The 72,089-nt window shown below is 46.4% G+C and overlaps 1 protein-coding gene across 1 annotated transcript; it reads right to left on the bottom strand.

Annotated features, from left to right (window-relative positions):
- Positions 1-21,703: 21,703 nt before the first annotated feature.
- Positions 21,704-67,692, bottom strand: LOC144934892 (sorting nexin-5-like; the record flags this gene model as incomplete). Its single annotated transcript, XM_078861161.1, has 13 exons — positions 21,704-22,489; positions 24,845-24,910; positions 30,134-30,223; positions 38,883-38,969; positions 45,611-45,650; positions 53,552-53,639; positions 54,351-54,381; positions 55,097-55,171; positions 58,018-58,101; positions 59,763-59,890; positions 64,433-64,502; positions 65,497-65,604; positions 67,561-67,692. Coding segments are annotated over 13 exons (1,134 nt in total), but the record flags the coding sequence as incomplete, so codon positions are not given.
- Between the last annotated feature and the right edge of the window lie 4,397 nt (positions 67,693-72,089).

Genomic DNA, 72,089 nt, shown 5'->3' with positions numbered 1-72,089 from the left:
AGGCTTGAGTGCTGTATTAAATCAAAAGGCTATGCTCTCCCACGCGTGGCCAGGTTTGGGTCGCGGCAGATAATCTGTCGCCGGGTAATGCCTTCTCAGGACAAGGCTGTGCGTGTCTTCAGCTAGAACGGAACTATATTTTTTTCGATCGGGACGATACAATTGCGGTGGAGTAAGCAGTGCTGGTGGACAAGTGGACGCCGTTGTATGCAGGCGGTCGTGGGTTCGATCTCGACCCTGGTGCCTGTACGTTTGGAGTTTGCAAGGTCTCTCTTCCCGTGGTCACAGGGAATTTTCACCAGATCCTCCGGGGTTTCCCTCCACATTTTGCCTCCACATTTAAAAACACACATTTAGAGTATTTGCCTTCGATACATTTCCACGCGATAAGCTTCTTCGTTAAGCAATCGTTTGTGACCAAGTCGCTTCTGGAAAAGCGCTATATAGGTCAGTGGGTCTTACCTAGTAAAATAAACGAATGGTTTGGTTTCGTGTGTTTCCCTGCTCAACAGGCATTGGTCGAAACTCGCCTTTGTTTAGTGGTTATGCTCCAGTGGTCCAAATTCCATGCTCCTCTGCTGGGATCCAACCTTCATCGAGAAATAAAATAGATACGCAGATAATGCTTACATTCTCCAAACCGATATTAATTATTGTTTTGTGTTATGTACTATATATAGAAAAACGCACAATAGACTTTCAACAAATGTATTATATACCTAACGTACAAAGGCAAGCAGTCATGCTGCTTATTGCTAGAGCCGAGTTATACGTCCTTAATTTTGAATCAAGGCTACATGTGCATTGATTCGCAATTGCATCAGCTGTAAAGGGAGCCCATATAATGTAGTCCTAACAAAACATAAATCTATCAAAAGACATTGCCTTCGCCTGCCTGCACTTAGCAAGCTCAAACAGGACTCCATACATCAAGGCTCCAAATGATTAGAGGAGGTTTTTGCATCGGCTTTATTAAAGCAAGGGCTCTCCATGACCACACGGGCATACCTTGCATAACCCTACCGCCCAACGCAAGCCTGTTAATATCGTGTCAATGCAGCAAGCGCTACGAAATAAAAGGAAGACAGCGAGGGGCGCTTGCCGAGTACCAGCCAGACCTCCGCTGACGACTTGCAAGCAAGGCCGCAATTATAATAAATATTCAAATATGCTCCAAATGCCCCTCCCCCAATATATTGCTATAAAATACATTTCTGTTAATACGATTGGTTGTACTTTATTAATCCCTAATCTCTGCCATTACATACAATGAAACAAGAAAAGGTAAAAAAAACAGAGCAATGTAATACAATACACTATTAGACATTATTGTAAAAAATAAATAAAAAGTCAATTTTATGTGTTAGTGAATTTTTTAATATGTTAGGCAGGAAATGGCAGGAAATGGCAGGAAATTCGTTTTAAAATTTAGATGTTTTTCTGGGGGGGGGGGGACCTCAAGACCCCCTGGAAGATTTTGTCCTCCCCAATGTTGGCTCCATGGCTACGGCCTTGCTTGCAAGCACCGATTTGGTTTACCTGACAAGCTGCACAAATAGTTAACCAGAACTAAAGCTTGGCCTCCCGTTGAACCCAAGAAGTCTTCACCTCGCATCGACACTTCCGTCGCGATCAACATTAAATCCGGCCGTGCGCTGGTTACAGCTGTGCCGAGCTGCCAACCCCCGCTGCACAGAACTTAATTCGGAGCAACGTGAAAGAACATAAACATGAATTAATGGCAACAAAATGTATTTGCGTCCGCAATTTTAATCCAACGACGGGCGAGCTGTTGGGCACGCTGTGATTGATGGCGCCGAAATAAATGGGATTTTTTTGTTTGTTTGTTGGCATTCACTGGGGGTGGTTCGTCTTTTAGATCTCTATGGGACCCACCGCTTCTCGCGCGAGACTGCGATTGTGCGCACAGTGCACGCGGGTAGACTCGCTCGTTGCAGGGCGATTTGTAATTATATAAAAGAAAAGCGAGGCGATGGGGGACGAAGGAATGGGGCCCGGGCAGCGCTAAGCTAAGCATCCACGCTGGAGCCGAAATCAGTTGCGCTCGTGCCAAAATTACTGCGCACTCTTTGTTAGCCAGGCGAGATGGGTTCAACACCAGCCGATTTGATTCGCGAGGAGCTTAGCTGACGCTGGATACGCCGCGTCGTGGTGGTTCGCACTTCGCACCACAGCCTCGGTGACCTGGGTTCAATTCCTGGCCGTGCACAGCATCGGCGGCGAGTGGTTTGCGAAGTCTGATTGGGCCTCCCCGATGCTGAGTTGGCCTCAAATGAGTATCGAGGAGAGCGCGCGAGCATTGGTTGGTTGGACATTCACGGCGCTTGCGACACAATATTCTCTCGTGTGCCGCACTGGCCTTAACTAGTGCCCGCTAACAACACTCGCTCTGACAGGCTGTGAGACTAGACAATTGGATCTTTGGGTTGGTTGACGAGTGGTGATGTTCAACTGCATTGCGCCTGGGGCCTCGTGTCGGCAATAAACACGATGCTGATGGAGGCGGGATACCCCAGCTGACAAAAGGAGCAGAACCCTCGTATTGGGATGGTTGAGCTAAAATTTCACTTTGCTCAGTCCATCACAATTGGCATGCTGGGGTGAGTTCAATACGTAATCCTCTGCTTAGTAGCACTGTGTTAGAAGTCACCGGTGGTTGCATTCAGGATATACTTGAGACCTGTCATCAGAATGTGGAATTTCTGCACACTAGCTTAAAACCAGCTACAGAGATGTGCACTTGCCAATGCCCAAACATTGATAATCCACACATGAATGCATCATTGGTAATGCTGATGCTGCTTCGTTGGCAGTGGTACACAAGCGACCACATGACTGTGGCCTTAAAATGAAAACTATAATAGGTGACGTTTCAGGCATGACCCCTTCATAGCAGCTCCATGAAATCCGAATAGATGAGTATGCACAGATAAGCAAGACATTGTGTGTACTGTATACACGCACTCAGGCGCAGCATGTATGTTCACACATTTCCCGTGGACAAATGTACGCGTCGTGAGAACTAATTCAACATACAGCCCCGCGTCGATCCAATGCCTTCACATGCCGTGTGAGTTTCGGAGGGCTGCAACTGCCTTAGATATCACTTCGTCACCGACGCTAGGCCGTGTGCCAACCGCTGCACAATCGCTCTCCTTTCGAGTAATACTCAAGTCACGGTTACGTTGTCTAAACGTTGGGACCACGGCGAAATGAACACGCGTATGCGCATACGCAAGCGGAGTACGCGATGAGAAACGCACTCGTTACGCTAATTGTGTGGTACCGTCCCGACCTGTTTCAGATGGAAGATTTCCCCCCACCCACCCCTCCAGCCCCCAGTCGTGCATTCTTCGTCAAGATTGTGGAATTGCTGTGGCCAGCAATTTATTACGGCAGAGAGGGGGGGGGGGGTGAAATTAAATTCGGAGCTGCTTGTAAATTGAAACGTGCTTGCACCTCTGGACGTGGCGGGGTCGCGGTTAGGTTGGCTCAGACGGGGGGCGTGCAGAGGAGCAAGCCGTCCTTCAGCGGGCACGCCTGGACCCCCTTCCATCGCCGTCAGAAAGTACAAAAGGCGCTGAGATATGGCCCCGCTCAGTATGCGATGAAAAAAAAGAGTCGCTTCATTGAGCATGCAAAGTGTGCGTTCACTGTCTTAACTCGGGCACACTTTCAAACAGTTTTGCAAACAAGGATGGGACGCATTATCGATTTGTAACGCGTTACAAAATCGGGTTTGCAGAGTGTCGAGGTGGACATCCATCAATGAATGTTGTTCAATTTGCAAGCAAAGCTGATGTGAACAAGCACAAAAAATCTACACTATGGGAACCTCATTTTCCAGTAAAAATATGATAATTGGTTGTTTACCCTTCTCTCTGGCAACAAAACTGACACCTTTTTACAAGGAGTCATGTTTGCATATGTAATGTAGTAACTCGGCGGGAGACGACTTCACGGGTAGCACACTCTTTTATTCACCAACTTCGTTACACAGGTGACTAACACCCACTGTAGTTACTCGGGTGACTAACACCCACTTGGTTACTCGGGTGACTAACACCCACTTGGTTACTCGGGTGACTCACACCCACTTGGTTACTCGGGTGACTAACACCCACTTGGTTACTCGGGTGACTAACACCCACTTAGCTACTCGGGCGACTAACACCCACTTAGCTACTCGGGTGACTAACACCCCTTAGCTACACGGGTGGCTAACACCAGCCTACACCACACGGTTCTCCTGGCTACACCAACACGGGCTCTTACGCCCCGTAGCCTCTCGGAACACACCCAGCCGGGGTGTCCCTCTCGACTCTGGGTCCCACAGTCCCGACCCACATGGGCGTCGGACCACGGGTCCCACAGTCTCGCCTCCGAGCCACACAGGGCCCCGGTCCCAACAAGGACAGTGGGACTAGGGGTATCAGGGCACTACCTCTTCACTCCGTCTTCGATCTTCAACTGGTTAACAACAACCCCGAGTGCTCTCGCGCGTCCCCCTTTATACACCTCCTGCGGACGTCGTTGAGAGCACCCATCCCATTTGACCAATCACTGGGCGCTGGCTACGATCCTCTTTTCCCACAGTGTCAGCGCGCCTCACCACTCACGCCGCGCCGCCCCGTGATCTCTCACTCCCGGCGCGCGCGTCCACACCACGCCCACATGCGTGCCCAACCCCGCACCCCGTGCCGCCCCGTGATCCATCACTGTCGGCGCACGTCAACACCACCACTACATCACCCCCTACCACATAGCTCGCAGCCGACCCGGCTGCTATAAAAAATATACAACATCCCCTACCCCCCCCATGTGTGCCCCGTAACACAACAACAACATAACAACATAACACAACACGAACACCGCCATTCGCAAAAATCAGCAAATGCCACCACAACAACAGAACAATATGTACAATCCGGCGAGTGACAACAATAAATGTGTATGCCAAAAAAAAATTTTTTTTTTCTTTCTTCTGATTCTTCCCGAGCGTCCCTTGAACGGGACATTACCCCGGCAGAGGGGGAACACGGCGGTGAGCCCGGGTTTAAAAATGTTATTATTATTTTTTTTCTCATGAAAAGTGTTGTGTCCTAGCCCGAGTCCGCCTTGCCAGTCCGTCGTACGGCACCAGACGCGGTTGACCGTCCGGTGGTGCCGGCAGTTCAGGAAGGTACGGGCCAGGCATCGGGGATCCGCGCGTGCCGCGGGGTTCCGGTTCCCGACGGTCGACCGCCGTCAGGCCCGAGACACCTGGGGGTGAGTCAGGTGGAGACACGTGAGGATCAGCCTGCGACACATCCCTCCCCGAGTCGACGGTCACATCACACGCTCGGTCGTTACGGCACAAAACGGGGTCACGCGGTGCCGCGTAGGGTTTCAGTCGGGAGGGGTGCACGTACCAACGGCGTTTTTCCCATTTAATCTGTATACTCTGGGGTCGTGCAACCCGCACAATTTCCACCGGTCCCCTCCATGGTCTCAACAACTTGGGGGACGTAGCCAACGGTGCATGTGGACAATGCAGCCAGGCCTTATCGCCTGGTTTCCAATCGTGCGTATGCACCCTCCGTCCATGCAATCTCTCGTTCGCGATCTGCCGAGACTGCGAATTCAATCTCGCAGCCTCTCGCGCTTCAGCCAATTTGGCGATATTAAACTTGATGTGGTCTGCCAATTTAGATTTTGCACGTGGCTGGGAAATCCCCAGTTGGACGTCCATGGCCGGATCGGCCTCCCGCCCATACATAAGAAAAAATGGGGAAAACCCCGTCGCCGCATGAGGGGCCATTCGATAGGCCGCGAGCACCCCCGGTACCTGTAAGTCCCAATCAACCTGATCGTCGCAGACCTGTTGGCACAGCATAGACGTAATCGTCCTGTTCAGACGTTCAACCATTCCGTCCGTCTGCGGGTGGTACGGGGAGGTACGCACTTTCTTTGTACCCAACAGGTCGCACACCTCGCGCAACAAAACGCTCGAAAAATTCTTCCCTTGGTCCGTCAGCAAGCGTTCAGGGGCGCCCTTGTCCAAAACATAACCTTGGACAAAGGCGTCCGCCACTGCCGCAGCCGACTGGTTGGCGAGTGGCCACGCCATAGGCCAGCGGGTGAAGTACTCTACGCCAACCAGCAGGAACTTATTCCCCCTAGGTGTAGCGGGAAAGGGCCCCAAGATGTCTAACGCAACCAATTCGTTTGTGCGCGAAACCTGAATGGATTGCAGCGGTGGATTAGCCGCTACTGGTGGCGGCTTCCTTTGGGCGCACCTTACACATCCCTTAAGAATGTTCGCCACGTCGTTGCCCATCCCCGGCCAATAATAGTCTCGCTGGATTAGGGCGAGCGTTTTGTGAAAACCCAGATGCATGAGTCGTTCATGAGCAGCCAGAACGACCCTACCCCGCATAGCAAATGGCACAACGAGCGCGTGACGCCGGGACATGTTGTCCCACTTCATCAAGAGGCCCTGTCTGCACACCCAGGAACCGACCCGCGTTTCCCCTCCCTCGGGAGCGTCAACCTTCCGACGTAGCGTGAGTAGGGAGTTGTCGGCCATTTGGAGACGGCCCCACTCGATGAGAGGCAACGCTAACAGCGAGTCCCTCCCCGTGGGAGCGTCGACCCCCGTAGTATCAGTGGCGGTGAGCACAACTTCCGCGGGGACGGCGACAGGGGGTTTACACCGCGCCGATCCCAGCAGACATGCGCATTCCGTGCGCGGCGGCAACCGCGACAAGGCATCCGCGTTCGAGTGGCGCAATCCCTTGCGGTAAATCGTCGTGAATTGGTAGTCCTGAAGGACCTCCAACCATCGGGACAATTGGCCGGATGGCTGCGCCACCCGCATAGCGTACTGGAGAGCCGCATGGTCCGTACGAACCATAAAATGACGGCCGTAAAGATACGGCCTGAATTGCTGTATAAAAAACACAATCGCCAGCAATTCACGACGTGTCACACAGTAGCGTTGTTCCGCAGGGGACAGAACCCTGCTACCGTAGGCGACCACCCGTTCGACCCCCCCGACCACCTGTGAGAGCACTCCCCCGATACCCGTGTTACTGGCATCCGTGTCGAGCAAAAACGGTTGCGTGAAATCGGGGTAACACAAGGGGGGAGCCTGCACCAAGGCGTCACGAAGGGAGCAGAACGCAGCCTCCTCTTCCGGCCCCCAGTGAAACCGCACACCTTTAGCCGTCAAAGCGTGCAGGGGCCTGGCTATGGTGGCAAACTGCTTGACAAAACGACGGTAATAGGAGGCGAATCCTATGAAGCTGCGGACTTCAGTGACCGAGGTTGGCGTTGGCCATGAGCTGACGCAGTGCGTCTTAGCAGGGTCTGTCGAGATCCCTGAACGACTAACGATATGGCCCAAGTACCTGACCGATTCCCGGAGCAGAAAACATTTAGCCGGTTTAAATTTAAGCTTAGCGGAACGCATCCTGAGGAACACCGCTCTCAGACGCTGGAGGTGCTCCTCAAAAGTCCGGCTGAAAACGATGATATCATCGAGGTAAATCAAACAGGTGTCCCATTGGAGGCCCGACAAAACCAATTCCATGAGCCTCTGGAACGTGGCGGGAGCGGAATGTAAGCCCATGGGCAATTGGTTGAATTCAAATAGGCCTCCCGGCGTCCGGAAAGCGGTTTAAGGTTTTGATTCGTTATCGAGGGGCAATTGCCAAAATCCCGACAGCAGATCGAGCGTCGAAAAAAACTGTGCTCCCGCCAAGGCATCCAGCGACTCATCCATCCTGGGGAGCGGATACGCATCGGCCATAGAGATTTTGTTTAGGCGGCGGAAATCGACACAGAACCGCAAGGACCCGTCCTGTTTTTTAACTAGGACGATAGGAGCACCCCACGGACTGGAAGAGGGCGAAATGATGTCGGCCGCCAACATGTCATTAACCGCCGACTGCACATGCTCCTTCTCGGCTGGGCTGAGTCGGAAGGGATTCTGTCGAATAGGAGCCGCGTCCCCCGTAGCATTGTGGTGGCGCAACAGGTCTGTGCAGCCAATATCGTACTTGTGACTGCTAAACACGTCAGCAAACTCGAGTAGCAAGCCCCTCAATGCTCCCAACTGCACACTGGACAGGTTACTAGACCCGGCACACAACGAGTCCACCCACTCTGTCCCCTCCTTACTTTGAGGATGCGTATCGGCACTCAATCCCGCGTGAGCAACGAGCTGTTCCTTGACGGGTAGCGGCGCGGCGTGAGCCAGCACCGTTCCCTGTGTAATTACGGCCGGCCGTGACCCCGTATTCAGGACCATAACGAACGGCTCACTGTCCCCCCTCACCATGGTCTGAGCTACCGCTAAGTCGAGGCCCCCTTTGGCTCTGTTAGACGGCCCCAACAGAACTCCCTGTGCCCCCGCATCCACCCCGAGGGGTTTTCTCAACCGAAGGGGTACCAACATTTGCGATCCCGGGGGCACCCGTACAGTCCGAGTTGCCAGCGCCTGCACCGTCACACAAACCGTGCGTATTTTAGTAGGGCTCGTCAAAAACGCAACCCGCCGTCCCGATGGAAGCTCAATGCAGGCTTGATCTATGAGAATTTTGATGGGCATTTTGGACAGAAAGTCCGTACCTAGTAAACAAGGAACGGCCAGCGATGATGATACAAAAATAGGACCCGCCAATTTGATATCGCCAATACAAATAGTCGCCCGAATCTGGCCGATGATTCCCAGGGATCCCCCGTTCGCCGCGTAAAATGGTACGTCCACCGGCAGAAGGGGTCGACATTGGACGGGAAGAATGTTATAGATAAGGTCCGAAATGATAGTGGCCGACGCACCCGTGTCCACAAGCACCCGGACCTCAACCCCGTCAATAAACCCCGTTACCACGGACGACCCGGCCGACGCAGCCACCATCCTGTGGGCCAATTCGGACCATTCGACTGCTTCCGGGCCGTGTACGAACCCTCCTCGCCGAACCGAACCCCCGGTACCCTTATGCGGTCCCCGCACCGCCAAGCGGTGACCCGAACGTGCCGTGTATGGGGACCGAGCGTGTGAGGTGCCGCGACTTGCCGGGTTTAGTTGCGATGACTTGTGGCCCCGGTCGTCGTCCGGACGTGGTCCCGTGGCGCGCTGACGCGGAGCCCGGCACCCGGCTGCGACGTGACCCCGAAGGCCGCAGTTGTAGCAGACGACGAGGGACGTCGTAGGTTTCGGTTGCTCCAGCTTGCGGGATGAACGTGTGGGCGAACGACCTCCCGTTCTCCACTCCCCCGGTCTCGATACAGTGAAGGCCTCCTCCCGAGCCGCAGCAGGCTGAGGCTCGGCGACCGTAGCAGCCACTGCCGCGTTCCCCGCCGATGCGCAGATGACCGTCGGCTTGCGCTTGAGGACCTCGTATGCGTGAATACTCGTGGCAATCCCCAGGGAGCAGATGTCCATTTCGTCCGCCGTATTGATGGGGACTCCCAAGCCGTGAGCTAACGCCAACAGCTGCTCCGTCACCATGGCGTCCTTCCCCTCCTTGTCCATGCGGGGAAAAGCTGCGTCCGCCAGGGCGAGCAGCGCCGTGCGATAGGCGGGCGTTGTTTCTCCAACCACCTTTCGCCGATCGTAGAACTGGTGGCGACAGGTCGAGGGCGGCCCGAACACTTTAGCCATTAGGTGTAGCGCGGCCTGGAGCGTTGAGCGGGACGACCTAGGGGCCGATGTGAAGGCTGCAAGCGCGTCGTCGTCGAGCATCGCTGGCAGCGCGCGCAGGGCAGTGGTGTCGGACCACCCCGACATTTCTTGATGTGCGAGGAACCTTCGTTGGAAGGCTCCCCAGTCGCCCCCGTCTGCCTTGAACGCCGACAGCGCGGGCAAGCGTTGCTGGAGGACCCGGTCGTCGTCGTCGTCGAAACAATTTTCCCGCGCGCCGCTGTGGTTGTATAAAATGTCGGCTCCGTCTGCAGGCGCATAATGGAGAGCTCCGGCGCGTGCCGATGACGCGGGCCGCTCTGAGTGGAGCTCACCGCCCACGTGGTGTCCGCGCTTCCCGCCAATTAATGGCGGACCCTCAAAAACGGCGCCAACTTCAAAACTTTTGGCGCGAAGCGCCTTCTGGCGGGATCCCTCCAGCCGCGCCGCCTCCTCCAACCCCGCAGCTGTCCCTCCGCCCGCTGGAACGGAGATCTCCGCCAAAACTGCAGCGGCGGCGAGCAGCAACTCCGCCAGGCGGGAGTGTGCGTCCTGTAGGCTGGTGTCGGAGGCGAGCGGAGCGTCGGCCATCGCCGCGAAGTGCTGCATCGGCGGCAACTCCTCGTCCTCTCCTCCCGAGGTTGGTGTCTCCGGTACGCCGTCGTCTTCCCGATCTCGCTCGTGGGTACGGGTAGTCGTCCTAGTATCCATTCTTCTAGAAGACAGGTTTACTTCTGACGCCAGTTGTAATGTAGTAACTCGGCGGGAGACGACTTCACGGGTAGCACACTCTTTTATTCACCAACTTCGTTACACAGGTGACTAACACCCACTGTAGTTACTCGGGTGACTAACACCCACTTGGTTACTCGGGTGACTAACACCCACTTGGTTACTCGGGTGACTAACACCCACTTGGTTACTCGGGTGACTAACACCCACTTGGTTACTCGGGTGACTAACACCCACTTGGTTACTCGGGTGACTAACACCCACTTAGTTACTCGGGTGACTAACACCCACTTAGCTACTCGGGTGACTAACACCCACTTAGCTACTCGGGTGACTAACACCCCTTAGCTACACGGGTGGCTAACACCAGCCTACCCCACACGGTTCTCCTGGCTACACCAACACGGGCTCTTACGCCCCGTAGCCTCTCGGAACACACCCAGCCGGGGTGTCCCTCTCGACTCTGGGTCCCACAGTCCCGACCCACATGGGCGTCGGACCACGGGTCCCACAGTCTCGCCTCCGAGCCACACAGGGCCCCGGTCCCAACAAGGACAGCGGGACTAGGGGTCTCAGGGCACTACCTCTTCACTCCGTCTTCGATCTTCAACTGGTTAACAACAACCCTGAGTGCTCTCGCGCGTCCCCCTTAATACACCTCCTGCGGACGTCGTTGAGAGCATCCATCCCATTTGACCAATCACTGGGCGCTGGCTACGATCCTCTTTTCCCACAGTGTCAGCGCGCCTCACCACTCACGCCGCGCCGCCCCGTGATCTCTCACTCCCGCGCGCGCGTCCACACCACGCCCACATGCGTGCCCAACCCCGCACCCCGTGCCGCCCCGTGATCCATCACTGTCGGCGCACGTCAACACCACCACTACACATAGACCGCAATACCTGCAGTCATAATACAAGGAAAGCTGTCTCGGGTGTGGACCAATCAACTTCAAGGACAGTGCACATTATCAGAGTTATGTCTTTTGTTTGTATTATGACTGCAGGTATTGCGGTCTATGCAAACATGACTCCTTGTAAAAAGGTGTCAGTTTTGTTGCCAGATAGAAGGGTAAACAACCAATTATCAAGCACAAAAAAATTACGTGGATGTTTGTAGTAGATGACGATTCGCTGAACTGGTTCTGGGCCTCCCCTAGGTCGGCTCAGCCTCATGAGTACCTGGTGTTGTGTATCAACATCGCCACTCGTGTACTGTGCTGGCCTTCAGAGGTGCTCGCAAACAGGACTTGCCCCAAAAGGTTGGTAAGGCTATACAGGGATATTTGTCTTAGTCTTCTTTGTAATAGATGATCAATCATTAAGTACCTTCACGATGGTGGCCAGGCCCAGGTTAACATACTTGGCCGAGAGTACGAGCCATTCCATATTCACCTTGGGGTGCTACGGTGATGTCCTCTGGCTCCTACATTATTTTACATATTTTTCGACTACGTAGTTCGAGACGCTTTCCATGGCTATACCAGAGGACTTTCCATCTGGTACAGATACAATGGGAGTCTGATCGAGGCTCAGGGTGTGGTTGCAGGATGACTCCCTGTTGGTCAGCCATGCTGATGATCTGGCAATTGCTGCTCACTCCGAGAAGTTGGGGCCTCTGCTGCTGAACCTGGAGCGTGCCACTAAGTGGTGGGGCCTTCCTATCAGCCACACAAAAACTAGCACCTGTCTGGGCATTTTGTGTAATGTACTTAAGTATATTGAACTTCTTTCGCACTGTACGTAGCCAATCCTGATAACACCCCCCACCTCAACTCCCTATGAGTAATGGGGCAATTGTGGAGAGAATGGAAAAGCTTCCGTACCTGGGCAGTGTGCTTTAACCAGCTGTAGTTTGACAGTGGTGTTACTCCGAATCAGTAGGGAGGCAGGAAGCACTGCCTTGTCATCAGCTGCATAACGCTGTGTGGAAGCCACCTGATCTGTCGCTCCACACAAAGCATTGGCTCTTCTTGGCCACAGTTATGACCTCCCTTCTCTATGCTTGCAAAACGTGGACCCCTCAAATGGAACATCTGCGGTGGTTAGGAATATTCAGGCTGACCTGCCTATGATCCATCCTGTGCTTAACCAGGCAGGATTGTGTGAGCTTACAAATCCTCGAAATATCTGGACACAGTCCCATCGGCAAGCTGCTTTGGCAGATAAGACTGTTGGCTGGGTCATATAGCCCGCATGCCCAGCCTCCGCATGCTGGATAGAGGGGCTAAATGGGCGCGGCATGGCCTAGAGAAGAGATGGGCTGATGTGGTACAGGAGGATATGGAGCTGTGTGCACTTACCGAAGACTGGTACCAGCAATATCAAAATCGGACTCTAATGGAGGAGGCACATGAACATTACTACAACAGCGAAGGGTGGATGAGCGGTGCTCACAACAACGAGTGGAGCACCGGGCAGCAAACATGTTGCTCTCACCATCGCTCACGTTCACACGCCGCTTTCACCGTTTCCTCATTTTCTGTCGAGTCAACCTAGAGGTAGCCCCGGCCACCCTAAAAGACACCAGAGAGCTTCAACAAGACGATCGATAAGTGATATATACACGGTAAATTGTCACCATGTGCTTTTTGAGTGAAGGGACAGTGACCATTTCTCTTAGCCATATCTGAGCTGGTCGTGGACACTCAATATTCCTTTGGTAAGGGATGTCAGCTGTTGACTTCTTGCAGGCAATCAGTACAGGAGAGAACGCGCCTTTTAAATAGAGTAAAAAAGTGCAACGTAACGGTGTGTGTGGGTTGAGAGAGTAGAGCCTTTAACATCGTGAAGTCAAATTTCGATTTAAAGCTTTCGTGACTGCAGGGATTCATCTTCTTGGTTCTTTCGGTAAAGTGACGTAGAAGGTAAATAATAAAATAAAAAATATATATATAATAAAATAATTCTCACGACGCAAGCAGACGCTGTCTTCCCGACAGACCTGTTCTTCACCTAAGGACGGCTGCTTGCGTTGTGGCCGAAACGTCGTGAGAATTATTTTATGATATTTGTTTTTATTATTTCCCTTCTACGTGACTTTACTGAAAGAACCAAGAAGATCGTGAAGTCACTACGGATTCCTGGTCGCAGTGAACAGGTCGGCCCCCCCCTTCACTATCCTGCACTTAGCACAGCAGTGAAGTATGGTCAAACGACTCCCATAACTGGCATGGCATGGGGTGACCTTCATCCAGCAGTGGATTGGCAGCAGGCTGCAAGTTGTTGATTTTGCATGGTTGCAAAGATGCTTGTAAATTGTTGAGTTATTTGTATGGACATACATTGAACAGGTTTTATGTTTTATCTCTCTCGCTATATATATACTTTTTTCCCCAGGACAAGTAATATTTGTAACATAATACCGATAGGCCATAACTGTGCGGGTAATGATGGGTGAGCTGTTTTATTCAAATGGAGGCCATTACGTATTAATGCCGCCGCTATTTTGAAACAGAAACCATAATGCAGACATAAGACGCCTCTTTCATGCTTAATGTCTTGCCTTTGTGTGGGTGGATTTTCACGGCAGCGTTTTTATTTCCACTCTGTTTCAAAATTGAATTTTAAACACGAAAAAATAAATAACTGAAACCAGAATCGCCGCAAAGAAAGCGAGTGCATTTTTTGTAACTTTCTTACGTCATTTTGGTGCCAAATTTAAAGTTTCACATTCATTTTGTTTAACAAAGCGAGAACTCACGAGACCAGGATGAGTCTCATTCGCAAGAATGACCTGGGTCACCCACATTGACAAACACAATCACGTAAAATAAAAAAAACAAATAGAAATCAGGGCAAAAACAATCACATTGAAAATAATGCTTCACATGCAATCAATATTTTTTTTTGCAAAACCTAAAGGTTGCAGCCCTGTAATTGTTTGCTCACGCCCCTGCTGGCGGAAAGGCCTCCACTCGAGATCCCCCACGTGGTAATTTTGCCCTATTTTTCACAACGGCCAGCGAGAGAGCAGCTTAATGGATTGTCGTATTGTAGGACCGTGAGAGATGATGACAGCTTGGGGGGGGGATGCTTTTATCTAACAGTGGATTGATTATGACCAATGACAATGCTGACATGTAAAGTATTTGTGTGATAAATACCCTGCAACCCAACAACAATGTGTGTGTGTGCCGTGTCTGTGCAAGGCGCAGGTGTACGCAGCGCCTTGCTGGCGGGGGGACGCACATCCGACTTTGTTGTCCAGGGGTATTCATCCACCTTGCGTGACAGAGTACATCATGACAACGGTGTAAATGAAATAAGCAAAATAAGTTGATGTAAACAATCTAAACAAGCCTATGCCTCTATATCTTTGGCCTCTCGAGGTGCTGTGGGCAAAGGCCATTGATCAAAACGTGGCCTGTTAAATTTCATTTTCATTTTAAGGCCGGCAGTGTTGTGGACAAATGTGTTTTTGTTTGCGTGTTGTTCCTTTATACGTATAAAAAGTACGCGTCTGCCTTAATCTTGAATCCTGGCGGTTTGAGGAATTGAAAGTGAATAACGTGTGCCTGCTTGTGCACACTGGGAGATTTTGCACAATAAATAAGGTGCGCCTTTTTCACAGAAGCCAATTATAAAGAAGATTATAAGTTATTCTGGACAGGTGATGGTGTGATATACCCATAAGAGGGTGTATCTTTTTTTCGTCAACCTTATTTCAGCATTTAATTGCCAGTGTCACAGCCACCCTACATAGCATTAATTTCACTTACATTGATTTCCTTAGCATGGGTACTGAAATAAAAGCACACACGCAGGCACGCAGAGGCATACGTCCATACAAACACATCTATTATTGAAATAGATTCCTGCAGTGCAGGGTTATTTATGAAAGTGTGCACACAAAAGCAATCAAACATCCATTTTGTGCAATGCTGCGCTAATTTTTAAAGGGTACAAATTACCAAAATATATTCGTATAGCATTTCATTTCCTGCATAGGGAGACATTACAGCTTCGTTCATGTTCAATGGGTTCTTTAACTACAAGGCCTACTGCTGTAAATGTGCCATTAGACGACAACTAAAAATTACGAGTTATACCTCCCAGAAAATGAAGTCACTGGCCCTTAATGGCTTCGACGATTTCACCATTGAAGAGGCTACACACATAATGGGTACGCAGAAAAGATGAAATAACATGGTTGAAAGAACGTGTGATCTTGTGCAGAAATTACACTGTACTAAAGCACCTGGTAAATGAGTAATCATTATTTAAATATTTTAAAAAAGACATAACTATTTTTTTGCCGATTTCATTGCTACTTCTCCATAGTGGGAAACCTGTCAGGTGTTTCTCCCTCCTTTGGCTGCCATTCCGCTGCTAGCCTCGGCCACCGGCTACAATACCCTCTAGTTATTTGTCCAGCTCAAGCCCAGTTGCTGATATTTTTTTTTAAATGAAGTAAAAGTTTACAACCCATTGCCAATACATCGGTGGATGAAGCCCTTCCCACACGGTGTCGGCGATGAGGGTTGTTTGACCATACTTCACCACGCTGGTTAGTGCGGGTGAATGAAAGGGGCTACCCAGGACCATTTCGGATATCTTTCACCACTGATGTTAGCCGGGACCAGTGATCGAGCTCAGGTTATCAGGTTCATCGGGGCAGTGTGCTTATGAATGCACCACTGTGCACCACTATTCTTCCTACTTTACATCGACATACATGTGCATATAAATGTGGCTTTTATGACGCTGTATTATTTAACCTTATGCACACTGGGGATAAACTCATGACATGTTTATGTGTGCACTTAATCACCTTCTGGGTGGATAAATTGAGGCTCGGTGCAATGTCCGATAATAATAATAATTTACTCGGGAAAGCCTCATCGAGTCTCATTATGCAGTGGCACAGTTGGTAGAGCACGCTCCACCGTGAATCCGGTGACCCAAATTCTATTCCCGGCCACGGTTAACATCGGTGGTGAGTGACACCAGAGCAGGCCCTGCTCTCCCCTTGCTCACTTCGCCAACCTACGTTGACCAATGTGGCGGGGGGTGGTGATAAGGGTCCACCATGACCGTAATGGGCGCTCATCCGTCAGTCAATTGAAAATAGATAGAATTTAAGTTAATCGTTTGTTTTCATTTTATTCAGCTAGACTTGCTTGGCACGTTTGCACGCGGAATGAAATCCGAGTAAACGAGATAACAAATCAAAAAAATCCCAACGTAGGCGAGTGGCCTACTTGCTCTACTGCCTCGTCGGGTACTTGATGTTTCGATCTCCCAGCCTCACGTGGCGAGCCCCCCCCAGGTGTTATCCGCGACCATTCACAAGCTCGTCCACGAGTGCGTCACGAGCAAAATCCGCCACTTGCCATGACAGGTGGGATGGCGCCGTCGTTGGTTTTCATTTCAGGCAGTAGAGCAAGTAGGCCACTCGCCTACGTGTGGATTTTTTGGTCTGTTATCCCGTTTACTCGGATTTCATTCCGCGTGCAAACGTCCCAAGCAAGTCTAGCTAAATAAAATAAAATAATACAAACCATTAAATTATCTTAATTTCTAGCTATATTCAATCTAAAACCAGGGGACTTGTTGAAGAAGTGATCAGTTGATCACTGCTTCCCACTCGTGGTGTTGTGGTTGGGGTCCCCGCAGGTTGTCGTCGGGATAGACGGCACGCGTCGCAGCTGAGTCGGTGATCACACTTCGCGGCCAGTGGTTGAAGCAGCAAGTGTGGGCAGGTGGTGGTGGTGTTGGCTGTACTCGGCGTATTCACTGAAAAGTGAAACGGCGAACAACGCGTGCAGACAGCATGCCCAGGCTGCACCTGCTGTGCCGCTCGTGTGCTGTATTTAACACGTCATGATGGACTCAATGTTTTGTTTGTAAAATTATTTAGTCACGCTTTGTGTTTAACATTTTTGTTTTACCAGTTCCTTATTCCCTTAACATGTAAAGCACGTACCGATACTTGCCGTTTGTATCGCGCCCTATTTAACCGTGATTGTAACTAAGATCTGTACTGGATAACATTTGTACCGTCGCAGGACGCCAATGCGACAGAGCCTAACAACTTATAGGACCCTTCCTGCTGAAATAAATAACCTCTCTCTCTCTCTCTCAAATCAAATACAGTGAGGGAAAAAAGTATTTGATCCCCTGCTGATTTTGTACGTTTGCCCACTGACAAAGAAATGATCAGTCTATAATTTTAATGGTAGGTTTATCTGAACAGTGAGAGACAGAATAACAACAACAAAATCCAGAAAAACGCATGTAAAATGTTTTATAAATTGATTGGCATTTCAATGAGGGAAATACGTATTTGACCCCTCTGCAAAACATGACTTAGTACTTGGTGGCAAAACCCTTGTTGGCAATCACAGAGATCAGACATTTTTTGTAGTTGGCCACCAGGTTTGCACACATCTCAGGAAGGATTTTGTCCCACTCCTCTTTGCAGATCTTCTCCAAGTCATTAAGGTTTCGAGGCTGACATTTGGCAACTCGAACCTTCAGCTCCCTCCACAGATTTTCTATGGTATTAAGGTCTGGAGACTGGCTAAGCCACTCCAGGACCTTAATGTGCTTCTTCTTGAGCCACTCCTTTGTTCCCTTGGCCGTGTGTTTTGGGTCATTGTCATGCTGGAATACCCATCCGCGACCCATTTTCAATGCCCTGGCTGAGGGAAGGAGGTACTCACCCAAGATTTGATGGTACATGGCCATGTCCATCGTCCCTTTGATGCGGTGAAGTTGTCCTGTTCCCTTAGCATAGAAACACCCCCAAAGCATAATGTTTCCACCTCCATGTTTGACGGTGGGGATGGTGTTCTTGGGGTCATAGGCAGCATTCCTCCTCCTCCAAACACGGCGAGTTGAGTTGATGCAAAATAGCTCCATTTTGGTCTCATCTGACCACAACACTTTCATCCAGTTGTCCTCTGAATCATTCAGATGTTCATTGGAAAACTTCAGACGGGCATGTATATGTGCTTTCTTGAGCAGGGGGACCTTGCGGGCGCTGCAGGATTTCAGTCCTTCACGGCATAGTGTGTTACCAACTGTTTTCTTGGTGACTATGGTCCCAGCTGCCTTGAGATCATTGACAAGATCCTCCCGTGTAGTTCTGGGCTAATTCCTCACCGTTTTCATGATCATTGTAACTCCACGAGGTGAGATCTTGCATGGAACCCCAGGCCGAGGTAGATTGACAGTTCCTTTGTGTTTCTTCCATTTGCGAATAATCGCACCAACTGTTGTCACCTTCTCACCAAGCTGCTTGGCGATGGTCTTGTAGCCCATTCCAGCCTTGTGTAGGTCTACAATCTTGTCCCTGACATCCTTGGAGAGCTCTTTGGTATTGGCCATGGTGGAGAGTTTGGATTCTGATTGATTGCTTCTGTGAACAGGTTTCTTCTATACAGGTAACAAGCTGAGATTAGGAGCACTCCCTTTAGGAGTGTGCTCCTAATCTCAGCTTGTTACCTGTGTAGGGCTGTTACGGGAGGGTTGTAGGTGCATAAGATCCAACGGGGAACAAACACAGTGGGCGGAGCTCCGGGAGTACACGGGGGGGTGCCCGCAGCGACGTCCGCATCAGGCAGCCTGGGGGGTTGTGATCCTGATGGGGGGGTATAAAGGGGGAGGACAGAGAGAGCTCGTGGCTCAGTCTGGGAACGAAGGAGGAAGAAGGAAGATCCTCTAGTTAGAAGCCCTGGACTCCCCTCGACGCCGCCCTTGTAAGGGCTGCGGAGGATCGAGCCAGAGGCGTGGTTCCGTGAACCAGGGTCAGTACCCTGGGACTCCGGAGACCGTAGCCCGACTCACCAGTGTCGGGCCAGTTAGCCTCCCCTAGCCCGTTAGTGGAGGACTTGGGGGTAGGTCAGGATTAGCTAGAGTGTATCCCCAGTTATCCGGGTGAGGGGGCCGCTACCCCCTCTAGTGCTGTCCTGTACCGACAACTTGTAATAAAGATACGTGTGCCTCAACCTGGGTGTCCAGCGTAATTACCGGTACTTCACCTGTATAAAAGACACCTAGGAGCCAGAAATCTTTCTGATTGAGAGGGGTCAAATACTTATTTCCCTCATTAAAATGCAAATCAATTTCTAACATTTTTGACATGCGTTTTTCTGGATTTTGTTGTTGTTATTCTGTCTCTCACTGTTCAAATAAACCTACCATTAAAATTATAGACTGATCATTTCTTTGTCAGTGGGCAAACGTACAAAATCAGCAGGGGATCAAATACTTTTTTCCCTCACTGTAGATGTGGCTGGTTTGGCTCCAAGGTCTCAGTGCGGAGCTGGTATCAGCTGAGATCCTCGGGTTGTATTTGGACAGCCGCCCATCATTAAACTGGGCTCTGAAGTATTTTGAGTTGATGGCCTTAACTTGGTTTACCCATGACTGCGCAATAAAACGTTCAACTAAATTGTGGGTTTGTACTGAATTTGGCTAAATTCCAGCCGAGAATTAAAAATACCGGTTTGCCTGCCATGTGACAAACATTTATCTGCAGAAGGGTGGGTGGGAAAGTCCTGCCCCATGGTGCAGAAAAGAGGTTGCTTGGAGAGATTTTAGAAATGAGGTCTTTGGTATCTCCTTCTTCGGTACCTCCTTCTATGAAATGTTTTGAAATATGCGATGGGTAGTCTGCTCTGCGAGTGTTCAGATGGGATTATTTTTCATTTGACATCATGTCGGTAATAACCAATGTCAAATTCTGGGAAAAGACAAAAAAAGTCGCGATTTCACACAGATGTGTGTGTGATTTATGCGAGGAATATTTCATCATTTTCAAAAGCATGCCACGGGCACTGTTTTTTCCCTCGGGAAGATTATATTCCAGTGCTGTTGCTCGGTTTAGAGACATGCTGAGAGCTTAAAAAGCATCCCCCCTGTATATGAATTTAAACTGAATGGAAAGTTGATTAAATTGAACAATCTCTGAACCTAGAAAAACAGAGAATGAAAAGAGAAAAATGTGCTTTTTGAAAAGTCCCCAAAATTTGGGCATTGCTGTGATGTTGGCACCCTGTAGTGAGAAATTTTTGAAACTCATTTTCCAGACCCACTCCCAAAGAACCATGTTGTGAATCCCACTTTTTGTGCAGTCGGAACAAATCTTCTTTTTTTGTACGGCTGCTGATGTAGATGCAGATCGACGACTGCAATTTCACATGCAGCTGATCAAGCCAGATAACCGCGTCAGAAGCAGAAGAGTAGGTATCGCCGTGATGTCTCCTTCATATTTGTGGATCGGGCATTGTGTCGTTATACGTTGTTCTGTTCTGAATGACCACAATCGCACACTATTGGAGAGGTTTTTTTTTTCCATTTGTGCATCAGGTATCCTCATCTGCCAGTTTGTGCGGATGCGGTTTAGGGTGGAGCATGAGCTCCATGGAAGATCGAACACAGAGGGATCTTCTGCGTTAGGTCTTTAACAACTAGTTGTTTTGTTTGGAAGTCATTTTGAACTCCGTTCAGCTCCCCAAGATTCATTGCGGTTAAATTGGCATTTAGGAGTCCAAGGTTAAGCATATGAAGCAAATGTGAAAGGTGAAGGTGCAGCCCTTACTGACACCACTTCTGTAGAAGGGGCTCCTCAAGAGAAAGCTCGAGAGCCGCTTGAGAGGAGATTTGGTCTACTCTTCCACACGAGTCAGACAGCTTGGAAGATGACGAAGTACCCACACTTAACCCCACCCTGATCTGCCGATCAACATACTGTGATGAACCCATTTATACTGCTGGGTGGACAGTACCGTGGTGGGTGGGTGGGTGGTTGGAATTTCAGAAACAACTGGCCCATTCTTTTGACTGCCATGCCGGGAAGTTGAACTGGTGAATTCTGGATTGCAAGTCCAGTGTATGAACTCTTACACCAGGGCAGGATCTCGAGAGTAAACACACCGCACCGATGTTGCAATGTATGATGGATTATGGGATCGCTTGATGCAATTGTGCATGGATCTCGAAGAGTGGAATGACAACTCCGATGCATTCAAGCTCAGAGATAGGATTTGAGAGTTAACACATTTTTCTTACATACATTTTTTACATTTTCATATTGAAATGAATACATAATACTACATTTTCAAACTTTAATATGGACTTGTGTTGTTCAAAGGTTGTCCATAAAAAAATGTATACTTAAGAGTAACTTGTAGATTGTGGCTTACTATAATGCACACAGTATCCATTGTGATTCAGCCAGGTGGTGCTGCGATTAAAGTGGACGGCTTATAAGTTGGAAGTGTGAATTCAAACCCCAGTTAGGGGAAGGCACAGCCATTCATCGTTCTGGGTCTCTCTAAAATAGGTACCCCTTTGTAGGAAGACAATAGTGAGTAGTTGTATTTTGGATTTCCACTACTGGCTCAGGGCTGTAAACAATATTGATTTATGGCCAATGATTATGGAACAAAAATGCATTTCCACTTTTTAAATATACAGATTTGAGGACTCTTTAATTGTAGTGCATATTTTACGTAACTTCTTGGTGGGGAAAAACTAAAACTCCATTGCTTAAAACTTGCTTCGATTCCAATAAAAAAAATGTTGTACAAGCGCATTAAACATTGACATTGTGAAGGTCATTTCAGAAAGACCAAAATACATTATTCAGAAATTATGAAGTGAGAGAAGGAATAATTGCGTGAAATTTGTGAAACACGAAGACACCCACATTATTGGCTGCATAAATGCGGCATAATTAATCCGTGTGTCGGCATAAACGCGTGAACAATAGTCCTCACTGATGAAACACCTTGACGAGCCTTAATCAATCAGGCCTGCATTTGTAATCGCTGGAAACTTAATGACTGCACCGCCAATTGAGAAGTGGATTTTTTAAAATATATATATGCGTGTTTTTATATCTTCTTTGGTGCTTCTGAATAGCGAAGTTAATGACGGATTGTCCGATGATTGCCCGGCGAGAGCTTCTTGAAGCGGGTGGTTCTCAGAGTTTCCTGAACCGTTCCAGCTCTTCCTGGAAGGTCCCCAGGACGTCTTTGGCCACCTTGGCCTGTGCTTTCGCAAAACTGGAGAGCGCATCTAGGCCGGCCGCTCCTCTGTGGCTCCGGTACGCGTCGATCTAAGCCACGACAAGCACACACACAGCGTTGCTCAATTAATTATCAATCATCCCGCGCTCCTGCACACCACAGTTTGACAGCCATTGAGTCTCAAGACTCTTTCTCAAGAGGATCCTGCTTGGGATGTTTGGCCATTTCCTTTTTGGAGCAGAGACTGAAATCACATTAATGCCATCACATTAACAAATGCCAGATTACATTTGAAAACATATTCCATGGTCCCGTAATCAATATTAAAAGTGTTAAATGAGCATTGCACAATGCTCATCTGTGATAGAGGCTCTTAATCAGTGGTGAAAATTCCACATCCATATGCCAGGGAACAGTTGGTTCCATAATGCAACCACTGTGGACATCCTACAAAGCAGTATTCATTTTGTTGACCTTAGAGGGATTATAGGATATTTCAAATCAACCCCTGATAAGGGATTGAACTTGCAACAGTTTGGTTCTGACTCAAGCATTATTACCACAGAGCCAAGCATACAATGCTCGTAAAAGGTAAAGAAACAACCCTAAAATGCCTTGTTCATGCCACCGCTGGCGGAAGAACTTCAGGAAGCTCTCGAGAGCTCCGCTATTTATATTTGGGCTTACTTTCCACGCTCTGGCCAAACATCCTGGAAGAGCTGGGGGAACCACATTTACTCCACCACAAATGTACTCCACCACTATAACTGTCTGTAGAGTGCCCATTTATATGTCTGGGTAGACAGAGGTTGGGGGGGGGGGCTGTTATGATCACGTGGTTCAACTGTAGGCCTAGGAGATTGAACCAGCGACCTTCATTGCAAATCCAGTGCGCTCACCATGCCACCACTTTGACAACATCCCCATAATGTTGCTAAAGTTTAGTAATCTGGACATCTGTGAAAAATAGCTTTATAGCTCATTGCAATACTCCAGTGTAAATCAAGATTCTGATCGTATTTTAAGTGGTACTCCACGAATTTGAGCTAACCCTTACGAGTCGAGTTGGTTAATTATGCAGAGATCACCATAAGACACCCACCAGCGGGGCTACGTGGCGGCCTTTATAAGTTCTAGATTTGAAGCTTTCGTGACTGCAAGGAATCATACTCTTAGGTTTTTCGGTAAAGTCACGTAGGTAAAAAATAATAATAATAATAATACATGAAAATAAATCATTCTTTACCTAAATTATTTTCATTTATTATAATTTTATTTTTATTATTTTGTACCTACGTGACTTTACCGAAAAAACCTAAGAGTATGGCCTTTATAAGGTTACAGTACAGCAATTAACTAATTACAAAGCTTTGCAGATTTTGAGTGTTATCCCGTCACATATGCATGGGTTTCTCTGGGAATTCTTGTGTCGTGACGCATACTGAAACATTCAATAAGAAATTGGCGAAGCCTCCGAGTACGTCCTTCAAATTAAACTTGTGGACTCCCGTGAGGTATTCCTGAGTAATAAATGACTATTACAGTGTCAGTATTTTGAGTTATTCTGCCTATCTGCAGTGGTGACTTTACCGAAAAACCAAAAAGTATGGTTTCCTGCAGTCACGAAAGCTTCAAATCAAGCTTCACACAAATTCTAGATTTGAAGCTTTCGTGACTGCAAGAATTCATACTCTTAGTTCTTTCGGTAAAGTCACGTAGGTAAAAAATGAAAATAAAATTTATTAAAATTAATTTTAATTTCAAAATTTGTAAAAATTAATTTTAATTTCAAGAGAGTATACTTCACACAAATACTACTTTTGCATACTGATGAGTGTTATTATTTTGCTTGTTGGACTCAGATAAGCCTCACTAAGACTCACGGTATTTTTTGTTGCAGGAGGGTCCGACCACGTTTTCAGCATTGGGATGTTTGAACAAATAACGGTTACATTTTATTCTTTTATTTTGTATCTATGGGAGGAATCCGGAGAACCCTGAGGAAACCCATGCGGAACAGAGGGAGGAACATACAAACTCCACGCAAAAAGGTGCCTGATTCGTGAATCGAACTGAGGCTCTTCTTGCTGCGAGGCGCAATTATTACCACTGTGCTGCCACTCTGATGTTTTCACAAATATACACAAAAACAAGTTTGACGATTTCTACCGCAACAAACGACCTTTGAGAAATTACTACACTTTATCTTGGTATCCTTTAGAATTTTAATGAAAGAATGCCTGCTCTTTATGAGCTCCTATGGCTTTCCAAAGTTACTGTGGCGGAGGAGGGGGGGGTTGAGAAAAACGAAAACGCATTATTTGTTATTGTTGAAAATGTTGTGTTGTGTCGTTGAGTAAAGCCATTACAGATTTAATCTATTCACATTGCCCTGGTACCAGTGCATAAATGAGAATATTAAAAGCTCAAACGCGTGCCAATACCTCGCTCCTGGCTGTCGCCGTTATCTCCTCGAGTGCCTTTTCAGCCTCTTTTTTCACCTCCTCTGCCTGCGAAGCATAAGGCAATGGGATCGCATAAAAATGTTTTTGGCTCTGTGACGGCATAATGGGAAAAGGTGTGTACATATATATAATGATTCATGCCTAATGCAGTCACGGCGCTCTGGAAAACTACTGCTGCTTCTGCAACAGCCACAGGATCCAATGAAAGTGAGATGTTACCTTGCGAAACGCGCGCTCTTTGCAAGATGTATTGAGCAAGCATTGGACAGGCGCGCGCACCCAAGCACACACACGTGCACGCACGCAGATGATGCAGGACACACACAAAGATTTCCCATTTAGCCCGAGAGCGAACGTAAGCACAAGTGCTGCTATCAAGCATGTACTACCGCCAAGCACTGCACATAGGGTGTTGGTACGGTTGGTACCAAGAGCAAGTTCTAGGGATACGTGTAGACAGACACAAGCGTGCACAGACAATCTTTGGTAGCATACGCACACACACCGTTGGTAGCACACACACATCGTTGGTAGCACACACACACACATCGTTGGTAACACACACACACACATCCTTGGTAGCACACACACACACACATCGTCGGTAGCACACACACACAGATCGTTGGTAGCACACACACACACATCCTTGGTAGCACACACACACATCATTGGTAGCACACACACACCGTTGTTAGCACACACACAATCGTTGGTAGCACACACACACATCATTGGTAGCACACACACACTCGCAATGATGAAGATCCCCATTTGCAGACAAGTGCTGTTTGCAAGTAACTACTACCTACACAGACATGCATATATATACAAAGACAAGACCACACTCCCATAGCCATACAAACTGTTGGGGCAAGTGCTGTTAGTGAGCATCTATGAAGGCTGGCACGGCACAGCACCACGCCCGGCCGCCTTTGTCTCCCCAGCGGCGATGTCTACACACCGCACCAAGTACTCATTCGAGGCCGAGACGAATTTCGGGAGACCTAAGACCGGTTCAGAAAATCGTCACTTGTGTTGGCCGTGAGCAGGAATCTCACTCAGGTCGCTGGGTTCATAGCGCAGGGTGCTTACCACTGTGTCACTGCCCCCCACAGAGGCACACGTACACACACGAACACACACATACATCTACACTGTGTCGACTGATGGGGCAAGTGTAGTTCATGGGCATCTATTTAGGTCAGCAGCGCATGTTCTGTGATAGTTGGGTCTTAACCATTTGTCTGCCTTTGTCTCCCCATTGCGAATGTTTTAACACCGCACCAAGTGCTAATTTTAGCTAGATATATTTTGCCACTGGTGTGTATGGGCAGGAATCACAACCAACTGTACATATACAAGGATTCGCCATTTTACCATAGATAATGCTCACTATGATATGTTTCAGATGATTATGATTAAGTTTAAAGTCACATTCCTTAAATGGGCAATCTATGTATGTATGTTGACATTCTTTCGCACCGTACGTAGCCAACCGTGCTATAATGGTGTGGGATAAACATCCCCGTGCGGGTTGCATTGGGAGCCTCGTTTGAAACGTTAGGAGGAATGCTAAAATGTGCACTAGCGCTGTCCAAATGTTTCACTCTGGAAATATGCAAAGGGTAGCGTAAAGCTTGCAGGCCACTTCAGGGTGCAGCATCACAGAGTATTCATTAAATGTTGTCTCGGACTCATATGAAACCAGGCGCCATTTGCTTAACTTTCGTCGCATTATAATGTTATCTTGCTCGGCTGGTATGCAGAAGGTCGTGGGTTCGATCCCATCCCCGACACTTGTATATTTGGAGTTTGCGTGTTCTCCGCGTGGTTGCGTGGATTTTTTCTCTGTGTCCTCCGGTTTTTTACCCTCCCCATTTAGAAATATGCCATTATATAATTTTACCGCTATAAATTTACACGTGATATGCCATTTCGTTGAGCTATCATTTGTGGCCAGATCGCTTCTGAAAATGAAGCTAATAGGTCAGTGGGCTTTACCTGGTAAAAATTGTTAGCATATTTTTTTATTTATTTGCCTACCTTTCCTATAATTTGCATTTCTATCGTGTTTTTTTGTATTGTTTGTTGTAACTGTCTGACCATCCTCGACTGTCCATCTGTGAAAAAGAGCTTCATAGCTCATCAGATTCCTCCAGTATAAATATTATGATTCAAATTTTGCTTTCCCTGACTGCGACACACCACACCAATGAACTTGGTTGATTTCAGTTCAATTGTGCTGTTCCATAGAACTGCGCTCAATACATAACCATGCCGGCAGGGTGGCAGACTTTCACTCACGGTTTGTGTTTACAGGGACACGTGGGACTGTGACGCCCGTGGGAGTTAGGGGCTCGCGGGTGCCTGATCGTCAGTCCCAGGTTTGATGATTGAATGGGCACCCGTTGTGGAAAGTGGAGCATGCCACGCCAGAGTATGCTTCGGCAGAATTGTCCAATTTGTGACTTGTTATGGGGAGGGTTGAGGGTTTGGCAATGCTTCATATAAGCATGCACCCTCTGGACCCACAGCTGATGACCTGTAGCAGCTGTTGTTGTCACGTTAAATTCAGCACTGGGTCTTCAATAGAAAGTGGAATGCAATTTAATTCCAATCGATCATGACTTAGGAATGAAATGCATTCTAATTGTATGCACATATATATTCACGTGAGATACATATGTGTACTGTACCTTTGGGGGGGGGGGGGTGACAGGGTAGTGAATGACTCAACGTGGATTATAGCATCATCGCCTCCTACTGGCAGACGAATGCCCCAGGTCAGTCTTTCCAAAATGAGACCATGGCGGTATTTTGGCTCTCATCTGGTTAACCAAAATAAACGTGACACTTGAAACATTGCATCATGTTAGCAGCCACACAGGTTTAATTATATAATTTTATTCGTGCAGAGCACGAGTGGCCAATGAGTATCTCACCATGGCACTGTTGGCAATGGTAATTAGACAGAGTTGGGCTGGAGATGCGTGGTGTCACCTCCTGATTCACTTGTTTGTGGTGCAGACCGTGAGGTGAACTCTCTCACAGAGCACTTGCCCCATGTTTGTGTGTCTGTGTGCGTTTGTTGCGCCACACGTCGTGGTGACGTCACCGCCACTTAGTGGCGAATGGCGGTTGTTGTTGTTGTGTGTTGCGCGTGTAGTGGTTAGTGCACTGCGCTACGAACCCGGCGGCCCGAGTTCGATTCCCGCTCACGGCCAACATCGGTGACGAATATGCGAACTGGTCATGAGCCTCCCCTAGATCGACTCAGCCTCAAATGAGTACCTGGTGTAGTGTGTAAACATCGCCACTGGGGAGTAAAAGGCGACATGGCGTGGTGCTGGCCACCCCAACCGTCTGCAAAGGCTATATGGGGGTCTTTGTCTTTGTTGCGCATGTGCACTCAAAGCAAAAAAAATGATGCTCATTATATCCCAACCCGATTGCTCAATGTTTAATATGCATGCCTCTGGCTGATTGGCCTCAATCCAGGCAATTTTTGCATTCTACAGCATGACCAATTATAAACAAACAAATTGAAAACGTACACATAATAATGACAAGGGCTTTCTGTGGAAAATGAAAATGGCAAGGTAATCTATGGCACAAACACCACTCGTGCATCTCACGAAAACCTGGGGCAGCACAGCGAAATGAGACACCCTGCAAGTGGTGTGAAGATAAAACTGCACGCCGGTGTACACACTTTTCTTCTCTTCATATTCTTCCCAAGAGACAGGAAACCTGCCCCACCAATTTGTACCGTCGCTAGGGATCTAGGACCCCCCCCCCCCCCCCCATTGAATTTATGCTGCTTGCATCTCGCATATTCCCCATAGTTGGGCGCTTGGATGGCCAGACAAAGGCTCTTTGGCAAAGCAAGGCTGCCCTGAGTTTGTGTTCACGCGGCAGGGAAACACATTTTCAGCAAGCAGTGGACAAAAGGTTATATGTTGGAAATTCGGCTATCGTCATCCATTTCTACAGCCCATCTGGTCTGAAATCAAGGGTTTAATGTCTATAATCTGTTCCACTTAAAATAAAAGCGTGGGGTCTTATCTTGGGGATGTGCTGCAGCGTGTCTCCCGAGATTATTCTTGATCGTATGGGATTTATAAACAATTCTAATATTGCCGACACACAGAGATTGAAAAACATAACAAGATTGTGTTCAGTTTTTTTAGAAATATCCTTTGGCGTGTGCTTGTGAGTGCACGTATAAATAGTTTACTTGTCATGCCAAGATAAACGTTCATTTTCCTATATTTACAGAGTTCTTAACTCAAATCCTAGTTACAGTCGATCAGCAAACCTATTGTAGACATAGGTTTAAAGTTATCTAATAAAGAGGGCATTCCTAGATAAGTATGATCAGTAAAAGATCATCTTTCAAAGTCCTCACTGTAAAAAAAGAATAATCATCAACATCGTCATCATTTTCATTCTGGGTCGGTAAAATTCACACTTTTTATGAAACTATACCATCAACATTGGACAAATACTGCTGGATGAAGGCCTCCCCAAACTGTCACCATCTCTCACTGGCCTACAATGTAGAGGCAAGAGCTGATTTGATCACTCAACCGTTGCGGTTTGTGTTTTTTCTTTGATCGATGTGTTCCTCATTCTGTTCCTCAGTGTAATACCCAAGCATGCATCTGTTCAACTTGAGCTTTTGTTTCATCTTCTTCGTCTGTGTCCATATTTCTGATCCACATGTCACAGCAGTTCGTACTTATTGAGACTCCACTACATGGGGAAGCTTTCCACGGTAGTTGTTCAGAGGAAAATTATCTCGGCCTTAAGAATGTGGAATTTTAACACTGTCTTAGGCCTGCTAATGGCGTTAAGCACCGCAGTTGCTCAATAGAGCATTGTAATAGTGAGACTATACATGCCCAATCAATCAGCCTTTAGTTTACGTGCCAATATCGCCCTCAATAAAATAGGCATCAGTGCACATTACAGCAGAACGGGAACGGTACCGGCGCATAGAGCAACAGGAATGAAAAAAGAAATCATTCAAGACCTCGGCATGTAATTCTGTCTTCGGCGTAGATAAACATGAGTTTCCCAACCACAGCTAACATCTGTGGAAAATGATATCTGAACTAATCCTGGACCCCTTGACTGACATAGCGTGGGGAGGCCTTCATCCAGCAGAGAATTGTGAAAGGGTTGTTAATTAGTACTATTATTATTCACGTATATCACTTGGCCTTGGCGATGCAATGTGTGTGTATGGGGATGGGCACTCACGGCTGGCTTCTTGGCTGGCTTGGCCTTGTCGAGCGCACGTGAAGCGTTCTCAACGTCAATGAGCCGGCATGTCCTCCTGAACAGCATCTCCTGTGAGATGAGCACAGGACACGAGCGCATTGACATGCGCGCGCATTGACACACGTGCGCTCACACACGTGTGAATGTTCACGCGCACACGAATGCACAAGCTCACACGCGAACAGACACACGCACTCACGTACACATAGATGGACACAAACGGTAACGTCCTCGCACACTAAGACATATATTCCCCGTCTCGCTTTCAGAGACCGTTGGGGCAACTGCTATTAGTGAGCACCTATTAGAGTTGGCACGATACACGAGGGGGTGAGAGGCCAACAGCAGACCCGCCCACCTTTGTTTCCCCGATGTTGATGTTTACACACCGCACCAGGTACTCATTTTAAGACCTAGGGAAGGCCCAAAACAAGTTGAACTCGGGTCGCCGGATTCGAAGTGCGGTTCGCTAACCGCTCCACCTCCGCTTTGCCACCACCGCATGCACAGACAGCATTCACGTGCGCGTGCAACTACTTGCCCAGATAATAGTGTGAAAACATTGTCTTCCTTGCCCTGACGGTTGTGTCATGTTCTTGTTTATCTTGCGTCTCAACGTGGACTCTGACCTGGTTATTAATAAACCTCAATCATATTCATGTCGGGTGGGGAACAGTTGCACAGCGGCTCGTCGCACCGTCTCATGAACCCAATGACCCTTCGATGGAATTTACAACCTTGAATAAGATCTGTGGTGAGTGATGTTTGAACCTGTCCTGAGTCCCCCCCCCACACCACCAGCGTGGTGAAGTACAGTCAAACAACCGCCATGACAGAAATGGTGTAGGGAGGACTTCCTTTATGTGCGTATGAGCGTGTGAATCCATGTTCACGGATACATTCAAGTGCACATCCACACAAATTTTGAAACGACGTTGCCAAGGTGTTTGGGCAGTGTTTTATTTACTATGCCACTGTCACTGCTAAATGTACACGTGAAGACAAGATTCCGCATGTGACCACATACATTTTTGTGGTAATGCTGTTTGTGACCACCTCTTATGGCCAGAACATTGCACAAGGGGGCTGTAAGCTCAGGGCTGATATTTACATACAGCACCAGGTACTCATTTAATGCTGTGAACCAGAGGTGGGACAAAATCATTGTTATGCAAGTCCAAGTCGAGTCGCAAGTCATCAAATTCATGACTCGAGTCTGACTCGAGTCCAAGTCACATGACTCGAGTCCACATCTCATAGGTGGGACAAAGTCATTGTTATGCAAGTCCAAGTCGAGTCGCAAGTCATCAAATTCATGACTCGAGTCTGACTCGAGTCCAAGTCACATGACTCGAGTCCACACCTCTGCTGTGAACCCAGGGAAGGTCTGGGGCTACTTCTGATACCCGTTGGTCACTGATGTTATCCATGGCTGAGAATCGAATCCTGGCTGTCGCTCCCCACACGAACACGTAAAGATGAAATTTTGTTTTAAAGCTTTCGTGACTGCAGGGATTCATATTCTTGGTTCTTTCGGTAAAGTCACATCGAAGGAAAAAATATCAATAAAAAGATACAACAATTAAATTCTCATGATGTTTCGATTGCAACACGAGCAATCATCATCAGGTGTGAAATGTCTTGCTTTGCTTTTCACACCTGATGATTGCTTGTGTTGCAATCGAAACGTCGTGAGAATGTTATTGTTTTATTTTGTATTATTTTATTATTTCACGTCTACATGACTTTACCAAAAGAACCAAGAAGACCTAAAGATGAGTTCACACGATCTTGTGTCCATGCACACGTTAATTTTAATACGTTGAAAAAAAAACACATTCCTGCGGAGGGAGCTGGTGGGAACGTTGGTTGCTCGGTCAATGGCCAGGGTGAACGGCGGCGTGGTGGATTCCGCAAATATGCCCGACTGTGAGGGCGGGCACAAGCCGGCGTGAGTAGGTTAAACGTTGAGTTTTAAAAGCACACCACGGGGTGACCAGCCCCTCCCCACCCAGCCCCACCCAGCCCCACCCAGCCCCACCCAGCCCCACCCAGCCCCACCCAGCCCCACCCCTCCCCACCCCACCCCTCCCCACCCAGCCCCACCCCTCCCAACCCCTCCCCACCCTCCCCACCCAGCCCCTCCCCACCCTCCCCACCAAGCCCCACCCTCCCCTCTCCACCCAGCCCCTCCCTCCCCACCCAGTCCCTCCCTGCACGACGGACACAATAATCCCCTGTGGGCTGGTGTAACCAGGAGGTTCCTACCAGTAGCAAAGATCCCCTGTACAGCTTGTAACAGATTGTTGGGGCAAGTGCTGTTTGCTAGCACCTATGAAGGCCCGCACGGCACACGAGATGGGTGGCCAGCACCATGCCCGGCCGCCTTTGTCTCCCCAGTGCCGATGATGTTTACACACTGCACCAGGTACTCATTTGAGACCGAGTCGATCTAGTGTAGGCCCGGGACCAGTTCAGATAATGGTCACAGGGGTTGGCCGTGAGCGGGATTCGAACTCTTGTCCGCCAGGTTCGTAGCACAGCGTGATAACCGCTACACTACCGCTCCCCAAATACGTACACACACATGCACACAGTTACATTGCATATGCAGGTAGAACACTGACTAATGGTGGCAGCTGCTACCATCACTGCTCATGGGAGCATTGAAATGGCTTGTTCAATTCCACCAATGTAGTTACTGCACAATGTGCAGAACATAAAACTTTTATCGTTTTTACTTAAAAATCGATGAACTCCCAAAATTGTGTGATATTTTGAGTTTTAATTATTTACGTTCAACTATCAGGCCTGGGTGCTTGTCTCTGCAATGCTAAACAATCGTTTACATTCACATGCGAGTTTAACTCTGAAAGGGCAACTGTTGTACACGCAAATTCATCAGGTGAGACGAAAGCTGGGCCTGTTTCTATTCTAGTGACGTGATGAGGCTGCCCTGTCCTGAACGACTAAAATACATTTACGACGATATATTCTTGAGTAATGTAAATGATAACTTTCAGCCTTATGTTAATCCGCTGCTGGATGAAGGCGTCCTCATGTCGTGTCAGTCACGGGGATTTGTTTGACGTCACCATGTGTGGGTTGGGGGGACCCCAAAAAAATGGTCCGGATATCACTCGCCACTGATGCTAGCCGTGGCCAGGAATCGAATTCAAGTCACTGGTGTGTGCAGTGTCACGCGCTTAACCGCTGCGCGCACTGCTCCTTCCCAGTGTATATCTGATTTTGTTTAATCAGGCGAGATCTCGAGAGATGCCCGATAGTGTTATTTGCAAGAGTGACCGGCTCATTAGTCTGTCAGTCGGTGGGGGTGATCGCTGTGTGTAATCCCACTTTAGTCATTTGTTATCAGATACATTGGAATAACAACGCTGTATTAAAATTGATCCCTTCGCTTACAATGCATTCGGAGCGGTTGCTTTCATTGATTGTATCATTACTTTCCGAAACATTTACATTTGTCATTGCATACTAGTTTGAGTTCATATTTAATGGAAACGTGACCACAACGCAGGGTTGGTAAATGCATCGTGGAAGCAATGTCACTCCATGCAGTTGAGGCAAGTCTGCATCCAGCCAGCACTTGGTCAATCGACTGTTTAATGAGGGCTTCCCCACATCAAATAGCTCGTGGGGATTACACACTGGACTCTTCTTCACCAAACGGGTTCATCTGAATAGGTGAAGACATCATAGCTGTGGGAACATGAAAGTACTGTACAGAACAATGTGCTGCGCTGCACTACCCTATGCACAACCACGGAGTCCCACAGCCGCCTATATCACCTGCTGTGCACAGTGGTCGCATTTCAGGTGAATTGACCAAAAACCTCGTACCTCAAATACATAGAATCTCTCTCGTGGGTTTTGGGAAGGGCCTTAGCGGCCACAATCTGCCTCGTGTGGGACATATAGTAGTGGTAAGTGTTGTATGAGAAGCCATGCACGGGCTGACTTGTCCAAAGGCTTAGATGTCAATCCCGCTGATGGAGGGCATGCAGCTGCTTCAGCCTGTGCATAATTTTCGAGAACAGAAAGGTGATTTTGTGCCTTTAAATTGTTAAGGAAGCGCACTGAGAATTATAGACCTCAATGAAAGCAGTGGGGTATAAATTTCACGAGCGGTCACAAGATTAAAAATGTTCAATATCTCATTTCAATATATCAGAGCCACAATAATCCATAAAAACCAGCATGTGGGCCTTACTTATTTTAATTTACTAAAATTCACTTTTCTTTTGGTATTCATACATTTATGAAGTACAAATTCATAGTGCTATCTTTAAGCTTGCACTCAATCTCTCTCGATTTGTTTCATAACTCACGTAGCAAAGACACATTATATCTTACAGTGAACTTAGTGCATTTACACTTTAAAGCTTTATATGGCACCGATAAATGTTGGTGAAATCTTTTTTTATGATCCTGCTTTCTTTGCACTTGATTGAGCAACAGACTATCCGTCGATTTCATTCCGTTATGTTCTTACGTCGTGCGTACATGTGAATGAATGTGTGTACGTATGTACTACGCACATATGTAAATACACTTCACTTGGCATTTTGTCTGCGTGTATTGCATTGCACTTAAGTTGACACTTCGTGTATTTAAACGGTGAACAGTGGCACTGTGGTGAGTGAATGGGTCTACGATCCTGATAAAACTGTATTCTCTTCTTCAAACTGTATAATGCCAGTAGCAAATGGTACCTAAACCAAGTTTTGACTTTCCCTTCGTTGATTCAGGCCGAAATTTATCACTAAATGCAGTGTGAGCATGCGCATTGGTGTTGTTGTACTGGCCTCATCACCTTCCTATGAGCTATGCTGTCCTGGATAGGTGCTCGCTAAAAAAAAAACACTCATCGCAACAGTTTAGAAAAAAAAAAGATTTAGTGAATTATTTCACGTGTGACATTCACACTGTTAGAGCACCAGATACATAAGAAAAATTGATTTTTAAAAAAGTGTCAATGTTCTGTGAGTTGACGTCATCCCACAGAGCCACAGACCCATGTGACAGCCAAACTACTGCAGCACGTGCAGGGCAACCAGTTCGCCCGGCACACCCTGACGGACTTCACAGCCGGAGACGATGTGCACCATGGTCTCCTGCTCCCCGCATTCACGCAGCGGCGGCTGTCGCGTACTACGCCCCATCGATGTTCGGAAGCGGCACAAATCCCCTGGTCACACCGGAAGCAGTTCAACTAAACGCACTGGCACCTTGGGAGGTCGAAGCCAGGCATCTAGACCGACGGATCTCCGATGAGGTCCTTGTTAAGCACACAAATCTCCATTCCTCACCCAAGGCAGTGCGGGTATCCCGCATACTCGAGTCTTCGGGTTGTAGTAATACCCACACTGGGTGTCGGGACTTCAGACGCACGGGTGGAGGCTTGAAGATATCGACGTGAAGGGGCAACTCCGGTGCCGCATATACCTTGTCGTATCTTGGCGACCGATTTTTGGTGGGGATATGTTGCAAAGTACTGGCAGCCACGTTAGTGGGGTTCTCCTGATTGCATGGTGACAATCAGCTCCTGTAAGTGTCCACCAATTTGTTGTGAGCTGATCGAGTCCATACGGGTGTGGGACACCAGCGCCCCACGTTGAGCTAGCCAGCTGGGCTGCCGCGAGCGCAACTTGCTGGCTGCCTTCTGGACGGTACGGTGTCAGACTCGTATCCAACGTCACTCCAAGGAACACAGGCTTCGGGTGGTGCTTTAACAACTGGCCATTCAGGTGCACTTTGACGTCATAGGTGGCTCTGGCGTTACGCAGGTGGAGCACACTGCAAATGGTCTTGATTGTGCTTGGCTGTCGTAGCCATCTGCCGCAGTAGTCCGCTGCTATGGCCAGGCCACTGCGATGCAGATGTCATCCACGTAGACAAATAATTGTGACTTTATAGTCGGTAGGTCGTTGATGTAAATATTGAAGAGTGCTGGGGGCAATAACAAACCCATGAGGCAGTCCATTCGTTTGTATCTTCAAGGAGCTGACCTTGTTGTTCATGTTCACTTGGAAGCAGGTTTCTGAGAAGAAGGGTGATGTTGTTCACATTCTCAGCACGGCAGGACTCATGACAGCTTTTGCAGAAGTTCAGTGGGCCAGATCCTATCATATTCTGAAGTAGGATATCTTTGTAGTTATCAATACGAAAGGCAATAAATAAAAGTACAATATAATCAATATCTAGCTGGGTGGTACTGTGATCAACTCAACTTAGTCGAGTTTAAATGCCAGTTATGGCCAACTTGACCCATGGTTCTTCCACAGTCAATAGCATGAGTATTACTCTGCGATGGTCTTGGATCATCAAGTCCTGGGCCTTGAAGCTGGTTCGAGGACATTGTCTTAGCTCTTGCCCTAGACCAGGGGTCGGCAACCTACGGCTCCGGAGCCGCATGCGGCTCTTTACGGGCTGCTTCTTGACGATATGTACGTGAGTACAGTATGTACTCAGATGCATTGCGGCTCTTGAAATACTGAATTTTGTACCGAATTGTAAAGAAATGGCTCTTCTTGTTATTTTGGTTGCCGACCCCTGCCCTAGACCGTGGTCTCAGGGTTACGGCGTCGGCCAATGACTTGGCTTTGAGGCACCAGCCGAGACACTTGCTTTGGCCTAGAGGAACCGGCCTTGACTGGCCTTGTCACTGGCCTTGACACTGGCCTTGACACTGGCCTTGACACTGGCCCTGACACTGGCTTCCACCTCAAAGGCCCCTGGGCTTGTGGCGTTTGGCCTCTGGTATTGTGAAAACTCAACAGTGGGCATTCTATGGAGAAACCCAGCTCCCGTAATGAGAATGTGGAGTTGTCTCCACTGACCCAGGGCCACGCTGCTGAGGTGCGTGCCGCCCTGTTGCTCGCTTGGAACAGGGAGAGCTTTGACTTTGCTTGGGTAATTGTAGTAATGCAAGAGGTGATCACCACCTCACCTGGTTAATGGCCTTTAAAATTAAGATGCCGTAAAAGCACTGTGCGTGCGTAACAAGCGGCGCGTGCAGCTGTGTGGAATCGATGTGCGAGTAATTAGCCTGAAGTGGCTACTTATTAGCATGGATTTTTCACCGCCCTTCCCGTCTTACACGGGGGGGGGGGGGAGATAAAAGCCCCACAAATGACTGCTTCTCTTGTGTTAATGAAGGACGCTTACAAAGACTAGCAATGATGCCACCAAGGCTGTCAATAATGTCTACATTGTTTAGCATTCATTATCGGAGTGATTTTGAATGCAGCTAGTCCATATATGTAGTAGTGTAAATGGGTAATGTCACGGTAACAGCATTACAAGAACACTGCGGGCATATTGAGCACCATACTCATACCTGTCAACCTGTACGGTTTACCCCTATTATTGTATAAGAAAATGGAGTTTTCAGGTCCAATCCCATACAGCCGTTTCAATATTGGTACATTTGTGTTGGTCTTATTTGTATGTGTTTCTCCCTTGTGATGGGACTTTGTAGGAGGAACATTGAGATTTATAAGGGGCACGGGGTGACCAATAAGGTCTGAATTTGTCTGTAATAAGGGAGGCGCTGATAAGGGGTTGACAGGTATGTATACTGAAACGGGCTCTTTAATATACTTCGCCAAGCTGCTGTGTAAACAAAATATTTAGACACTCTAGAACCCCAAATTATGTTTACGTATTTAAAAAAAAATCAGGTTCTGAGTCTCATGCTGCAATCACGTTAACGCGTAATTGACCATATGCAGAGCATACGTGTGCGATTTCAATGCCTGCACATACAGGCGAAATACACTGGCCTCATATGAAGTAGGTGTGTGTGTGTGCCCCTCTACCCTGGAACATCCTTGCAAATGAGATTTTCCATCTCAAAGGGATTTTCCAGGTGATATACTTTAATAAGTGAAAGCCGAATACAACGAGCCAATAATTCGGCGGGCTTCATAACCGTGCACACGAGCTACAACCACATCACCCTGATTGCACCTGATTGTGTCGTATCTCAAAAGGGAAGGAGGGGCTGCCCCCCCTACTTGGATGAGTTCGTCACCAATGCATGTCAGGTGTCACGGCTTTTGGGAGCGCAGACTGTGAGGTGGCCAGGAGATGGTAGGACGCATTTATTGGGTCTCAGGTGGACTTTAATGTATTTGTGTTTTCGGTTGGTAAGCAAGTGCGTAGAACTGAACAGCACATCAGAAAGCTATACAGGAGTCTAACTAACCGATTGAGTTTATACACGGCACATGTGTCAGGGTTTCCCAAACACGTTGACGTGACCCACCATGCCAATACATCTTTCCGCGTTTACCAATTACTCCCATTCAAATACAAATTAAGTTGTTTCACGCTGCTCGCGCCTGATGATTGATAAACGCTACGCAATTAATGCTGTCTGTGTTAATAGAGAGCTGATTCAGATGTAGCCCCTGGTATGCGTGTGGAGTACACGTTTTCTCTGTGCAGCAGACAGTGTGAATTTCTTCGAGCGTCACGTGTGATATTAACACTTATCAGGCGCATGGAGCGACTTAATTTGTATTTGAATTGGAGTACATTGGAACGACGTAGCATGGTAGAGTGGTGGGTCACGTGGACTGGAGTTCAGGAAACCCTGATATAAATAATGTTAACAGGACATGCTAAGCAAGTCAATGCCACTTGGAGAAAGAACTTGACGAGAGCTGAGCCCCTTGTCATCACTGACGGGTGCTGCACCCACCTTCTCGGCCTCCTGGTGGTGCACGTAGTGCTCCAGGTGGAGCCCCAGAGTCCAGAGTTCACTCGCCACCAGATCCTCCATCCCACCCTGGCGACAGCGGAACAAAGCGGAACGATGTGGGAGCCATCCCCGCGACGTCTGCTCGCATCTCGAGCGCACGGGCCGGTCGCGCAGCAGTTGAAACACCGGAGCGCGCTGCCGAGGCAGCCGTTCGCGGCGCTCCTGACAACAAAGCACCTGCAGCAGCTCCCAGGTGGCCCTGCAGCCTGCTGAGTAGCTTCATGGCTGAGAGAGAGAGAGAGGTCGGGCTTTCCGAGGTGACGGGGTCATTTCAGGAAATTCTTCACATGTCCCAGGTTTCGTTTCTGAAAAAATACATTGTATCTGAAAGGCTTTCATCTGATCGTAAATAATGTGTGTGTGTCTGGGAAACTGGTGGCACAGTTGTTGGCACGCTGAGCTGCGATCCCAGTAACCCGGGTTAAACGCCAACTGCAGAACATCAGTGGAAGATGGTATCTGATCCTGCCTTAGGCTTTTCCAAGATGAACTTGACCTTGTGCATTGTGTGTATTGCTAGCCACACTGAGTCCTTGTGTTTGGCCAATATTTACAGGTATTCAAAAGCAGCTATTGCTGGCATATTCTGGAAGGCTGTATGCTTTCGGAAGGAATATGCTTAACTTCGCTGAAAATAATTTGTAAAATGTATTTGTAAGTGACAAACTTATTAGACAAAAACAAATTCAAAAGAAACAGCATCCCTTAAACATGATCCTTCCTCCTGCCTGCCTGCCCGCAGTGACGTCACCAACATGCACACGCACTTGGCCGTGCACCAGCCAGCCAGGCAGGAATCCAGCCAGTGAAAGTTTTTCTAGGTTACTATGATATTAATACATATTTCACACAGAGTTCGGTAATGGGCTTTGCCTACTTCCAATCAGCTTTACCATGACCAGGGGTTAGTAACCAAAATAACAATTAGAGAGACTTTTTCGAATTTGGTAAAAAAAAAATCTCAAGATTTCAAGAGCCGCAATGAGTGTGAATACGAGAGACAATCCTTAATAAATAACGTCTCGAACCGGTCCTCAAACATCTGTAGATTGCCAGATCCTCCCAAACAGTTGGGTCACATGATATTTGATAATGGACATTGAACACATTTAATTGTTTAGCAGATGACTTCAAGTCATGTATGGCTTTCGACAGACTCTACCCAATGAATGAATGCAATACATCTCCAGGCCATAATTTTTGGAGGACCAAAATAACAATATATAGTTTTCAAGTTTTTACAGTGACAAGCGTAGACTCAACATTATATTTGCCAATTCCAGCTGGCTGACCCTTCTAGAACATTTAATGTATGTCAGTCATATTCTTAATTTCTGTCATGATCATCCATTTATTTTAGATACACTATTCATAATCTTTCTCACCACGTGGGAACCCATTGTACAATAGTTATATGTTCTAACTACAAAAAAATTATCCCCATTTAGCCATACAGATTGCAGTCTGAATGTTCCATTGCGCATCTGTGCGTTGACCAAGGCTAATTGTGATGAAATTATATCAGGCACATTGTGGCAGCCCCCAGTCCTTTGCCTCGAGTGGAATAATACAAGCGCGTCGACATCATGAGCTTGGAAACGACACCGTCCGAGTAAAACGTACACCGTCGTCCTCGGTCAGGTTGAATAAACGCCGAGATCAGCACGCAGCCACTCGCTCACGGCCCTCTGCGCACCGCGCGGGGATTTACCGTGATGCGTAATAATTGGCGGCGGGCTTTGCGGCGACAATGCATCAATTACGGGCGCGTAGTCAGTCATGGGGATGGCCAATTAAAACGACCCAAAGATGCTACTCTTGTGATTCTTGCTAAGTTTTCTTTTGAAGTCCTATTGCTGACCAATTTGCTTTCGACGGTTGCACACGGAGGACTGTTTGCTCCCCCACCTGGGACTGTGCGAGCCTTTTAGTTTCCGACGTGTCACTTCCCACGAGCTTGCTAATCCGAGGGTCACGGTGTGGCCACGAAGCCGTCCACTCTCATTCCGGTAACAACTGGAACGAGATGATGAAAGCTCTCTGCAATACGTCGCCTTGCATCATGCAATTTGGTGTCCTGAAGTCCGTTGGTAGCAGGCTGCTTATAAATCCACTGCTGAATGAAGGCTTCTTTGTGCCGTTTCAGTTATGAGGACCTGTTTGATGAACCATAATTCACTCTGCTGGTCCGTGCGGGTTGGTGAAGGAGGGGTTTGGACCTTTAAGACATCAGTCGCCACAAATGTTAGCCATGGGTTGGGAATCGAACTTTCACGAATGGGTTCACGGCGCAGTGAGCTAACCACTGTGCCGCCACTCCTCCCTTGTGTATCGTAGGTGGCCAATGTTACCGTTCGTTGCGCCGTACCTAAAAGCCAGAGTGTGTCCCCATCGACAAGCGTGGGATGGCACTGATCTCGAGCCGGTGGCAGTAACTCAACCCTCCCATACTCTTTGGGTCTTTCGGTAAAGTCACACAGCAGTGCTTCCAGAGGACAATGGTGACCACCGTTGTTGGCTCTTCACAAATTGGTACGTATTGTATCAATCCATGAATGATGACAAGCTGAGTCAACACACGGCCGGGATTTGAACTCAAAATCTCCAACTGAGTCGAATTCTCTGCTGCTGAAAATTGTGCTATTATTGCATCACTGTATATTGTTTTCTTTAATTCGTGTTTTAAATACGTTACATTGATTGGTAGTGTAGTTGCTATTTCAGGTGAACTCCTCTTTTCATTACCCATTACCTGCGACTTCTATTATCCGTGGGAGCCGTTGAATCTGGGAATACTCCTATAAATCAGCGACACTATTATTCCAATTATACGCAGCTACCTGGGTTATTCTCCTGAGGACAAGTGCAGTAAAATCGCACCTAACCCCCCCCCCCGGATAATGGGATACACGATATTGGTCCCCCACATCACCATGGACATTTTCTAAGCATGTTCAGTGCTCAATGCAATAGGCACAACCCATCGAGCCAAGCTTTGTGTGCTTATATTAGAAGTGTCCTTGTATCAGAAGTTTCCATTCGACTTCCGCCTGCATCAGTGCAATCTAAGCATGTGTAGCTTATATGGGAACTGAGCTAATATAAGGTGTGCTTACAGCCAGCTTATGCTGTTGTAACAGCAATACTGAGATATTGAACAGAGCCAATGTGTTTGTGATATGGTACAGGCTGCACTGCACAATTTATTTTGGGGGATGTGTAATTGTCTCATAGATATGAGGAGGCGTGTGCTGGTCACAGAAGTAGCACAGGCATTAGCGGTGGTTGCTGTTTTGATAGAAAATAGACTGATTAACACCGCCTACAATGCCCATTCATCTCACCGGTTTAGTCATTGGGTCTGCAAATCAATAGGCATGATATGATGTATTGAAGTTTCTGATTGCATAACATGGATCCTGTTTTTCAAACAGAACATTAGTCAACTGAAATTCATATTTATTTATGTACGTACGTGAGTCTCTGCGCTTAAACATGTTAGTTTTTGTCAACACTTCCTGCACGAGACCAACATCATGTCAAAGTTTCCGCTTTAGAAAATGAGAAATCGGGCGATGTTCATATCCCCCAGAGCCAGTGGTATGAATTCCAAATTCCCATGGCAGTCACCATTCTAAGTGTAGGATGACCACTGGTGACTTCCTGCAAAGTGTTACTCTCATATTGTGTATCCAGGAGGTGTGCAGGGTGTACGTATGTATCGTGTACACTATACTTTATATAATATACACAGAGACATTTAATGTTTTAGAAGCCATCAATCTCTTGGTATGGTGACCCACGGTTGTAATCCATCACTCTGTGTGGCAGGTTGGATGGATTATACAGAGATTGGCAATAACATGCAGCAGTACAGCAGTAGGTTGACAACCTATCTACCTGGATCGTGATTTTGGGATCTCAACAGTACCGGCGTATTGCCCCTGACGTGCACATTACTAGTCTCCTCCCGAGCCACCTACAAATAATTTATTTAATGTTCAAAATATATATATATATTTTAAGTTATCCTAGATTAATATGGGCAAAGTCGAGCCACACAGAAATTATCTTAAAGTGCTTTTATGCGCGCACGTTCTTCAACTTCCAAATTCAAGCAATTTTCATGCATTTATAATGGTTTTCAAGTGATTCAAACGACATGGGTATCCGTGAACTCACTCTGGGCTGTGCCCAAAGGGGAGATAGAGTAATGAAATCAGGGCAGGTGTCAGAAAAAGATGAATTACAGCCGCATGAGACAGGAAGTATGCACACCATTATGCACAATAAATATGCCCTTTGTCAGTATCATTCGCTGAGTGAGATGTTTTTTTTTAACTAAGTATGCTCTGTGCAAAATGAGCATTGATTGTCCAATGGAAAAAAAAACTGCCTTGTCATAGGAATGTGGAAAGTACACAAACTCAGGGCTGCCAATGGAGATGAGCACCACTCCATGCTTTCATGAGGGAGACACTATGACTTGACATCATGTGCACACGCACATACACTGGATTTACAATTAAACGTATGAACATACAGTCTACTTACACAAAATGCAGTCAAACGTCACGAATCTGACGCAATGGGAAGGATCGGGTGAACAGAAAATGGCCGTTACACACCACGCACAAATTGTGCCGGTTAATTGGTCAGGGCGGACAAATAATGGTCGGATATGCAACGTTGTACCGTAATAAGAAAGCATTATAAGTGTATTAATTCTAAACAATATTTTATGGATGGGTAAATAGATACCAGATCTGGTCTTGAATGCAATAAAAAAACAAGTTATTTTCTTTAAAAAATATATATCCTATTGACTTTTTCAGATATTTTTATTATTTAACTTTTTAAACAATACCCTGAGCCAAAACGCACATTGGAAACCCAGTGGTGTTTAAACACACAAACCAACAATTGCATTGTCGACAATAATCATGCTTGTTATTGTTTTTTCATTATTGAGCATGTGAGCCATGCTGTCCATACGGGGAGCTGTTGTGGCTACGTTTGTTTAACCCTTTCCCGTTCCGTCTGCAAGTTGCAAGGTGGATCCCGGTCACCGCTGAATCTCGGAACGCGCAAGCGGCTCGGCATTAACACAGCGTGCTTCAAAAAAATGTTTCGAGAATTTGCAACAATACCACAAGAAATGTGCCTCCGGGCTCTGGAGACCACCTGGGAGAAGATTCCAGGCACGCGTTGACAATGATGGCGAACAAGTGGAGACTCTTTGACTTTTCAAAGCTTTTAACAATACATTTGTCATCATGTTACAGTGTATTATCCATTCTTTTTCACATTAAAAAGATAGTTCCATGCAAGTGTTAACATTTTTTTAAGCACCCTGTATTATTTATAGAGGTATAGCGCCGTTGTGTTTAAAGACATTGTACTCACTGCAAAGAACCGTAGCGATACGACCGTCATTTATGATACCTGGCGTGCCAAACTGTGCCATTACACCCTCCCGCATGGCCTTTTTCTTCCAATTCCGTTCCCATGACGTACGTTCCGATGACGTGCGTTCCGATGACGTGCGTTCCCATGACGGGCACGTACGTTAATAATCTCTGCAGTCAGAAATCTGAGACCACTTCACGTTCCACTTTACTTTTGGCGCAGGTGCTCCGCAGCCATCCTAGAAATATTTTACCTCTAAAACTCCTTTAAAGAGCTTTGAAAAGAGTCTCTCTGTGGACCCTTCCTTGAATAGACAACAAATGCGATCGTGCGCTTTTAAAAACAAACAAACAAACAAACCGATTCTATATGGAGTGGTGAGGATCATTAGTGAAAGTGTTGCGTGTAAATACAACTATTTATTCTCTCGGTTTTTTGTGTAAGGAGGATAACAACCAGAAGAGGCAATGCACATGCTGTTGGTATTTTTATTTTTAATAGTTGCTTTGTTATCGTTTTATTAAAGCCTAAGGGGTTTTTTATTTTACAAAAAATTCAATGCCGAGGAAAATAAATGGTTCAACTGAGGTGAACCAAGGCGGGATGGCGCACCCACATATGCATCATCTCTTTTTAATGCCAGCATCTAATAATAGTGCCTTTTGTTAATGCTTTGAATGGAGGCTGATTGATAATAATGTGTGCTCAAATATAGCCGCTGCATACAAAGGCGCACATGCACCCCATGCAAGCCACATACCCCTGGCAATGTAATTAAGAATTCACATTCCTACACAACTGCAACTGTACCACACTTTACGAGTGTCACTCCCACTTGGCTGTGATGGGAATTTTAAATAACGCCACTGTTTACGAAGGCTGGGAACTGCTTCACCATCTACTTTCAAGGGAACTTGCTTAATGGGTTTCATAGTGTACGTGAGCAATTCAATGTCAGGCACACGACCTTAAATATCGTTCTGTTTAATATCAAGTATCAATTTATTAATTCTGACAGAAAGCTATTTGGTGACATTTGCAAGTATTCGACATTATATGGTGCGGTGTTTAGGAATACTGAATGCACATTGTTTGGTCTTAAAGCAGTCATGTTTCATTAATTTTTCGAATTGGGTGTGGAGCACAAATGGTAGATTTCTAGACTCGTCAACACCGCCTTAACATTTACACTGATCTGCAGTTATTTGTTTTTCAACATGTATTTTAAATGCAGCTTCGCAGCAGAGAATGCCGTTTACCTTTGCAACGTGCATCGCGTCCGACAACTTTATGAGTGTCCTGCAAAGTGAACAAAACAGGAGAGAGTGCATGAGACACCACGGCAGGGAACAACATAAATTAATCCATTCATAGCTCCTGGGACACTCACACAGGCATGATCATACAAAGACAAAGATCCCCCGTATAGCCTTAACAGACTGTTGGGGCAAGTTCTGTTAGCGAGCACCTATGAAGGCCGGAACGGTACACGAAGGGGTGGGTGGCCAGCACCACGCTTGATCGCCTTTGTCTCCCCAGTGGCGATGTTTTACACACCGCACCAGGTACTCATTTGAGGCTGAGTAGACCTAGGAGAGGCCCAGGACCGGTTCATATAATCGTCACTGGTGTTAGCTGTGAGTGGGAATCGAACCCGGGTCGCCGGGTTCATAGCGCAGCGCGTTAACCACTACACTACCGCTCCCCAAGCTCATACACACACACAGGCAACATAGACAAATATCCATTAATATACTTTATGGGACATTGCACGAAGGGATCGGTGGCCAACACCAATCAAGCCAAGCCTTTGCCTCCGCTGATATTTACACATTACACCAGGCAACTCATTTAAGGCTGCGTCATCGACCAAGGTGAGGCCCAGGACTGGTCCAAATATTTGCCGCTGTTATTGGTCACGAGCGGAAATCGAACTCGGGTTTGCCGGATTCAAAACGCAGTATGCAAACCACTACCCTAACACCACACATCCACACGCGCCAGCACACACAGACTGAACCACAAAGACATGCATTTTTTTTCTCCCAAAACCTGATCAACATTTTTTTTGCACAAGCACAATGAACTTTTTACTTTCTTTTCCAACTTCATCATTTTAAATCCCATCCGCAAACAAAAGCTCCCCCTGGTAATTTCCCAAACGCACAACAGCACCTTAACTATCTCGGCAAGCCTGCTGTGTGCAATTAACCTCATTTGCAAAAATACTAATTAAAAACGAATTAGAAGCTTCCAACCAAACCAAATATCTACCTCCCTTTCATCTGCCTTTTCTTTTTCATACTTCCTCTGATGATGACCTTTTTTCCACAGCACATCGACTAAACTATGTATTTACCATTCATTTAATTGGCATTCATAGTGGGTCATGACAAAAGCAAACTAATACAATTATTCATCATTGGCGCCATGGGCCATCCACTGCTGGATGGAGGACTCCCCATTCTGTCACCATCTCTCAACAGTCCCACAATGCAACGGTCCATCTCGCTCCTCTGCATGAGCCGATTTCATAACTCCACCACCGTGGTGGTCACCCCCTTTAGGCGTGCGTTTCTCCTTTTGGCAGCCATTCCCTCCCATCAGCCATTGTCTCTAGCAGCGACGTGGCCATGCGCTGCGAGGTGGCTAAGAGATGGAGTACAGAATTTGATTCTCAAATATATTTATACGGAGCTCCGAGTGATTCCCTCTTCCATACGGGCTTTCTCTGGGTACTCCGGTTTCTTCACACATGCCAAATATTCAATAAACGTGGCCAATCATCCCAATGTAAAACCTTCCTGATACAAAAGTCTTGAGACTCAATGAGGCTTCTATTTTTTTTTAATAAAAGGTAAAGGTGCAGTCCTGTAATTTCCTGCTCGCATCACTGCTGACAGACTAAAGGGACTAAAGGGAGCTCTAGAGAGCCCTTCTACAGGGTGATTTGACTGAATCTTCCATGCTGTTCAGACGTCTTGAAAGAGGTGGGAGTGCCCATGCTTATTCCACCACACGCAACCTGCCAGTAAACACAGCTCATTGATACCACTGGATGGACAGTGGTGGGGGTATTTAAGAAACTTGCAATATCATTTCAACTGCTGCACCAGAAGATCAAAACAGCAAATTGTGGATTGGAAGTCCGGTTTGCTGACCATTCATTACACCAAAGCAGAATCGCAGAGCCCCCTTTGTAAAGGGCTGATTATACAGGAGGTGTTAATTCCAGGTTACAATTTGTTTCCCAATTAGCAGTCTTTTTGCATTGCTCTTAAAATATAGTCGTAATAACAATGGAGGTCATCTTGCCTGAGCTGATTTGCACTGCAGGCAATTATGTGAGCAATATTTGAAATTCTTCATGTGATACAGTTGTACATGTTTTTGTGAAAATTTCTTTTTTTGCTTGTCATATTGTTTACCCAGGTCATTCTTGCAAATACGGCTGTCCGTAGTCTCTCTTGAGTTTTCACCGGGTTCAACAGGTGCACGGTTCGAATCAAGAAAGCTGCACTGGTTAACACTGCAGGTGTATTAACCGTAAAATACGCACCGTCTGCTCTCACAGTGGGATCCTAACGATCCCATCATGTCACTCGAAGGAGCGCGTTCCATTCTATGCTGCCATCATGGCCCAAATTTGCCAAGTTCGGGGAAAAAAAACCTCGCAAGCTTAGTGGGGAGACTTGGGATTCACCAACGTAATCCTGGGTATAACTCGACATTAGTTCATATTTATTTTCAGAAGAGACTTATAGATGCTCCACACATATTAAAACATCCCTGCATTTGTAGGTTTGGCCACGTCTCCAATGAATATTTTGCATGCGCGAGGAATGTGCGGTAGCACCCTGGTTTACGTCGGGGATGTGTTCCTAAAGGGTGCGAAGACGAATATCATAATCATGTAAATCAAAGCGAAAGACAACGGAGGGTACATTTAAGCTGTATGTTAACACGCGCATCTTCATTTTAGACGTACCCACAACGCTCCATTGGATTACAAAACATAGTATATTCAACACTCGTGTACAGCAGTAAACTTTAACACAAATGATGCAGGGTACAATAATGTACAGTACACTAATAACAATTACCAAAACACTGCACGTAAATAATCTGTTGGACTCTAGAGTACGGTACATTTCTTTATGCGTGACGCAAAGTAGCTCGTGTACAGGGTAGTAGGTGGAGGCGATGGCTGAGAGGCGACGGACACGAGAAAGGATGGATGAGGCTGCCAGCGACGCGAGTGCGGGGTCGAGCCGACGCAAGTCACGTGCAGTCGTGGTTTTGATAAAAGTGACGACGTATTCGCGAAACGACGTAAAAAGGGGGGCAGCCGTAAATCGGGGCGTCACTGTAATTGTGGGGAAAAGTCCACATCTGTGAGGGGGGATATCCCGAAAACAATCCACGCAAGCAGATCACAAACCGACTTTGTGTATTGCCATCTCCTGACCACCTCACAGCCTGCTGCATAACGCAAATAGCTGGGAGGCTGTATTCCCGTTGGGCGGTGATAGTGCAGTCATGCACCTGCCGTTCCCTAATCATCGCTGTCATCAGCTCACTGCTGGAAGGAATCCTCTCCATGCTGACATGGCTGTTATCACAGGGGGCTGCGTTCTGCAGCAAGTGATAGGCAGCGGAGGGAGAGGGCTGTGTGTGTGTGGGGGGGGGGCACGCTGCCCGGTGCCCTGGGCTATTTGTCCCTGCTGAGGTACAAGTAAGGATTGACGTTAATGTCCCTTCAAAGGTGACGCATGCACGAGCAAACCAAGGCCCGTCTCAAATTGTGGACAATTGATGATGGTACGTTGCTGCTGCTGATGCTGCTGCTGTTGATGGTGCTGATGCTGCTGTTGATGGTGCTAATTGCTGATAATCAAAACGTATGGGGAGGCAGCCTTTCGAGTCTATGGTCCTCACCTTTAGAATGGCCTGCCTGAGGATCTGAGGGCATCAGAATCAGTGAATGTTTTTTAAACGAAATCTTAAAACTTACCTTTTTAGAATGGCTTTTAATAAGGATGCTCTGCTTGTTTGTTTATTGTGCTTTTTTAATGACACTTTTAGTTTATTATGTCACGTATTTTTTTCAATCTATCATTCTTTACATTGTGTCAATCACTTTAAATGTGTCCCTTGAAGCACTTTGTGTTGCATTCTTTTCACAAATTGCGCTGTGTAAGTAAAGTTTGATTTGACAATGATGTAGCTCTCCGATAGGTATTCGGGTTTCCGGAGAATGCTCCCAGCACGTCGAGGGGAAGCGCGTCAAGACATCGTGCTGAACAACGCGCGTGCAGTATGACCCAGAAAAACATCGCAGTAATGGGCACGATGATTGCCGATCACAATTGATAACATTACAATGATGATGGTTATCGCTGATAACTGATATTATGATGTTTGCTGATGACTGCTTAAAGTTGATGATGGTGGTGATGATGATTATCATCATCAACTTCCTCATATGTAATTCACAACGCATCTCAACCCACAGCCACTAATAGCATGCCTACAGATATATACATAATTAACCTGACGTGCTATACATGAGAAAAATGCATTGACTATAAAACAGTAAATATTGTAAAATTACTTTGCACAAATATATAAGTGCTGTGATATACAGTGTATAACATGAAACATATGGAAGACACATAAAATCAATTCAGTTTCATTAAAAACAGAATCAACCGTGTTTTTTTTTTGCCTAAGCGATTGACTGCATACACTGATGATGATTTGTTGTTAACAGCTGTTGGGAGGATGATGATGAATGTAAAAGGCATTTCATTTGACGTAATAATACGACCGACATACGAGGCAAGATGGGTCGGCGAAGGGGGTTGATGGCGTGCAAGGACTAACATTGCCGTTTCTGCGAGCGAGTGAGCGATGGCGCGCTGCAGGTCAACCGATCCGCGCAGAAATAAATGAGTGCCGGCTCTGACGGCGGCGGAGACAAAGGCAGGCCGGGCAAACTGCCAAGCGGCCACCTCGAATGAGCATCCCGTAATGGACATTAATGCAGCTCCTAGTAAGAAGTGGCTGACCCGAATGCGGGGCGATAAGGCGGTGTGCATAGAAGGTGTACATGTGTTTTCGCGCGCATGTGTTTGCGTGTCAGCATGCCCGAGTTTGCAGGTGTGGATGGATGCATTTGTGCGTGTGAGTGTGGGGAGCGATAGTGTAAGCGGTTAGCGCGCTGCGCTATGCAGTCCCTCCAGAAAAACGCGATTATGCGATCGCAAGATTCCACGCAAAATCAGCCAAAGTCCGCATATTTATGCGGGGGGCGCGTTTTTTCAAATACGCCGCACTTTCGCCGCATAAATTGCAGATTTCCGCGCGCAAAATATGCGGGCTTGCATGATTTCATAATCCCCGCATTTTCGTTGCAAAAAGTCACATATATCTTAGCAGAAAGTTGAAAAATGTTGCGTTTACTTCACACAAGCGCAGCCATTTCCCCTGTTGCCATGGGAACGTTATGAAGTGACGTCACTCATTACGCAACATCATTGAAAAGCTGCAAACCCCGCGATGCCAATGAAACCATGATGAAGAGTTTATGCAACTTTACAGTTGTAAGATTGCACTTTTTTGTTAGTAGTATGTAAATTTACATTACTGTAAGACTGTACTGTTACTGTATTGCTTACGTTACTGTGCACTGAAAACACTTATTTTAACAGAAGATGTCTGTTTTGTATAGCTACCTCTGTAAAACAGAAAGCACACATTTTATTTTTTTATATTTTATTTATTCGTTTTTACAGAAGTTGTAGCATATTAATTTTGTAAAGCTACAGAACTTGTTCGACTCAATGTTTTGTAAGTTTGAGCCATCTGTTTGTTAAGGTCTGAAATAAAACAAGATGAGAACTTAAATATTCCCAGCACTTTCTGTGATGTAGTATGCTTGCTTATCATAGGAAGTAATAAGAAATGACTCTTTACATTAAAGTAGTAGCCTAGTGAATAGGGTGTTGGGGGAATCACTTTTTTTTCTCTTTTTCATCAAACCGCAGTTTTTGCAAGTTCCCGCAATTTTTGCAAGTTCCCGCAATTTAATCGCATAAAATTGCATAAATATCCCGCATATTCCATCGCATTTTTTAAGAAAACGTGCCGCATAATCAACGATTTTTGCCCGCAACAATCACCAAAAAACTCCGCGTTTTTCTGGAGGGACTGGCTATGAACCTAGCGACACGAGTTCGATTCCCGCTCACGGCCAACACCAGTGACGATTATCTGAACCGGTCCTGGGCCTCCCCTAGGTCGACTCAGCCTGAAATGAGTACGTGGTGTGTAAACATCGCCACTGGGGAGACAAAGGCGGTCGGGCGTGGTGCTGGCCACCCACCCCCTCGTGTACTGTTCCGGCCTTCATAGGTGCTCGCTAACAGCACTTGCCCCTACAGTCGGTTAAGGCTATACGGGGGATCTTTGTTTTGTGCATTACAGTGTGTGTGCGTTTAGTGGTGCAGTATTGGGAGTAGTGGTGTAACTGTTTACGCACTATTCTTTATTCTCAGTTTTCTGGGTTCTGTTCTTGCCCATGGATAATGTCAGTGGCAAGTGATAGCTAAATATGTCCTCTCCCTCCCCTGAGTCAACTCAGCACTAAATGAGTGCCTGGTACTATGTGAAAACAGCACTTGGGAGACAAAGGTGGCCATTCACACCCACTCCCCTTGTGTGCTTAGGTGGCATTAACAGTTGCTTTCAATTCGCACCTGCCCTAGCAGTCTGTCTTTCTGTGTGTGGGGTGATGTAAATTTAAATTTGGTGGGTACCAGCCCAGCCACGAGAAACACACTCTTGACTTTCCACAGAGTTGTACATACTTTATTGACCCTAAAGTATGATGGGCTGAGTCAACTTCCAGCTCACAACCTACCAAATGGTAGTCGAGTGCCCTTATCGCAGCAGTACCACGAAATGAAACGTAGCTCACAGCCGAGCCCTTACGGTGGAGACACACACGTGGGTGTCTCATGCAATGCACTGATGGACATTCGTAATAATTTACAGCACTTTGTCAATCCACGTAGGATATGAACGCCTGCCCATGCTGTGTGGGTAATGGGGGATGGTTGGTGAAGAGAGGGCCAGGATCAGTTTGGGACACTCACTGACGTTAGCCATGGCCAGGAATCAAACGCGAGCGGTTTCATGGCGTACTACACGCACCACTGCACCACCACTTTCCTTAAACCAACAAGGAAGTGCATGGTTAAAGCACTTCTCTTTACGCAGATGTAAGTACTTTTCCCCCCTGCCCCCTCCTCTTTAGGCCCCATGCCTTCTTCCGGAGACAGGTTTGGGAATTGTGAGACTTGGAAACTTTGGACTCAAGCTGCGTTGTTGATTTGAGCTAGAGGCAGCATGAGTGGGTAGTGGTGGGGGTTGTGGAAGCGGAGGGGGGGGGGTCCAGCAGTACGTAGTGGTTCGTGGGGGCAGCAGGCAGTCGTGGGTGGGGGCAGTAGGCAGTCGTAGATGATGTTACCTGAAAAATTCTCAAATCTTGCAGATACTTACCTGGGTTTTATGTCCCTGGCTATTGCACATGAGGTTGACGCTTTGCTTGTGAGATTATATATGTTAAAGTTACGTTCGAATGTGTGTCCGTGGCAATCTAGTGATGTCACTAATGTCGATCCCATTAATTTTAATGTTGATGCAGTGATAGCATCAGAGCTTACTGTGGTTGGACACCTGACTGATGTGAAAGTATGTTTTTATTTTAAAATAATATCTAAAAACACGTTTGTTTTAGGTTACAAATTTACTTGAAGGAATTTCCACCAATACACTTATTATTATTAAACGTATTATATATTCTTAAAACTTGCTGAAGTAGTATTTGTACAATGTCTGGAATTCTGCCAAGTACACCCCTATTCCAGCTGTCAGATCAGGCTTTTAGTGGCATATGTATTTCTACGTGTGTGCGTAAATCTTATACTGGGCCCTCCGTAGGTCAACTCAGCTGTAAAGGAGTACCCAGTGCAGTCTATAAACATCAGCACTGGGGAGACATGTGGATGGACTTGGCTCCGGCCACACCACCTCATGCGCCGTGCCGACATCAATAGATGTTCACTGACAGACACTTGACCTGCCGAAGGGCGCACGTGGAATCACTGTCTTTGTGCGTGTGCGTCACAGGTCACCTGCAGAAGAGCTTCTCGTTGTAGCTGTCATTCTCGGAGATCGTGGAGAGCAACGTGGTAGACAAATGACCACAGGCCAGTGCAAGCCCTGAAGAAGAGAAGGCCTGTCAAGGCTTCCCGATGGGCCTCCCACAGCAACTAAGGTAGAGGCACTGTCCCACATCAATATCATGTCTATAAATCACATAAAGATCATTGCATAAATGTTCACCCAGTAAAACAACACTGCGTCTCAAGAGCATCTTCACAGGTGGCTTCTGTTTGAGATGTTTGGCTGGTTATTTTTGTTTCCGTTTTTTAGAGCCGGAAGGAAACTGGAGCGCCTGGAGAAAGCCCACACTTACTATTCAAATTTTTACAAATCACACGTGAACTTAAATATCACTCTTCCTAATAAAAACAAGCTATGAGGCAATTGCTGGATGTTAAAGACCCAAAGCCAGAAGTGGAAATTCTTCATTTCCAGTCTGATGATTGCTGGGGAATTTCAACAAAACGGTACTTGCTTTATTGGCGATAACAATAGTATGGCTGAGTTGAACTCTAACACGTGTTGTACTTTTGCAACCTGTGCGATTATGATCCGAGTGTTCTGACCACAAAGTTACCCAGTAACCTACTTGCTACATAGCCCCTCACATGAATAAAAGTTCAATCTCTTCATGATCGACCACACCACCTCTATTCCAAGCATGGGTTTCAACTAGACATGGCTAAAAACATACTTCGGTGGAATCTCAAATGCATGTCTAACGACACATACACACTGACTTCAAATAAACTTCATGCAAAAACTTACTTTGCTCGGCCACTGCCAACTCCAGCAGTTTCTGTGATAATAGAAAAACAAAATCAGTTCATTGTATTGTGGATGTGTTTGCAAATGTGAAATGAGAAATTATGAACAACAAATATGTAAACAAAAATTAACGACACGACAGTAATGTGAATGGTCTTTACACAGAGTTATTTTCAACTCTTAGGGTTAAGCAATTTTCATGAAAATCCTAAATAACCCTTCTTTATATTATGACGTTAAACATTACAAAACAAGCAATCAGAATGAAAACCGATTCATGAATAAAATTGCTTAATTTAATCTCGCATCAATTTTTTTAAATATCTATCAAAGTTAATTGTGCTGCTTTTCTATTGGCTGGGTCAGGACCACGTGGCTTGTGTCACATTATTAGTATTGCAGTAAAATGGTACGTTTGCATTAATATTCCACTGAATGAAAAGCAATTTGTGCAAATTTGAAACTGTCTTTTCAGAGTTGCATTTTAATGCGAAATGTTTACTTTGCGCTTTGACGTGTTAATATTTGTCGCTGAAAATATAATGACACAAAATTACCCTGGGAAGATGGCTAATCTCCGAAAACTATGCAAATAAATAGAAGTTGCCCGTTTAGATAATGTATGCTTTTACACGCGAAAAGGCAGCGAAATATATAAATAGTCGCACTGGTACGAGGGAACAAATACACAATTGTTGTAGCGCTGTTGAATTGCAATAATTTTAAATGTAGCTAAAGGCTCTTACCTCCAACGCAGCTTTGGATTCATTGATAAGGGTCGTGTTGACTTGCCTCTCCTGTTGAAATATGGGGTCGTTGTCCTGAGCAATACAAATGAGTTGTAAAAAGTAATCAATTTATTATCCCATACATCAAGAATGCATTCTTCACAGTATGATGATGAGTGCACACCAAACGTCACTCCTCGACCCGCACTCAAATGCAATCGCAGCGTTCATAATTCATACTCTGCTCGCTGCTTCTGCAGTCTTGAGATATGGCCATATGTAGGTAATCTCCAAATCCACATTATATTATAAGAGAATTTCATTTCATATAAATCTGCTCATTTTTGTGAGAATATCAAAAAATCTATTATCTCGCGTACACATCTATATATGTGTATACATTTTTTTTTTATAGAGGAGAGTAATTTACATTCATTTGGAAAGTAATCAGTGCACATTAAACACCGTTTCTTATTGATAGGTATTCATGCCGGATATGCAATCCATGGTTTTGTGTACGGGTTTGATGGATCACAAAGATTTGATCGTGTCAATCACTCCTGACTCGCGAGACGATGAGGTGGCCGATGTGTGGCAGTGCAGTAAGTTTGCTGATCTATCCATATGGATTTTAAATGTGTGTTTGGTTTACTCTGAATGCCTGTTTCCTGCCACACACACACACACAAGTAAAGGATTGTCCTTCAACCCAATGCAAGAGCATCCTGAAAACAAGTATAACCCGTAAAAACAAAGTTTTTCACTATAAATCCTTTATATGCGTGGCGGCTAGAGTCCTCGTCCTCTGGCTTGAGATGGCTGCCACCTATGGGTCAGATGATTGCATGGCACCATTAAGCAATTGGTAATTAAATATAATATTTTAAGTGTAAAATTTTTGAAAAAAATGTTCACGAACATTAATTGTCACGCACAACGAGTCTGTGTGGAAAATGTCAGCTCGATTGGATCACGGAAAGTGGGTTAAAAAACGACCGAAAGATTTGCACGGTCGTAAGCAATCAAGCAAGCGCGCAAGTGAACTTAATAAAAAGGATTTAAAAAGTCTTGAGTCTCGGCGATGCTTTTTTTGTAAAAGAAAGATTCGTCTTCTTGCAAGATTGTTTAAATTCTTAATGGCTGCGCTTGAATACTGTCCAGGCCTATGCATTACCTGCAGATCGTTATTCAAAGACGTGCTCTGTTTATCTGCATTCTACCAAAGACTGCAAAATCACTGTCTAGATTTGAAGCTTTCGTGAATGCAAGGATGCAAACTGTTTTTTTTTCACTGTCTAGAAGTCTCTTCCTTTGGCAGTTTCATACACTGCTGACATCCTTCCCCTGTTCAAATTCAGGCTCAAGGTTTTCCTCCACAGCTGACTGTGTGTCTGTCTACGAAGTGCATTTCTTCTCATCTTCACCATCCTACCATCTCGCTTTCCTCTCCGCCCTGTATTCTCCTACCGCTCAACTCACTCCCCTCCTGAACAGAGAACCCTCCATGTTTCCATAGCTACACGGAGCAACGTGCACATCCCCCCCCCCTCTATTTGAGCAGCATCTTGAGCGGCGGTCCCATATCGATTCATCTACATTGTATCGTGTTATATTCTGAACTAGTTGAAAAAATTGATCTTCTTGACCAGCCAGCCAAAAATGCAACGCACACGTGGCCGATGGCTGTGAGCATGAATAAATTGTCACGTCGCATTAAATTGTCCGTTCATCACGATTAGGCAATGAATCAATTCTCCCGCTAATCAATTTTATCATGCCGACATTGCAGTGATGAATCTACACACCGCTCAAACTAATCTTCGAAGCCATTGTATCTTGGGGTTGAGTTGAAATTGGTTGGAAAGAGGCGGTGGGCGGTGGCGGGGTGTACCCGACCGCGGGGAATGAATGCACGTAGGTGACTAAAGAGAATGCGTTTGTGCAGGTTTTGTGCGTGGTGTCAGAAGCCTCTCTCACAGGTCACGTCCGTGGGCCGTGTATTGGCGCACAGGTAGAATTATTTCGGATTTTCCGTTGCCAGTGAGCAACAAGTCTGCAAATGTTCACCAACCGTGTTGCACGTCTCCGAATAACCCTCTGCGCTATTACCCTGCTGCCACCCGGTGGCGTGACTGCCGTACTGACACAAGCGGGCACATCATTGACGCTTTCAAGCCTGGTATTAAAACAAAAAGAGAGGTTGGTTGGGTACGCGTTCAGAATTACTTTATAAGTCGTGGGAAATGCCACTGAATCTCATATATTTTGTTCGGGAGGATATTGCTTGAGAATTATCGGCAGATTCCTTAAAACAGTGAAGTTACTATAATTTAGTTTTATTGTCTTATCTTTTCATTTATGAAGGAAATAAGGAGTAATTCATTTTTGCTTTTTTTTGTTTAGGCCACGTAGTAGTATTAATGCCAAAATTCTCGTCGTTAGCCCTCCACCACCCAACAAGATGGTCACCTTCACAAACATATCTGTTGTGTTACCATATCGATAAAATTCCGACCAATGAAGCTCATCTTCTCACGACTGAATCAATAATTAGTTGCCATTTGTAATGCACAATTCATCCAAGGATCTCAGTGCGCCATGTATAACGACGTTTCAAACTGCTTTGAGTTTCATTAGGTAATGAACCCAGAAATCAAGTGCTAGTTTTTTTTAATTATAAAAACCTACATTTTAAGTTAAATAACGAATATCTTGTGCATAGACTACACATATTAAACCTGATAATCTGGTCGCTGGAATATATTGTCAGCAACGCAACTATTTACTTTAAATCCTTCATTCTCAGTGCAATATTGATTATAAAAGCTGAAAACAACATGTGTGTCCTATGGTAGAGGCACACGGTGCATTATGCGTGACAGCGAAACGCAGAATAAGTGAGAAACACATTGATTTGTTTGATCGTCAATCATATTTACCTTGTGGTTTTCTTTTCTCATTTCTTCCATTGCCAGTGAGAATTTGCTGAAAATGCCTTTCCTGGTTTTTGTCCTTGGCGTTAACTAAAAGAACGAAGATCAAAAGAGGTGCATGCGGAAGTGAATATTCCTTAAAATGAAAGAGGCCCTCTGCCAGCAGAGATATGACCGCTAAGTGAAGGGCGGCTTATATAATTCACAAGTGCAATGTACTTAACTAGCATAGGTGTCTGTCCAGATGGTGTTTTATACTTCGCAGATATGAAATACTGGACACATTTTACTGCTGCATTTTAAGTTTGAAGCAAACCACATTTTTCAATAGCAAATCTGTGCTCATAATGTAATTGGGCTGTGCTTATTTCAATTGATAGCTCTTTTCCAATGGAAGATAATTCCACATTCATATGGCAGGACCTAGCATTAAGGACGACCATTGTTGGCTATCCACAAAGTGATCCTTATTTGTTGATTCCAGAATAATGATGGGCTGAGTTGATCCTGAACCAGGATTAGAGCTCATTAGTCCGTTTATGAGTCAAGGACTCCGCACAGCACAACACAGCATGGCACATCTGGATGGGTAATGTGCAAGAATTATAATTTTTTTCAAAATCGAAAGCTAATTCTGGTCTATTGAAACAATTACACATTTTACAGGTTAGTTTTATTCCGTTCACTGTCTAAACCCGAAAGGGTAATTGTCATGCGCGTTGACAAAGCAGATTTTTTTTTTCAAAATGCATATAAAATAATTTTACCCCAGAGGAAAGACTAATGCCTAAAATTTGAAGCACAGCAGGAATCAAATAACTGAGTCTCATCATCAGGATTGGCCCTTGGAGATGACAACACAGTCTGACTTCATAGATCATCTCAATAGGTGTCTCTGCCAAAGCCCAATTATTTGTCTTGAGTCAATATCACGTCTGTCATTTGTATTTGCTTTGTGATCCATGTGGTCATCTTTTTTTTCTGTCAGTGTAATTCCAAACGTACACTTTCCATTCATATTGCACTTTCGCCTTTTGTTCCATTTTCTTTGTCAGCATCCACGTTCCGGATCCATACATCATAGCAGAGGAAGCACAGGCTCGTGTTGCTCCGTGATGGGTTTTACATCGAGCAGTGGACTGAGTCTGCAGTCTAGTTCAAGTTTATTTTGTTTAATCAGCTGAGAACTCAAGACGCCAGGATAGTCACTTTGCAAGAGTGACCTGGGCAATGACACCGACTAGTAGGGGGCGATGATTGCGATGTCTCGTCCCAATTATGTAATTTGCGAGTGTTCCAATTGGACCCCGACACCGGCACACAATGGCCTCCCCTTGCGAACCACATGAAGGGATATATGCTTGGTTCTTTCTGTAAAGTCACGTAGATAGAAAATAAAAATAATGAAATATAATTAAAATGTTTTTTTCTCAATGTATTATTTACATCTTATTTTATTTTATTATTTTTATTTTCTATCTACGTGACTTTACCGAAAGAACCAAGAATATGTATTCCTGCAGTCACGAAAGCTTTAAGTCAACACATAAAGGGATCTTTAACATCCACTGTGAAGCAGATAGCTTGTAGTATCCTTTCGGTTATTACACCCGCAGTAATAACCAGGGCGGCCGCTAGATTCGAACCGTAAACACCTGCAATAAGCGGCAAACGCGCTACCGCTAGGCCACATCACCACCCTAAGAACCGTTGCTATTGGCATTAGTGCTGATGAGTGCCCGTGCACTTACATCTCTCTGTATCAGGAAGCTGCGCAGGGCAGGGTTGTGGCCCAAGATGGGATGAGACAGCACAGCAAGGACGTAGTTCTCCAAAGCCCTGCATTCCCTCTTCTTCTCATCTGCCGTGAACAGCTCTCCTGTTCCGCAGAGCCAGCCAGGCATCCATTAAACAGGAGACCAACGGTAGTTCTGTTACACGTGTACATGTACAGCCCTGTTGTCATTCCACTGCTGGATAAGGGCCTGCTCACTCTGCGCGGGTCATCGGGTTATTGTGATTAGGCTGCTTATATATTAGGGTTGGTGAAGGTGGGGAGCATAGACGTGGGAACATAGTGCAATACAAACATGGATTTTGCTGCGATGCCCTTTGATGCCAATTCTGTAGCCTCAGTGCGAGACTCAAGCGTCAATAAATAAGGTGGCACACGGCAGCGGTGTCACAAAATTATGTTATATTAATGATTGATCACTGTTTTTTTTTGGCCAGACAAGATTCAACTGGGAATATGCCAATTATCCTCATTACATGTGGGGTATTACCAGTGTCTGGAGAAAACTTGTAAAAAAAATAACAGACAAAAAACACTCAATATCCACTAAACAAAAAATATTTTCAATCTGTTTAATGTCACAAGAAAAGCCTCGATGGAATCTGATTTTGGATGTTTTGTCAATTCCTGCTCAGTGTATTTGTGCATTTTGGAAGAATCTTGAGAACCCAAAAGAACGAGGGCGAATATCGCACAATCTAAACCCAGGTGCGTGAAAACAAATACTATTTGCTGTGCTCCATTCTCATCGCTTACAAGTGGGTGTTTCGTGTCAGCTCCATCTCTGTGCAGTCCACCGAACCGTGCATCCCAGTACATTTCATCAAATACATGCACTCACACCACATCGCCACATTAACGGTATTACACTGTGCTTTGTGGTTTATTTTGTTGTGCAAATACCAGTTAGCGTGGTTGACTATGCGTGGTTAGCCATGTACGGTGCGAAAGAAGTTCAACATACATCCGTACATACCTTTAGAGCGGGTATCAAACCAAGTGGTCTTGCTCTCAAATGCTCTAGGAACTCGGGCTTTATTCGTGAACATGTGCACACGAGCCACAATGTGCCACACACACGTGCGGTCATGACATGCTCCAGCAGCATAAGCGGCTTATTGCACTCTATTACATTGTGCCAGTGGTTTGCGAGTGGTTAGGGGGCTGTGAGGGTGTAGCAATTGTATTGACGTGCATGTAGCCGCCATCTATTGTACAAGCAACAAGAGCTGCTTTTGTAACCTCACGGGCAATTTGTTCAGTGAGCCGGAGCCAAACTCTAACAATACAAATAGCATTGCCTAACGGCAGGAATCGGCATTTATATTGTAACTTACAGCGGCAAACTACGTCAAGAAAGGGTTTTCCAATTGAACTAAGTACTATGTTACAAAATCTGAAGGCCATGAGTTTCAGGTGCTTTGATGAAGTTCAACCCCAGTGTTCATGTAGCCTTTGTTATAAAATGTTGCTGTGAGGGGCATCACCCCACTCGCCGCCACCCCCCCCCTGCAGTCACTATTAATGTTACTAAATTATCGTTAATGTCATCTCGCCACAGTCGGTCACACGCTTGGGTCTTTGGTGGACGGTCAAAGTAATTGTCGTTTTCTTTGGGTCTTTCGGTAAAGTCACGGAGATAGGTTCAAAGAAAATAACAAAAAATCACAAAAAACTACGACGTTTCGATCGCAACACAAGCGTTCGTCATCAGGAAGAGGGGGTTAGCTTCTTCCTGATGACGAACGCTTGTGTTGCGATGGAAACGTCGTAGTTTTTTTTCTTTTTGGTTATTTTCTTTGAACCTATCGACGTGACTTTACCGAAAGACCCAAAGAATATGAATTCCTGCAGTCACGAAAGCTTAAAGTCAAGTAATTGTCATGTTAGATGTTAATTCGAACATGGTCATAGTTGACTAAACTAAACTGAAATCTATAAATAAACACTTTGCTGATGAATATTTTCGTCACTTATTTAACAAAAGAAGCACTGATCAGGGACTGGCCCCTGTCAGCCTCTGCAACTAACAGAGAAGAGTCGTACTCCAATGCTTATATAGCAGATACTCCTCACCAACCAGCAGAGACAGGTAAGGAGTTCCAATACTTTTATTCCACCTTCTCCATCATATACAGCTCCCTCCTTCATCCACAGCTCTCTTTTCCCTTCACTCCTGCTGATGTCCCCTCTTATCCACGCGGCCCCCTCTCCCATTCCCTCCCCTCGTCCCTGTCTCCTCATTCGCAGCCACCAATCCCCTCTCTTCATACCTCTGGGCTTATACCGGTCATACCGATTGGTATCGGGGTGTATGGGGTAGGGAATGCCGATGTAGTGGAGACCGCTATAGAGGGCTGTCACACTTTAGCAAGGTGACTCCTGAATTCAATTGTACCCACGTGGTATACAGTATATCATAGCCCTAAGCCATTGTGGGGCTGACGTCACTACACACACATGAACCGTGATCTGTTCAATGCCTAAATATATCTGCATTGTGTTGATAGAAGCTGACAAAGGAAGGTATGCTCTTCAAGATTAAATGAATGTACGTACTGTAGCATTAAGGGTTTGGTGTCATGAAATTACTTCAACCTAGAGACAGGGTTGGTGGATCATCTAGACATGGAGGGATGATGTGTGAATAAGATGTATTTTACGGGGGAACGAGATAGTGCCTGCAGGTGGCAGGAGAGTAAAATATATTATCCAACGATGTGTGCAAATCTTGAGAGGTATCCCCCCTGTAACATGTGGGGGGTTTTTCTGCACATGAAATAGTACTGGAAAATGTATTGTTGCAATCGAAACGTCGTAATATGTTATTTTAATTTATTATTTTATTTTTAGACGTGACTTAACCGAAAAGAACCAAAGAATAATTCCTGCAGTCACGAAAGCTCCTAAATTAAGTATTGACAAAACTCCCTTAAAGGTAGCTCTCCTGCTGACCGAGATCGCGTAAAGATAAATGTGTCATTCAACCTGCCAACAACCGTTACAACTAGCGCCTGATGGTGCTAGTTGTAATTACTGGTGAAACGTCGTACTCGAATTGTAAATGTTGTGGGTTTACTCTCAAACACAACGGTGTGCTGTACTAGTAACAAATTGGCATGTTTGGTTTATAGGACAAACCTTACTAATTTGCTGTGGCGGGTGTGGCGGGTTTAACGACACATTTATATTAATGCGATCTATCCGCCAAAAAAAAAAACCTCTTGTGGATAATATTGGTCGAGAAAACCTACATGTCTATAGTATGCAATGCATTAAATACAACAATCGGTAAAAATACTATGTCGTTTTTTAAATAACAAATTAAAGTAAATGTCACCACTGCTATTGAGGAAGACGACTTTGCTCCTTTACGAACTCATCATTAAAAAAAGTGCACTGATGGTTGGAAACCGTGTATTTAACAATCTGGCAATTCATTCCAGTAAGAAAACCTCCATCCAATTATGTGCTTACACTTTAGACCCACACGCGCTAGCCACACTGGCATGTATTATCACATTAATAGGTACACTTTCTTTTGAACGTCTTAGTCATCCATGGGCATTAGTAATGAAACAGAGATAGTATCATTAGTATGGTTTGCGTTTTATTGTTGCACGGAAGCATGCCAAGTGTCATCAGCTGCAATACTGCCCAGGCACAGCATTCAGTAACCTATAAAACCCTTACAAACCATGGAATGAGTGTGCGCGACTATGTTTACTTTTTAATATTCTGCACTCAAAACCTATTGACTTGCCCCCTGTAGTGTAACACAAGCATGAAAATAACATATCTCGCCCAATCATACACATTCCCCATCACCTGAAAGAACGTGTGGAGGAGGAAAACAATAACAATAATTCACTCAAATATGAATCGCCTGTTGTGTATGCATCTGACACATCTCCTGTTGGATTTGCAAATAGATTGTGGTATGTCTTCCCCACAACTGTGCGTGGCACGTCATGTGATTCGTCGGTAGTGGCACTAGGTTTAAGAAAAATAACAAATCCAAAGCCTAAGTATACTCAATTGAGCTCCGGATTGATGTAAACATATAGGTGCATCAATATCAGCTCAAGTTAAAATCCTAATAAACAAAAACAGATTCATTAACATAAACGCCAAATAATTGATCACGTCTCTATCTTGTCTGCATCTGTCATCTCACTACATCTCTATTTTGTCTACATTTCCCTCCTCTCATGATATCTATATCTCTTGTCTATGTCTTCTCATTAAAGTTTTTACCAATAAAATCCTTAGGGCCCCACAATGGGCGAGCACCACCACCCACTACTGATCATCGTAGTCTGACGTGTGTGTGTGATTTGATGGGCTTTAGTGGAGAGCGGCCAACACCAGCGTCGATTTTCTAAACCAGTCCTGAGCCTCCCCTAGGTCGACTCGGTCTCAAATGAGTACCCAGTGCAATTTGTAAACACCTCCACAAAGGAGAAGTAAGGCAGCCATGCGTGGTGTTGGCCGCCCTTGTGCCGTGCCAGCCTTCATAAGTGCTCGCTAACAGCACTGGCTCCAAAACTGTTGAGGCTACATGAGCCTATCTTTGTATATGTCTTTGATGGGCGTCATAGTGTTGGTGTGGGCAAAAACTCTCACCAAGTTGCTTTTTCATCTTGGCCTCTGCGCTGGTGATGGGGGTGCCAGCTTCGGGCGGCAGCGGAGGGAACTGAACAGTGTTCATGCCACGCGCACGCACACACACACGTTGCAGTTACATCCGTTGTGCTATTATGGCAGTCGTGTCACGAGGCACAGCAATTACTTTTTGGAACTCCTTCAAGTCAGTAGAGCATCATGTCCTGTTCGCAAATGGCTCCAGGGGATGATGACACAGAACTGAGAACTACTCTTCAGATAATTTCAGTAGGTCTCTTTTACCAGCACTCACATTGTGTTAATGCATGCACTCCTCGTTTATTACCCAACAGGCATTGCCAGTCATGATAATAATAATCATCAAACTTGATCTGTCCATTGCTGGATTAAGGACTCAGTCTTCCGATGCAACAATGCATTGAGCCGATCTCTTCGCTTCATGCCCACTGTGGTCCTCCGCTAAGGTATGCTCCATGCTTTGGCTGCCATTCCATCATCACCCTTGACCATCGGACATCATCCCTTTTTGCAATGATGAAAACACATCAAACAGCTGTACAGCTCATAGTTGGCAAATGTTCATAATAACGTTTTATTTGGGTTAGATTGCGTAAATATAAATGTGTTGTTAAACCCGCCACCACCCGACACAGCCAATCAGTTCGGTTTGTCACGTAAACAGAACGTGCCAATGAGTTACTACTTCAGTACACGGGTGTGTTGGAGAGTAAACCCAACAACATGTACAATTTTGGAAAATCGCCTGATGAAGCTGATTGTAATCACCAGCAAAAAGTCGTACTCAAATTGTAAATGTTTCTGGGTTTACTCTCCAACACACCCGTGTACTGAAGTAGTAACTAATTGACTCGTTTGGTTTACATAACAAACCTTACTAATTGGCTCATTGACTTTGCCGAGTGGTGGCGGGTTCATGACATAATGTATATTCCCGAAATCTAACCCAAAACTCATTTTATGGATAACACTGGTCGCGAAAGTCTGCGTGTTAAAATTGGCAAACGTTGACCGTGATAGGCGCTCCTTGCACGCGCGCAACTCACCACGACCCCGGACAGGCCTGCTATTCCTTCCTGCTCATGCAGACTCTGGTGCAGCCACTCAAAGTCCTCATACTCTCGGTCCACGCTCTGGGAAACGCCACTTTCCAGCTGCCGGTGCAATCGCGCAACCACAAACACAACGAGCGCGGTGCAGTTAATATAGCAAGCGGAGTGCGGCTCATTCACTTGTCTATAGCAATAGCAATATACAACCCTTAGTCAACCCACTGCTGAATGAAAGGTCTCCCCATGCTGTGTCGATCATTGGGGATTGTTTGTTCAAACCTTACCACCCCACTGATCAGTGCATGTTGGTGAAGAAGTCGGTCAAGTGCAGGACCTGTTCAGATTTCACTCGCCACTGATACCATCAGTGGTCGGGATGTGAACTAAGGGGCTCAGGTTCTTCGCGCAGTGCGCTGACGACTGTGTCACCGCCCCACCACACTCAATAATGTCAGGCCAGGTGATTCTGTGGCAGAGCGCTTCTCTCTCAATCAGAAGGTTGTGAGTTCTCTCTCAATCAGAAGGTTGTGAATGTGAGTTCACATTCAAGTTGAGGAGCAATTCAGCCAGTTAAAAATGGAAATTATTTCTGTCGGAAGTCAACTGTGGTTGCGCAATAAAAATAAATAATACCTTCAATGGTAATGTGGAATTTCCAACTCTGCCTGAGGCCTGCCAATTGAGGCCACTCAAAGTTGATTGGCTAATTCTCATTTCTGTGAAAACTGGAAACTCGAATATCTAGATTTTCTTTGGTTTAATTCAAAATAGATTTCATTCAACATGGAACATTACTTGACAACAAATATGCCAAACATCCCTAGTGAGCTTTTCCTTAGTCCTGAGACCCAATTGACACATTCTTGAAAATCATCAGTATGGCCCTGTACTAAGACAAGCCTGAGAAAGTACGCAAATCAGGCAGACCTGATTCAAACTTGAGAATCCCACATTTCCATGGTGGGGATCAGTATACACATGAGACAAATGATGTTGACTTCCCACAAAATAGAACTCACTTGATAATTGTTTTTTTACCCTTCTATCTGGCAACAAAACTGACACCTTTTTTTACAAGGAGTCATGTTTGCATAGACCACAATACCTGCAGCCATAATGCAAAAAAAAACATAACTCTGATAATATATGCACTGTCCTTGAAGTTGATTGGTCCACACCCGAGACAGCTTTTCTTAGAGCCTAGTCTCACATGGGTTGGACCAGATGACGCCAAAAGGCAAATGAGGTTCCAATGGTAGAACTCACTTACCAAGCTAATAATCATCATCAGGCATGCCCTATTGACTGCTGATGAAGGCCTTCACAAGCCATCGCTATCTCTCACGCTCTTGCGAAGCAACAATCCATCGAGCACCTGCACACGAGCCAATGTCATTGCCCCGTCTTGGCAGTGGACGTTCTATTGGAAGTGTTCTCCCCTTTGGTTGCCACGCTGTCATGAGTCTCGTGATTGACCCCAGTGGGATGATTATAATCAGTCAGGCTTAATTTCGATTGGAATTCTCACTCGCAACCTCCAGGCTATGAGTCAAGTGCTCTAACCACAGCGCCAATCTTCAAGATGAACATTGGAGTAAATAATAATAATAATACGCTTCACTTGAGCTCATCGGCTTCATGCAGTGGTTCTTGGGATTTCAAAGTCTCGCGCTGCTCGCTGTTGATTGAAGTGAATCTCGAATTAAAGCTTTTGTGACTGCAGGGATTCATCTTCTTGGTTCTTTCGGTAAAGTCACGTAGAAGGGAAATAATAAAATAATAAAAATAAAACATCATAAAATACAATTCTCACGACGTTTCGGCGACAACGCAAGCAGCCGTCCTCAGGTGAAGACCAGATCTGTCGGGGAGACAGCGTCTTCACCTGAGGACGGCTGCTTGCGTTGTGGCCGAAACGTCGTGAGAATTATTATATTATGTTTTATTTTTATTATTTTATTACTTCCCTTCTACTTGACTTTACCGAAAGAACCAAGAAGATGAAGTGGATCTGTTTCGCTGGTGTGGCGGAGTATATTGAGGTTTAAGTCCACCCACCGCAGTCGACTTGATGACGTAAATGGTGGAGCCTCCGTCCTGTGAAGCCGTGGCGATGGTGACGCCGTAGCGTGGGAGTCCTGCGACGTTCTGTCTGACATCGCCATCCTCGCCGTCGCTCTCCTGGGAGAGTGGGTATGGGAGTGAGCGACGTGTGAACGGGGATCAGAGAGTTGGTACCGCTCGAGACCGGAACTGTATTGTTGCTTCTGCACAAGCACCTTCGTAAGTGACACACTGGGGTCTGCCGCGGCTCTGAGCTTTTTCGTCGTTGCCAGGATGAACCCTTTATCTCATTCAAAGGGTGAATCATTACATGTCTATCAGTAGACAACAATTGACTATCTGGGTGACACTGCTAAGACTGCATGGATCACGGTTGTAAGGTTGTCCACCATTCCTTCGAGGTAGATAAAATCATTACTGCTTTGCAAAATATCAACCTCTGAATTTAATTGGAACTGCCTCGTCATTTTAAAGTGGAATTTTAGCCACGGTTCAGGGCTTGCCTAATCGAGGTTATCAAAGCTACATTGCTCGTTTGAGGATACATTTTGCACACATGTTCAACTAGTAATAATAACCAAAAAAAACTCTATTATGGATACTAATAGGTTCTCAAATGTACGTTGACAAAAAAGTGCAATCAATTCTTGATTATCCAGGGTGATGGGGAGGAGGGGTGGTTAACAAAAAACATGGATAATACAAAACATGTAAATTACAGAAACATTCATTGTTTATATTCTTTGGGTCTTTCGGTAAAGCCACGTAGATAGCAAAAAAATAACAATATTAAGACGTTTCGATCGTAACACAAGCAATCAGCATCAGGTGAAAAAAAATTTGTTCATGAAGCCATCCAGATATATAAACACAGACACAATTTCAACTGAGAAGATGGGTACAAACTGAGCAATCATTGGAAGGACGTTATTAACCAGTTTAGGTCATAACTGGCTGTGATGTTCCCTTCCTACCTACCTATGTTACCAGTTATTTTCGACTCTCTGAGTTACATTCACTAACACAGCCACCGTTAGTTGTGTTAGTAAATGGCGGCTTGCCATCCTTTTACACTTCCATGTGACAATAGCTCTTTCCTAGCTCTCTCCAAGCTAACATTTACAAGCATCTCTAAACCTTTGTAAACGGCTCTTTGATTGGGTTAGACCTACTGCCGGTTACGGAGACCTCTCCGACATTAACATTAGCTGCCCCGCCCATCGCTAAACCTTTATAAACAGCCTGCCTCAGCAGCTTTCCCCCTCTTTTTTTCACCTGATGACGATGGCTTGTGTTGCGATCGAAACGTCGTGATATTGTTTTTATTTTTTCTATCTACGTGGCTTTACCGAAACACCCAAAAAATATGAATTTCTGCAATCACGAAAGCATTAAGTCAAGATTCATTAAATTTCAATGTAAAGCTTTCGTGACTGCAGGATTTCATCTTCTTGGTTCTTTCGGTAAAGTCACGTAGAAGGGAAATAATAAAATAATAAAAATAAAACAGAATAAAATAATATAATATCTTTTATTATGTTTTATTTTTTATTATTTTATTATTTCCCTTCTACGTGAAAAGCCACGTAAAAGGGAAATAATAAAATAATAAAAATAAAACAATAAAATAATATTATATATTTGATTATGTTTTATTTTTATTATTTTATTATTTCCCTTCTACGTGAACCAAGAAGATCAAGATTCATTGTTTAGTTACATAGCATGGGGGTGAACACACACTGTGTCACTTGCCAACTCGTTTGTCATCAAGTGCGCAGAGTCACGGGCCCTCAGCAGTGAGGGAGCTGTTCATAATGAAACCGGCACATGCGTAAACATATTTATTTCCAAGCGTGGTTAATTTCAAACCTCGCAACCCTGAGAATCTGCCAAGGGTTAACTGTATTTTAAGTTGAGTTACAGTCAGTGCCAGTTGGCATTTCGTAAGCGTGACATGAACCCCGTGATTAAGCCATCTGAAAAAATAAGGACTTCTTTCAAGTAATCCAATTCACAGTTTGTTATACGTTGAGTGTACAAAATTGTGCATGAATGAGCTAGCATCACTGTCGGTTCCCGTGTGTCCGGTGTTTTTGCCCGCGCATTTTCTCGATGCTGTGTTCCTCGATGTAAGACAGCAGAAAACCAAATGCACTATCTGTCATAGGAACAGCGCATGCACAAACTCCAATTTCGGTTGGCGGTTGACGTTCACAGTGGACTGCGACCCTCAAAGCAAAAGCGACGCCCCCGTGATGCCCTCGTGGTCGTCCCCGTGGTCGCCCCCGTGATCCGTGGATCTGTAGTGGTGGTATTGACGTGCGCCGACTGTGACAGTGATAGATCACGGGGCGGCGCGGGGTGCGGGGTTGGGCACGCGTTGTGGGCGTGGTGTGGACGCGCGCGCCGGGAGTGACAGATGACGGTGCGGCGCGGCGTGAGGGGTGAGGCACGATGAGATGTGGGAAAAGAGGATCGTAGCCAGCGCCCGGGGATTGGTCGAATAAGTGGGTGCTCGCAGCGACGTCCGCAGGTGGGGTATAAAGGGGGACGCGCGAGAGCACTCGGGGAGAGTTACCCAGTTGAAGACCCGAAGACGGAGCTGAAGAGTTAGTCGCCAAGTAGCTAAGTGGGTGTTTGTCCCCCGAGTACTAAGTGGATGTTGGTCATCCGAGTAGCTCAGTGGGCGTTAGTCGCCAAGTAGCTAAGTGGGTGGTTGTCACCCGAGATACCAAGTAGGTGTTAGTCACCTGTAACCAAGTTTTATAAAATAAAGAGTGTGTTACCCGTGAAGTCGTCTCCCGCCGAGTTGGTACGCTACAACTGGTGTCAGAAGTGAACCTGTCTTCAAGAAGTATGGACACAAGGAAGACTACCCGTACCCACGAGCGAGGTCGGGATGACGACGGCGTACCGGGGACACCGACCTCGGGAGTAGAGGACGAGGAGTTGCCGCTGATGCAGCACCTCGCGGTGATGGCCGACGCTCTGCTTGCCTCCGACACCAGCCTCCAAGACGCACACTCCCGGTTGGCGGAGTTGCTGCTCGCCGCCGCTGCAATCTTGGCCGAGATCTCCGTTCCAGCGGGCGGGAAAACGGCTGCGGGGTTGGAGGAAGGAGCGAGGTGGCGGGATCCCGCCAAAAGGCGCTTCGCGCCAAAAGTCTGGAAGTTCCCGCCGTTTTTGAGGGGCCGCCATTGATTGGCGGGAAAGACGGACGCCACGTGGCCGGACACCTCCGCGCAGCGCAGCCCACGTCATCAGCGCGCGCCGGAGCCCTCCATTTTGCGCCTGACAACCGAGCCGACATTTTACACAACTCCAGCGGAGCGCGGGAAAATCTCTCCGACGTCGACGACGATCGGGTCCTCCAGCAAAGATTGCCCGCGCTGTCGGCGTTCAAGGCGGATGGGGGCGACTGGGGAGCCTTCCAACGAAGGTTCCTCGCTCATCAGGAGATGTCGGGGTGGTCCGACACCACTGCCCTGCGTGCGTTGCCAGCGATGCTTGACGACGACGCGCTTGCAGCCTTCACATCTGCTGCAAGGTCGTCCCGCTCTACGCTCCAGGCCGCACTACACCTGATGGCGAAGGTGTTCGGGCCGCCCTCCACGTGTCGCCACCAGTTCTACGATCGGCGGAAGGTGGCTGGGGAAACGACGCTAGCCTACCGCACGGCACTACTCGCCTTGGCGGACGCAGCTTTTCCCCGCATGGATAAGGAGGGGAAGGACGCCATGGTGACGGAGCAGCTGCTGGTGTTGGCCCACGAGTTGGGGGTCCCCATCAACGTGGCAGACGAGATGGAGATCTGCTCCCTGGCGATCGCCACGAGCATTCACGCGTACGAGGTCCTCAAACGCAAGCCGGGGGTCGTCTGCAAATGGCCGGGGAACGCGGCACTGGCCGCCACGATCGCCGAACCTCAGTCAGCTGCGGTGCAGGAGCAGGCCTTCGCTGCATCGCGTCCGGGGGAGTGGAGAACGGGAGGTCGTTCGCCCACACGTTCGCCCCGCAAGCTGGAGCAACCGAAACCTACAAAGTCCGTCGTCTGCTACAACTGCGGCCTTCGGGGTCACGTCGCAGCCGGGTGCCGGGCCCCGCGTCAGCGCGCCGCAGGACCACGTCGGGACGACGACCAGGGCCACAAGTCATCCCAACAAAACCCGGCAAGTCGCGGCACCTCACACGTTCGGTCCACAAACACGGCACATTCGGGTCGCCGCTTCGCGGTGGGGGGTTCGCGGCTGGGTGCCGGGGGTTCAATTCGGCGAGGGGGGTCCGTACGCGGCCCGCAAGCAGTCGAGTGGTCCGAATTGGCTCACAGGATCGTGGCTGCGTCGGCCGGGTCGTCCGTGGTAACGGGGTTCATTGACGGGGTTGAGGTCCGGGTGCTTGTTGACACGGGTGCGTCGGCCACCATCATCTCGGACCTTATTTATAACATTCTTCCCGTCCAAAGTAGACCCCTTCTGCCGGTAGACGTGCCATTTTATGCGGCGAATGGGGGATCCCTGGGG

Source organism: Lampetra fluviatilis, chromosome 11 (genome assembly GCF_964198595.1).
Source record: "Lampetra fluviatilis chromosome 11, kcLamFluv1.1, whole genome shotgun sequence".
Taxonomy (NCBI): domain Eukaryota; kingdom Metazoa; phylum Chordata; class Hyperoartia; order Petromyzontiformes; family Petromyzontidae; genus Lampetra; species Lampetra fluviatilis.
The sequence above is the reverse complement of the archived record's forward strand: the minus strand, read 5'-3'. Positions and strand labels throughout refer to the sequence as shown.